At 36.3% G+C, this 72,089-nt stretch overlaps 1 protein-coding gene across 1 annotated transcript; it reads left to right on the top strand.

Annotated features, from left to right (window-relative positions):
• The first annotated feature begins 4,508 nt into the window (after positions 1-4,508).
• Positions 4,509-53,322, top strand: LOC131874869 (receptor-like protein 32). Its single transcript, XM_059218800.1, has 4 exons — positions 4,509-7,397; positions 47,948-48,008; positions 52,876-53,144; positions 53,284-53,322. Exons 1-4 carry the CDS (start codon positions 4,509-4,511, stop codon positions 53,320-53,322), a joined length of 3,258 nt encoding a protein of 1,085 aa, XP_059074783.1.
• The last annotated feature ends 18,767 nt before the right edge of the window (positions 53,323-72,089 follow it).

The raw sequence follows: 72,089 nt of genomic DNA on the forward strand, positions 1-72,089 counted from the left end.
ATTGTTGCGCAATTGACAATGACCCAATTTCCTCCTATTTTAATCCCATTGCGCTAATCGGAAAAGCAACCAAGGCTGCCTTCATTCGCTAGCATATTGAAATGTCATCACATTTCTGACGGAAAGTGAACGGAAACATGACTTTGGTTAGCAAACGACCAGTAAAAAAGCGATCGATATTTATGACGGAAAATGAATGACCGCTATTAATGCACTTGACAATAATATTTATGGGGGCCCATCATTTACCTAGTTGGTGGGATCTTAACTAAGAAGCCGCGTTTTGATTCTGTCGCGTACGGTTCGTGATGTGACCACAATATTTGCTCATCCTTTCTTTAATATTCACAGGTCATTTTCAAACTGCTCCACTGGCATTTCACCGTCGAAACTACTTTTCCTGACAGCCAGTAGAAAATAGACGGTCATAATTTATTTGATCGTCTTGCATGGTATATCCTTGAATCTCAATCGTTCATATGAAAAAGTAGGTAGTCCATTTGAGTCTTTCAAGGAAACGTGAATGGGGAAAAGAGGCGGTGGAAACGATGACAAGATAATCTACTGGCGATAGTACCGTTCGGGCACAAGTTGCAATTCTTTGGAATTCAGCGAACGGCAGACGAAAAAAGAGGGCAAAAAAGATCCAATGGTCCAAAACACTGTGATCATCTTGCATGCTTATGTTAAGTTTTGGACCGTTGATTTTAAAAATTTCCCTGTCCATTTCATAGTAGAAGACGCCTTCGGCTTAAATATGTATGAAATACAATTTTTTTCCTGACTTGTCCCTTTCATTGAAACCAAATATGCACGTTTCAGAATCTTCCTTTCATTTTCTAGTCAACAAATCGAATACCGGTTTAGGTGAAGACGGTTGATTAGAGTAATTCATCTCTTAAGAATTGTAATTACAAAATTTTTGGTAGTCGTGTACCTTCTCATGCAATTATTAGCTCGTCTGACTGCACCAATTTTATTACGCGATGCACCGGACATGTCTATTCATGAACTTGTCTATTTCGACTGTCAAATTATCGTCCTTGATGCAAATTGGGTAACCCCACGAAATGGATATTTGGAAACGACTTCTGTTTTGGTAGGTGGGTAGGAATCATGTGAAAATGGAACATTCTGCGAAACATCAATATTTGAATTCATAGATTTAAAAGTGATGGTTTTGGACTTTTTAAAAAATTATTCATATGTGAAGAATGGAAATTGATGATAACCATTTAAACTCTTAAATTTAACCAATCAACTACTGTGAAAAAAATCAATAAATTTTTTATAGTTAAACTTTAACACAAGATAATTTTGAAATAAATAAAACTAAAATAATGGTAATGGATTCTTTTCCTCTTTCAAGACATGATGGCTTTTTGATCCTGTGCAATACTCTCCAATGATAATGATCATGTATAGTTTTCTATTATTTTCCTCGATGTGCCTACATTGTATGTTGTTCATGCTACAAATTGTTTCGTGACTTGTCTCTCTGGCCAGTGTGTGTTAAATTCAAATTCATTTGAATCAAAAGTTGTTTTTCTTTCAACTCCTCCTCACTTTCCTCAATTTGTGGTTGAGAGATACCAAAGAAATCACTATCTGCTTCCATTTCTAGGGAAAGACGTTCTTCTTCTCCGACAATAGATTCTAGTCCTACAACCTTTTGAATTTCTCCCTCCTTATCTAAACTAGGAGCCAATGGGTCCTCCCTTTGATCAAAATCTAGGCCATTAACAAGAGAGGCTTCCTTTTGTAGTTGAGTCTCCTCAACCTTTATCTTTTCAAAACCCAATTGGCCACCCTTTGAGGATATAAAACACAGTTGATGGTTGATTCCCTGAATTAGAGCACCAGTTTCACTCTTAATTTGATTAAGTTCCTCTCAATTATTATCCCTCAACTCATCTATATGTTTATCTTCCTCCTTCTCCCAAATGCATCTATGTAGCATTCACTGACTCTTTTATGCCTTTAACCAATTCCAATTGTTTTCCTTCTTCTCTAACGTTATCAAGATTATCTTGCCTAACTTGGTTTGTGATATCTTTTATGGAGGCCCATCCTTCTAGGGATTTCTTCCCTCTCCTTCCTTTTCATGAAGGCAAACGGTTGATAGAGTATTCCTACTATCTTCCTCTCCAATTAGTGGGGATTTTCCTTTTATGCTTCCTATCAAGCCCCCAAAAGCCTTAGGTTCTTTTTGGGTATCAACATCTAATTCCAAATGTAGCATCCTCATCCCTTCTAAGCTCTCGTTGACTCCTAAACAACTAGCCATTGATTTTACCCTAAAGGGGCACCTTCTAGGTTGCTTATCATCCAAGACTTTCACTTTCTGATGCCATCTATCACAATCTGATAATATATCTAATTCTCTAAAGACTCCCATATTTGAGTCAATCTCCACATAAATATTTGCCACATCCCTTAATTTTCCATTGAGGAAGTCTTCTTCTACTCCCAAAAAGGAGCCTAGGGCATCTCCTATTCTAATCAAAGCTTGCCCATTCCAACTTTCTATAGGTAAACCTACTAAACTAAGCCATTTTGGAGATTTTTTGAAATTATATTTTGTGGGATCGAAGTTGGGGGTCCAATTGATTCAATGAAAGCCAAAATATTTGAAGAAGATGGATTTCCATATAAAAATTTGATTTTCAAATTCAGACATATGCATTCTGTAGGGAAAAAAAAAAAAGGAGAAGGAAAGAAGAAGAAGAAGAAAAAGCACTCTTAAGGGGTCAAATACTTATCTTTCCTAAGTAGGCTTTCCTTCACCAGACCATTATCTCTAAAACATCTCCGCCCTCACCACACCACTTCACCAATAAAGCTTTGTCCTTTAATCGATTAGCATTTGGAGCTATAGGATTAGATGGCATTATAAAAGAATTATCGCCATAACTCTTTCTTGGCTTGAGTCCTTCATCTTTATGATAACCCTAATAACTGGGAACCCTCCTCTTCTTTTCCCCTATACCCTGCATCTTTCCCCAATTCCCACCATTTATTTGATTTAGTGACTTCCTATGAGGATATGATCCTCTTCGAACATAAAGAGGTTCCTTAGATGCTCCATGCAATGATTTTTCCTTAAGGGCACCCTTTTTTCTCTTAGCATCAAAGTTTGAGTGTTTCTTGATGTTTTGAATATCAGCCCAACCACCCTTGCCAATAGGCATTCTATTTGAACCCATGACAAATGTAGGGAGAGACTAACTCTTAGATATGCTAGCAAAGATCCTAGGTCCATTCTACCAATGCCTTCGATTTTCGGAGGGGAAGCTCTATAGTTGGGTGTCCTTTGCCAACCATGGTCGCCCCTGCGAGTTGCGGATCCCATTTTGCAAGATAAATTCAATATTAACAAATACAAATTTATTCTAAAATTGAGTGTAAATATATTTAATATTAAAAAAATTAAATTTTGAAAATTAAAATTGTAATTCAAATAAAATGTTAAAAATAAAATAAATTATATGAAAATTGTTAAAGCTAAAATTTATATTAAAAGTTACACGTAACAGTAAACCTAAAAAGTTAAAAGTAAAATCAAATCTATCAAAAGAAGATATCAATTCATAATTTATTTATTTATTTAATTCAATTTATATATATGAATAATAATAATTAATATTATTATTTAAAAAGTAATTATATTTATTAAAAACTTACTATTGATTATATATTTATATATTTTAAAAATTTGAATAATAATATTATTAAATTTTTTATATAATATATCTTAAGATCATTTATTTATATATTATAGTATAATAATTATTAAAATAAATTATAATTAAGATTTAAAAACATATAATTTATTAGAATAAAGTTATAAATACATAATTAATGGTTAATATATTATATGTATTAATCAAATAATGTAAATCTGAAAATAATAATAATAATAATATGTAAAAAATTAAAAAAATTATTCTAAAATTAAACAATTAAATTTTTACAAAATAATATTTGAAGTCTCAAGCTTTTTAAAAACTTTTAAAAATCAAATCAAAATGAATTTACATTAAATAAATAATAAACTATTCACAATCCCCTCCCCAAAAAAATTAAGTGAAAAATATTCATCTAGATGTTAAGTGGATCATTAATTATCATTAAAGATGGATTCTTCCACTATTCATAAAACATAGATCAATAGATTTGACTCCAAAACAACATACAACATAATTGAATCTCCATAACATGCAGAAAATTAAATAAATTTCATACAAATTTCATGCAGCAAACACCTCAACTTATTTTTCTCGATGGGCCTACATTGTGTCTTGTTCACGCTACAAAATTTTCCCCGACTTGTCCCTAGTGCAAATTCATTGAAACCGAATTTGGAGTTTTCAGAATCTTCCTTTTTAAGTCTAGTCAACAAATCGAATGCCGGTTTAGGTGAAGTGGGGTTCAAGCCATTCTCTATATATTCAACTAGAGGCGCTCAAAGCCTCAGAAAAAGAGCAACTAGAGGCTGTCTAATGAAAATGTGTTGGTTACCTGTAGCCTTTGTTCTGCTCTTCCACGTCAATGGCGGTTGGTGTTGTCCCCGCCCTGAAAGAGATTACCTTTTGCGTTTCAAGGATTCTGTTGTTGATCCCTCCAATCAATTGCTCAACTCATGGCATGGTTTCAACTGTTGTGAGTGGAATGGAATCCAATGCCATCCTCACACACATCATGTCATTCGTCTCGATCTCCACACTTCCAGGCATGCTTATGAAGATGGTGATCATCCTAATGTCAAAAGGCCTCTGAGTAATCTAACTGGGGATGTTCTTTCCCCATTGTTCAATCTGGAACAGTTGGAGCAGTTGGATGTCAGTTGGAATAACTTTTCTGCAGTTCCCATCCCTCCTGGATTGGCCAGACTCAAGAGTTTGCGCTACTTGGACTTATCAGAGGCTGGATTTAGTGGAGATATTCCCAGGGAGCTGGGGAACATGTCTACTTTGCACTACTTGGATCTATCGAACTATGATCTGAGAATGGTGGGCATACGGGCGTGGACTGGAAACATGAGAGATTTACGGGAGCTCATCCTGGACCATGTGAACATGTCAAGAGTGGAAAGCAATGAGTTGGACAACGCTCTCTCCACCATGTACGCTCTCACCCATCTTCAAATGTACGAGTGTGATCTTTCTGGAGAAACTCCCCCTTCCCTTGCCAACCTCACCAATCTCACCCACCTCCAACTTGGTGGGAACGGTTTTACTGGTAGCATCCCTTCTGCCCTGCTGAGCCTTCCAAGACTGCAACTACTGGACTTGTCCTATAACTACCATCTGGGAGGGAAGCTGTCAAGCATTCTACCCCAACTCTCTGCTTCCCTTCACACCCTCTACCTTTCAGGCACAGCAATGGGAGGAACCATTCCGGACTCTGCTGCCAACATTTCCTCGTTAACTATCTTGCATCTCTCAGACTGCCGTGTTGAAAGTATACCGATTACTATGGCAAATCTCACAGCGCTTATAGAATTGGATCTCTATAATAACGTGTTAAGAGGCCACATCCCGCCGTTTGGGGATAGACCTCCGTTGGCAAGACCTTTTCCTTTGGCCTATATTGATCTATCCCAGAACCATTTGGATGGTCCCGTTCCCCCAATGCTGTTGACTGCATTTCCGAATCTCCAATATGTTGATTTGAGTTACAATCAATTGAATGGCAGTATTCCATCCCCCGCCGGTACGCTTCACTACCTTACATGGCTTGATCTAGGCAACAACAATTTAGAAGGTGCCATCCCTCTCAACATTTCCAATCTTCCTAAACTGAATAGCCTGTACCTGCACTCCAACCGGTTAAGTGGGACTTTTTCAGAGTCTCACCTTGATAATCTCAGCCAGCTCGTCCATTTAGACATTTCCGATAATCTTTTAACTGCCAAGTTCAGTCCAACATGGATTCCAAGATTCTCTTTGGAAAAGCTGGGATTAAGGTCATGTAACGTGGAAGGCGGTATTCCAACATTCCTAATAACTCAATATTGGGTTCGAGATGTGGATTTGTCCAACTGCAGCCTTACAGGAAATATTCCCCAGTGGATATGCGCTGTCAATTCTCTTCAGAATCTCAATCTTTCTCATAATCACTTTACAGGATTTCCATCTCATTCGGTGATGGGAAGTCGATTGTGGAGTCTGGATTTGCATAGCAATAATTTACAAGGGCAGCTTCCGCTCCTTTCTGATGTCCTGTTGTATCTGGACGTGTCAGAGAATCAACTCAGTGGATCCATTCCAACAGAATATTCTAGTCTTCCATATCTGTCTCTCTCTCGAAATTATCTCAACGGCAGCATTCCACCGTCTATATGCCAAATACAGATTGTGGATCTCTCAAATAACAAGCTTACAGGTAAGATTCCTGCCTGTTTGAAAAATAGCTCTTATATTAAGATGTTGAATTTAGAGAACAATTATTTGGAGGGCAAGTTGCGACGGGGGCTTGGAGACATGCTTTCTCTTCAAACATTAAAATTGGGTGGAAATGGACTGAAGTCGTATATCCCATCCTCTCTTGCAAACAGTAAGGAGTTGGAGATACTAGATTTGAGCAATAACAGAATGAAAGGGAACATTCCAACTTGGATAGGGCAGCTTTCAAAGCTTAAGATTTTGATCTTGAGATCAAATAGATTTGAAGGCATAATACCTTTAGAAGTCACAACACTGCCACTTCTTCAAATCTTGGATCTTTCATCCAACAAATTTTCAGGAATCATTCCCGCCACCATTTCATCTTTACAGGCCATGAAAAACCAAACAGTAACAGCTGAAATATTTGAAGCTGGTACAGTTTTTAGCGACCTTTTCTATGTGGATCGAGTGACAGTCATTAACAAAGCACAAGAATTGGAGTATGTAAGGTCATTGGCACTGGTAAAATGTATTGATCTATCAAACAACAATTTAGCAGGTGGAATTCCTCCAGACATGGGATTGCTCGAGGGTTTGGTTATTCTTAATATTTCAAGAAACCATATTACGGGTGAAATCCCGAAGAGTTTGGGGAAAATGCTACAATTGGAGTCTCTTGATTTGTCACACAACCAACTGTCTGGAAATATCCCTTTGGAGCTGCAATCACTCACATTCTTGGGTTACCTGGGCTTGTCCTGCAATCATCTTTCTGGTAGGATACCACAAGGGGGACAATTCTACACATTTGAGGCATCATCCTTTTCAAACAATTCAGGCCTGTGCGGCCTCCAACTCAATACAACCTGTTGCGGCCTTCACCAAAGTAAACCTTGTCCGCCAAATATAGAGGTTGATAAGATGGATGAAGAAGAAGAAGAAGAAGAAGAGAAGGATACATGGTGGGCAGTTGGTCTTGGAATGAGCTTTGCAGTTGGGTTTTCAATTGTAATTGGAGTGTTGTGTCTTACCACAACTTGGAGTAGAAAATGCTTCCAAGTGATGGACGACATTATCATTTATCTTTTCGAAAGATTTAGAAAATAATTGCCTTCTATAATTATATATCAAGAAGTTGTCTACAACTGTGGTAGAAGTTTGTAAGCTAATTTGTAAGCTTTAGTTGTTTACTTAGCATATGATGTTGACCTACCTAATAAGATTGAAGTCAATCTATTTTTAGTTCGCAAGCATATGGTTTATGCATATTTTTATTAAGTAAAATTTAAGTTTTGTTCTTGTATCATCATGCCTGCCTTATAAATTGAGAGTGGGATATTTATTTTGATCTTGAATGTGACAGGTCAATCAATTATTTATATCTACATTTTGTTTGAGTCTGTTATTTCCCTATTCCTATTGAGTGGCCTGGAAGATGTGTCTTATAGCTCTAATAAAAAGCTCGATTGACAAAGCAATATGCAATGATTCCTGAGAGTTAGAAATTTAAGCAATTTCAGGTACAAAGTTTGCCTAGATTTTTTAGTTGTAAATCAAATAAAGTAGCACGTTGACCATTCATGATTTGTTATTGTAGGTGGTATAGTCAAGAATTTGTATGGATAACAAGGAATGTAAAATCATTGGGAAATATGAAAGGTGAAGTGCCCTCTCAGCATTAAAATTTTTATCATGTCATTACAAGGTAGAAATTATAAACAAATTTTAGCTTTCATCTAAATGTTAATGATGCATCTTGTTAGTCTAAGTGAATTTTAAAATAACATTTATGTAATATATTTTTTAATTTTAATTTAAATTAACTTGAAGAATCAAAATCAATAATGTTTATTGATTATTTTATTTTATTTTGACAGATTTATATTAAGGAAAAAAAAATTCATAACTATTTTATCATTAACAATAAAAATTTATTTATTTATTATTATTTTAGATTAAAAATATAAATTAATTTTTGTCAAAAAAATGTGCAGTATTAAATTATTTATAAATTAAAATTTATATAATATTAATAATGGTAGCTAGAATTTATTTTATGGTGGTTATTTTATTCTTTATAAGATCAAGAATAACTACTAAATGAATAAAATATTTTATAAAATAGAGAAAAAAGTAATAAAGATGAAGATTTTTTCTTTTATAATCATGTAATTTTGTTTTTTTATAATTTATATTAATATAAATATTATGAAATATAAATTAGTAAATTTAACTTAGAATAATGTAGTTAAATGTATCCATACTCTTTGTTTTGATATTAATTTTTTTTAACAAAATTGACAGCTCCATAGGAGAGTCATTACAGATACATATAACAATTGACACTTTGATTGAAGGAGATCATACATTAGAAAATTGGCCATCTTAGTGAGGCTATAACAGTCATATTTTCCTAACTATAAACTGTACTAAATGAATACGATATAATACTTTTCCATTTTATATATTTATTCCTACTTTTTGGATGAGACCAGTAGTGAGGCTGTTTGAGTAGTCATGCTGAGAAAATATTCCTCCCACTGAGATGCTGAACTTAGAGAAAATATTCCTCCCAATTTCAAAATCGCTCTTCCATTGAGATGGTGAACTTAGAGAAAAATTATTTGGAGGGCAAGTTTCCACCGTAGTTTAAAGACATGTTTTCTCTTCAAACATTAAAATTGGGTGGAAATGGGCTAAATTCGTATTTCCAATCCTTTCTTGCAAACTGTAAACAGTTGATGATAACAACATGAGAGGGATTTTTTAAGCTACCCTGTCTCCTCCGAGCCAACTGATTAACAAAATAAAATAGCCGAGAGAAAACAATAACAACAATAAACAAATTGACTTACAGATACTACTACTCTGTTCTTCACATCAGGGTTAAGAACAGAGTAGTAGTATGCTCTGTTTTTATGCAGACTCTGTTTTCTTTATTGCAAAGGCAAATCATTTATATACTACACAAAATACAGAGGCAAAACATTTATAGACTACACAAAATATCGTAGCCTTTCCCAGGCATTGCAAGGCTATTAGCCTTTCCCAGTAATTATCTCCTTGGAGCTGCAATCACCCACATTCTTGGGCAATCTGGACTTGTCCCACATTAATCTTCCAGGGGCAATTATGGTGGCCTCCAACTCAATACAACCTATTACGGCCTTCACCTAAGTAAACCTTGCCCTCCAAGTATTCTATTGTAATTGTGTCTTACAACAACTTAGAGTAGAAAATACTTTTTAGTGATGGACAACATTATCATTTTAAAAGATTCAGAAAATATTTGTCATTTATGACTATGCTAAAAATTAACTATAATTATGATACAAATTTGTTGTGTAATTTGTTAGCTTTTAGAGACATTGTTTTCTTAACATATAATACTAATAATATTGAGATCAATCTATTTTTAGTTGTGTAAGCATATGGTTTTATGCATATTTTTATTAAGCATGTCTGCCACATAAATTTAGAGCAGGTTATACATTTTGATCCTTAATGTGATGAATCAACTGTGATGAAGATCTAAAATTTTGCCTTCCAATTCGATTATGTTTGTGTATTTTAAGGGCCTCTTGATGAAGTTTTTATTTAATCTATTATTTGGTATCATCAAGCTATAATTGGCATTGAAGGCTGTGTGAATGATGTAGAGGAGTGATCAAAATATTTCCTTCCCTTGAAGTCCATTTCCACGCCACACTGCCCAATACACGTTTGACAACTATTGTGCAAAGGAGCCAGTACCCACTGCTACAAGTCAAAGTCCTTTGAACAACATTAGGGATCAAAAGCAAATAAATAGTTTCCTTCACTACGAGTAAATCTGCTTTAGAGTCTTCTTGTTTTATTCCTATAAATATTTAAAAGATATACTTTATTTGCATTTATAAGAGGATTCTTACATTTAATTGTTGGAAGAAAGTAATTTTTCCCATATTTTACATACACATACTGTTGAAACTAAATTGTAGTTCAATGTATTCATTGGATCTATTTTTTAAAATTTTGTCAAGACTTCCTATCACATCTTCAAGATTTATGTCCACGTTTTTAGTTTGTTAAGTTGTAGTGTATCATTTGTGTTTGTTGTTTTGTAGTCTAATCTTCACACGACTAGCTCTTAGCCTCACATGACATTTGTCACATGATTACAACTTCAATCCATATCCCCATCTTCTTCAAATCCTAGCCCTCCATTAACAAATATGTATTGGCTTTCCATTTTTCCTCTTGAAAAATTTAAAAATTCAAGGGCTCACATCCCATTTGATACTCTTATGCTATCCTCATGCTATTCATTTAGTCATCCATCTTAATTATATTCTTATGTTGCCATTTTCTTGATCTATCATCCTAGTCTTAACATCATGCTATTGGTCTACTAAACAACCACATTCAATCCATCAACACATCAGAAAGAACACATCAAGTGGAGCCATTGGATACACTTCACTTATGTTTAATCAAAAGAGAAAAGAAAAAACAAGGTAAAAGAGTCCATTTATGCACTCAAATTTTCATGTTTTCATTTTTTTCCCTTGTCTTCACAATGTATTTATTATAGTTGCCTTTTACATTTGTCATAGGACAAACATATAATAGGAATAACTTTAATGCATACATATTGTCACCCCATTAATTGTATGCATAAGAATAGTAGTTTTATACATAAGCATACTATTTGTCCACATAACAACAATACATTTTGTAGATAAATATTTAATATTTTTTGTTTTTTTTGTTAACGACAGGGGTATGCCCGCTACCCTGTGGGGAGGATTCACAACCCGCAAGTAGTCCCCCCCTCTTAACCTAGGAGGGAGTCGAACCTGAGACCAATGGGGAGTAAACCCATGGCCCAAGCAAACTCACCTATCCATGCAGGCGTAGATAAACATTTAATTATGTTGAGAGGTGTAACCTTGTCAATAAGGATGAACTAAAATAGTATGAATGTGTTGTAGTGTCATAAATTGTACACTCTTGCTAGGGTGGTACAATTTCACACTTAGGTTAGCATCTGCCTTAGTGTGTTTGCATCTTGCATTATTATTTCCCTTTAAGCATTTAATTAATTAATTTAATTAAATATAAAGTCATATTTTATCACTCCTCACATTATAAAACTGGGCCCTTTACCCTAAGTGTCCCCCTTTTTATTTTATTCCTCCAATAAATCATTTAATCATAAACCCTAATTATGTCCTATTTCGACCTTTAAGACCAGATTTCGCATATCAAAACACCTCAAATCAGTTGTAACTTTGGGATTCGTTCTAATATCATCATATCTAACGACCCTGAAAATTTGGTAAAAAGCTGGTCGGACTGTGGCGGGAGTGCACATGGTCCTTGGCTTTTCTCCTGAAATTTTGGGAGCACAATTCTATGATATTGTAATGGTTAATCCCAAAAGATTTGCGGGAAATTCAATTCCTAGGTTGGCCTAAAGACAGAATTAAGTCAAAAATAAGATCTAGGGTTTCATACATAAGAGCTCGCTTTTTTCATTTGAAGGGAATGAAGATCTATCTAATCTAAGGGAGTTTTCAGCAAAGCAAGCATAAGGAGCCTTCTATGTATTGAAAGAGAACCCTATGTGAAATCTTTAACAACATTCAACAACATTCCATCAAGCATTCATCATCAATTAGGAGCCTTGAAGACATTGAAGAGTAATAGGAGATCTTGTGGCAATATCTCTCCCTTGGGGATTGGTATGATTTCATGTTATTTTCATGTCTCTGTATGAGCTTCTTTACATCAATTTACATATTTGCATTCATTCTTTAGATCATTTAGCATATTTGGTTTGAAGCATTTTTATTTACATTCACATTCAGGGTTTACTCTCATGCGTAGGGTATCTCTAGTTTCTTTCATTTTAGAATCTTCCATACACACAAGGTTCTAGCACAAACATTTTTAGTACATTAGCGGCTATTTGTGGAGGTGGAAATCACCAACATAGGGGTTTGACTAAGGCAAAACCCCATATAGTCACCCAAACCTTCCCTTTTCAGTTGTAGGTGCAAAAACATGTACCTGGAGGCACTTTTAGCTTAACAAAAGGCACAGGAATCACCCAGAATCATCAGATCTACCCTAATCTGCTTGGGACAGGGGAGTGGTTGTTAGGACCTAGAGGCAACAAAGAGGGGGGCGGTGAATCAGTTGTCTATTAATTTCAACCCAAATATAACTTAATCAAACTTGATGCATAATGCCGGTAAACGAAACTTAATGTCGGCTGACAGTTTAACAATTAATTACAATACCGATAAAGTTTGATGTATGAAATAGAAAGACAAATAACATCCACAACACATAACACATATATTTGTACGTGGAAACCCTGTAAGGGGAAAAACCACGATGGAAAACCCTACCCACAATCAAATGACACTACGGCAAATAGTATGTGTGTACAATATGGGGTCTGCACATGCAGAAAGGCCAACTGCCTAGATCTCATTGCTCAATCACAAGATGGGAGTCACACTAACTATAATTCGATGGTTAGATCCAATGATAATGTACTGCTCAAAATAGCATCTTCATATGCTGGATTCAGTATCAGTTAAGCTCTGATTGCCTTCACCAAAACATTCCTTGAATCTTCAAATGATGTCTGCATGTATAGCTCTTCTTATATTCGCATATATCAAAATACCTTATTACAATCCTTTTTTGCTTCACCATTAATCTCACAAATGAGATCTTACATATATACCAAAACCTAAGACCAAATGTGTAGGTCGGCTCACTAAGAATATTACAATAAAATCAATACAAATGAATCAATATGCCATGCACCATGTCGGCTCAATGCATTTAGAATAATAACTAATAAACAAATCATCTTCATAACGTGATGTGCTGATCTGGAATAGATAACGCTTGCCGGTCCATAACCTAGACCAATTTGCCGGTAACAACAAATATTTAAACTTGATTAGACCAATAACCAAATCACCAAAACAAGTGTCCAAACAATGTCTTCGAGATAACCAAGTAATCTCCAAATGATAACAGGTCATCCTCAGTGTCGATGAACAATATAACCTCTCGGTGAACCAGATACCGGTGACTGTGCATAAGTCACTGAACATGCCGGTGAACATAACCAAAGATCTCCAGTGCTGATAAGTGCTGACAAGTATTGACATCAATGAAAAAACCAGTGAAACACATCCATAATACCAACAATCTCCCCCTTTTGCATTGATGGCAACACAAGATGGAAAAACCATCTAAGTGCAAAAGCAAAAATGCCAAAAACCAAAAACCTACAATCTCCCAAGGAGATCAATTACCAGAAATCAAAATACATAATATTACTCCCCCTAGGAATAATCTCTCCCAAAAGATAATGTGTTTTTCCATAGATATCTCTCCCCCTTTGACATCAAATGCCAAAGCAATACAAAAACCAGATAAAATAGTTCATAGAACTTATTACAAAATACCAACTACTCCCCCTGAGAAGTAGCTCTCCTCATCAAAGCCGGAAAAAAGATTTCTTTGTTAATTTTGTTGGTTTGATGCCAAGCATCAACTATCGAAGTCTCTACCAGTCAGGGTATAACTCCAAGTTGATCTCTCAGATATTCAAAAGTTTCCTTAGGGAAAGGCTTAGTAAAAATATCTACAATCTGCTCTTTAGTATTCACATAAACCAATTTCACTTCTTTCGCTTCAACATTCTCTTTTAGAAAATTGAATTTGATAGAAACATGTTTAGTTTTAGAGTGAAATACTGGATTCTTAGATATATCAATTGTTGCCATGTTATCATAGTAAATGGTTATAGGTTCTTTGCATTTTACCTTTATGTCCTTCAGCATTTGCTTAATCCATAATACCTATGTACAATTAGTTGTTGGTGCAACATATTCTGATTTTGCTGTTGATAGAGATGTACAACTCTGTTTCTTGCTCAACCATAAAATCAATCTGCTACCAAGAAAGAATGCTCTGCCGATGGTGCTCTTTTTGTCATCTACATCTCCTGCCCAATTAGCATCTGTGTATGCACATAAATCAAAACTTTCATCTTTAGAATACCATAAACCAAGATTTGTTGTGCCTTGTAGATACCGGAAAATCCTTTTCACTGTTGGCTCATGATTTTCTTTAGGATTACTCTGAAATCTTGAAACAATACATACTGCATTCATAATATTAGGTCTTGTTTTTGTCAAATATAGTAAACCTCAAATCATAGACTTATATCTTGTCGGATTAACAGGTGTTGATTCATCCTTCAATGATAGTTTATCAGTTGTAGTCATAGGAGTACTTACAGGTTTAGAGTTTTCTATATGAAATTTCTTTAGTATTCTTTAGTAATTCTTTCAAATACTTTGATTGACATATGAATATACCCTTATCAGTTTGTAAAATCTACAATCCTAAAAAGAATTTTATCTCCCCTATCATAGACATTTAAAATTCTTTCTCCATCTTATTAGAAAAGTCTTTACAAAATCCATCTTCTCCTCCAAAAATGATATCATCAACAAAAATTTCAATAACCAAGATGTCATCATTTGTCACTTTGAAATATATGTTGCTGTCAGCATTACCTTTAGTGTAACCAAGCTTCAAAAGTTATTTGTCCAATCTAGCATACCAAGCTCTAAGAGCTTGCTTTAATCCATATAAAGTTTTCCTTAACATGCAACCCATATCTTTGTCATTTGTCAAAGAAAATCCATCAGGTTGTTCAATGTAAACTTCTTCTTCAAGATCACCATTCAAAAATACACATTTAATATCCATTTGATATACTTTATAGTTCTTGTGTGCTGCAAAAGCTAAGAATAGTCCGACTGCCTCAATTCTAGCTACCGGTGCAAAGGTTTCATTATAATCAATTCCTTCTTTCTATGAATATCCCTTACATACTAATCTTTCTTTGTTTTTGATTACCTTACCATCTTCATTAAGTTTATTTCCAAATACCCATTTAGTTCCAATTACATTTTTGTTTTTAGGCCGGGGAACCGATGTCCATGTGTAATTCTTTCCAATTTGTTCCAATTCATCTTCCATAGCTTTAATCCAATGTTTATCTTCACATGCCTCAATAACTGATGCTGGTTCAATTTGAGAAATTAGACATACCCCTTCATTTGCCAGTCTTCCTCTTGTCATAACTCCTTGATACTTATTCCCAATTATCTGACTTTTAGAGTGATTCAATCTTACATACTTGGGTGTATTTACTTGTTGTTGTTCTTCAGTCACTGTGGAATTCCAAGATGATGCCAGTCTGACTGGATCAATGTTCTATACCAATGTACTCATTGTAGGTTCATTTGTGATTATCTCAATTGTCGGTTCAGAGTCTATAGACCTTGAATTACCTCCAAACTGTTCATCAATCCTCACATTTGCACTCTCAACAATTTTCTACAATTTTTTATTAAAACATCTATATGCCTTGCTCTTAGATGAATAACCAAGAAATATTCCTTCATCACTTCTAGGATCAAATTTTCCAATGTACTCATCTCTCCTAATATAACATTTGCTTCCAAATATTCTAAAATATTTAAGAGTAGGAGTATTACCAAACCATAGTTCATGAGGGGTCTTATAGGTTTCACCTTTGATGTGAACTTTGTTGAATGTGTAAACCATTTTATTTACTGCTTCTCTCCAATACACATGAGGTGGGTTTGCTTCTGATATCATGCTTCTAGCTGCATCCAGAATAGTTTTGTTCTTCCTTTCCACAACTCCATTCTGTTGGGGTGTCCGAGGTGCTGATAACTGTCTTCTGATTTCATTCATTTCACAGAATGTATCAAATTCCTTAGATGTGAATTCACCTCCTTAATCTGATCTTAAACATTTGATTTTCTTACTGGTTTCATTCTCTACCATTACCTTGAATAATTTGAATTTCCCAAAAGCTTCTGATTTCTCCCTGAGAAAAGTAACCCATATAATCATCAATGATTAGCATAAAGTATCTATCTCCTTGTAGACTTCTAGTTCTTTCCAGACCACATAAATCAGTATGAATTAAATCAAGAAGATTATTGGATTTTTCTGGAATACTCTTAAAAGTTGTTCTAACCTGCTTTCCAAATTGACATTCCTTACATACCGAATTATGAGGTTTTACAATCGTAGGTAAATCCCTTACTGCCTTAATTGTATTAATCTTCACAATGCAATCAAAATTTACATGACAACGTCGCTTATGCCATAACCAACTTTCATCAATATGTGCAATCAAGCATGCTTTCTCATTGTTATTCAAATAAAAGATATTACCTCTAGTCTGATTACCGGTTGCAATTTCTAAACCAGTTCTGTTCATGATTTTGCATTTATCATTCTTGAATTGTAACTGAAAACCCTTTTCAACTAATTGACCAACACTCAAAAGATTATGCTTCAAACCTTCAACATAATAAACATTATCAATATTATGCTTACCATCAAAAGATATAGTGCCTTTTCCTCTTATCAAACAAGCTTTATTATCCCCAACTCTTACTAGACCTCCATTGTATTCCTGAAAAGTTAAGAATTTACTTTTATCACCAGTCATATGATGTGAACATCCGGAATCAATGATCCATTCATCCCTTTCTTTAATTTTAGCTGCCAGGGCCTGCTCTACACGTTAAACAGTAGGTGTCGGTTGATCTTCTGTTATAGCAACAAAAGCCCATCCATTGTCTATCGGTTCCTCATCAGAATCATCACTAACTCCTTCATCATCATAGAAACATGATTTGTCTCTATTCATCATAAATCTATATCTCTAATATTCAGGGTTAGACTTATATGTTCTTTTAGCTGCTTCTTTCAATCTTGCATGTCTATCATGACACCTAGATGCCATATGACCAATTTTATTGCAGTTAAAACATTTAAATGGTACTTTACCTTCATACTTACTTCCAACTGGACCTTTAGGTATTTTTCTTGCAAATAGTGCTTCAAGCTCTTCCAGTTCTTAATTTTCCCTTCTGATGTCTTCAAGTTCTCTTGCATAAAGTGCTTTCCAACTAGATTTCTTAGATGACAATGATGATGTTGTAGATGATGATGATGCCTTAAAAGCTAAATCTATCTTAATTGTAGCAAGAAGACCAAATTCCTCAAGTTCAAAAGTTGAAAGTTTTCCAACCAAAGTATCTCTAGATACAGATGTATTAGGAAAAGTTCTCAATTCATTAATAGCAGTTACTTTCATTTTATATGCCGATGGCAATACTCTTAGAAATTTAGAAACAATCTCATCTTCACTTAAGGATCCTCCAAAACATTGTATACCCAAAACAATTTCATTGGCTCTTTCCATAAAAGCAGAAATCCTTTCATCTTCTTCCATTTTCAAATTTTCATACCTAACCTAGAAGCATTCCAGTTTTGCAATTTTGACTATGGTATGACCTTCATTCAATGTTTCCAATGTATCCCAAATAACTTTAGCAGTAGAACGGTCTAATAATCCCATGATTTTCTGATTTGATAATGCGCTCAAAAGTGCTTCTCTTGCTTTGCAATCATTCTCTTGATCTTTAGCCATGGTTGGTGGATTAGGTTGACTTTGTGTAGGACCAACATAGCCATTCTTTGTAACATCCCATATGTCTTTTCCAATCCAATTCAGATGTGTCTCCATTCTGATCTTCCATATACCATAGTTAGTTCCATCAAGTTTCAGACTGTCCTTTCTGAAATAATTAGTTGCCATAGAATCTCCTCAAGTTGTTAAACTTCTGCAAAAAGAGGACTTAGCTCTGATACCAATTGTTAGGACCCAGAGGCAACTGAGAGTCGGGGGGGGTGAATCAGTTGTCTATTAAATTCAACCCAAATATAACTTAATCAAACTTGATGCATAATGTCGGTAAACCAAACTTAATGTTGGTTGACATTTTAATGGTTAATTACAATACCAGTAAAGTTTAATGCATGAAACAAAAAGACAAATAACATCCACAACACATAACACATATATTTATACGTGGAAATCTTGTAAGGGGAAAAACCATAGTGGGAAACCTTACCCACAATCAGATGATACTACTCCAGATAGTATGTGTGTACAATATGGGGTCTACACATACAGAAAGGCCAACTGCCTAGAGTGCACTGCTCAATCACAAGATGGGAGTCACACTGACTACAATTAGATGGTTAGATCCAATGATAATGTACTGCTCAAAATAACATCTTCATATGCTAGATTCGGTACCGGTTAAGCTCTGATTGCCTTCTCCAAGACCTTCCTTGAATCTTCAAATGTTGTCTGTATGTATAGCTCTTCTTATATTCACATATACCTAAATACCCTATTACAATCCTTTTTCGCTTCACCATTAATCTCACAAATGAGATCTTACATATATACCAAAACCTAAGACCAAATGTGTAGGTCAGCTCACTAAGAATACTACAATAAAATCAATTACAAATGAATCAATATGTGATGCATCATGTCGGCTCAATGCATTTACAATAATAACCAATAAACAAATCATCTCCATAACATGTCGTGCTGATCTGGAATAGATAATGCTTGCCGGTCCATAACCTAGACCAATTTGCCGACAACAACAAATATGCATTAGACCAATAACCAAATCACCAAAACAAGTGTCCAAACAATGTCTGCAACATAACCAAGTAATCTCTAGATGATAACAGATCATCCTCAGTGCCGGTGAACAATATAACCTGCCGGTGAACCAGAAACCAGTGACTGTGCATAAGTCACTGAACATGTCGGTGAACATAACCAAAGATTTCCAGTGCTGATAAGTGTTGACATCAGTGAAAAAACTAGTGCAACACATCCATAATACCAACAATGGCACCATTGTCTTGCCCAGGATAGTGGCGTGGCACCATGGTCCCTCTGCCTTGCAGTGAAATTTGACAGGTTGCAACTTCAGGTCATCAGATTTGTAGTCTTTCGGGTGTAGCCTCCTATCTGTAGAAACATGATAGTGGTGTAGCACCCTTGTCTAGGTCAGTTTTGTTCAATTTGCAGCATCAGGTACACATCTAGAATCCTCCCCCTTTCATCCTTTCAGTATCTCAGTTTTAGATCTACAAGTTTGTGCAATTTTGAGTTCATTTATGCTTCATTCTTTATCTCCTAGTCTAGTTGATCATTCAAACCCTAGTTTTTCTCATCATTTGCAACAAGAAGAATAGAAACCCTAAGAGGTAATCCTTGGCTCTCTCTTTCTCACAAGAAGTAGCCAAAGTGAGCTATCTGCCTAGGCTCTTTCGTATTCCCAATGTGTTGGCAAAAGTGGGATTAGGTCCTAGTCACCCGATCTCGCTTTTCCCATCCCCACATGTGTTAACAAAACTACTTTATCTTATATATGTCACTTATATACATCAATTTATTAACATTTAATAATAATTGTACTATTAAATAGTTGCACAATATAAAGCCGCCCTATTGTCAAGATTGTAAAGTAGCTAGACAATATAGTCTAGATGTGAAGATTGTTGCAGTTGTTGAAGCAAAAGCTGCTAGGAAATGACATTCAATGCAAAAGGAGGATGCTAGTAAAATTTTCATGAAAAGTGATGCCTGAGATGCAACGTGTTTGAATAAAATCTAGTCCAAGATTGAAGGCCTGATCTAGAAAGAAGAAAAGATGATATAATTTTATATGCTAATTGTTAGGCATGCAACATTGTCAAGGCAACTTAACTAAATTATTTGTTGCGTGATGTACAGATTGCATGCTTGTGGGCAAGCTAATCAAGGAGTGTGTTATTAAACTCAACATCTTCCTGATAATTTTAGATTTGTTGCAGATATGTTCATGATGTGCTAGGATGGTGTTGGACATTACCTTAAGGTTCTATTCTCATGTTTTAGTAGTTCAAAAGATGTACTTTGGATTAGTAATGATGATCATCATCTAAAAAAGTTTACAGTGTTCTACATTACTCTGCATTTTATGTTCTTTCTTTTCATTTTTGTATTTATGCTACTCATATAGGTACCTTTGTTATTTTGTCTCGACGTGTGTTGTTGTTCTTTGAAAAATGTGTTCTTGGCTATGCTCTTTCCTAGTTAGGTTGACCCCTTATGCTCTATCTCTTGGTCCAGTGATTGAGGTGTTTGGATATCATTTTGTTGCATTGAGGTGTGGTCCACTTCTAATATCTTTCCATTGTGGGAATGCTTAGTGAAGGCCTATTTTGAATTATTTTTTATTATCTCCTCGGCCGACTTAAAAAATTCTATTTTGGAGATCAATATATATGGAGATTGGTTGTAATGAAATAATATGGAGAGAAGGACATATACAAGGAAGTTGATTATAAAAGGAAGATCTATCTTAATGCGAAAGTGGTTGATCAGTATGGTTGTATGCTGATGTTGACTGATAGCGGTGGTAGTGAGCCTAAGGTTTCTTCTAACATTTCAGTTGTGTGGCATTTGTGCCTTTGTGGGGGATTCTTTCTTTCTTCCTCCGGGTAGCAAGTCTTTTTTCTGGCGGTTTTAGTCGGGCATTGAGCCCACTTACAGTGAGAATTTCTGGTAGTGATCCATCTTTGTAAAAATCATGTTAACTAGTATCACCCTAACAGGTGTTTTTCATATTGGGAATCAACATTCTCTGTGGTTTTTCCCTTCTTAGGTTTTCCACATCATATCTAGTGTTTCATGTTTGTGTTATTTCTTGTTCATATCTATTTGTGGATAATGTATCTAAGTTCCTATTTATCGAATGTGTTTTTGAAGTAAAATATTTTATTATATAATTGATTCACCCCCCTCTCAATTGTTTAGAATATTCAACAAGAATTCCCCATGCACAATGTCTACTCATAGGTCCATGTTAGTCCTAAAAGGAGCCCCTTCAAATCCTCATAAGCTGAATCCCACTAGTCAGTATAATCTCTTAGACCATTTGGGAAAAAAACACTTCCACAAATATCAATCCTTGAGTTGTTGAGAATGTCTCCCATGCATCAAGTTGTCTTATAAAAATCTCTAACTGAGTTGACTATCCCCACCGACATCTATGTTGACCAATTTCAAACCAGGATAGGGTATCTTGCCACCTCTCAGAATGTTGCTTTTATAGAAAATGACATCCCTCACGATAAAATACACCATAATGATCCCTTACACCTTAAGGTGTTTGTCCATAATGCAAAATCAGACTAGCTTTGGTAGACAATGAAGCATGCCTAAATGTTTGCACTTTGAGAGTCATAGCTTCTCTTAGCTTCACTAAAAGTGACATAGATCCTTCTAGGAGGATAACAATAAAAGCTTATGATGATGTTGAGTACCCATCTAAAGGAGTGATCACTTTGCCAATTAGAGTGGGTCCAGTGATACAGAACACCTTGCTGTAGGTTCTGGACCTAGACCTTCCTTACAATATGACTCTTTTGGATCCATGCAATGAAAGCGGTTCCTTCTACCTACCATTAGTGTTTGAAATATCAATCCAATGGGATCGAGATAACGATTTTGGGGGATCCCAACCCTTTCCAATTTTGTGCTAAACTGAAGAGTGCTCTTGAACATCAAGTACAATTAAATAGAGAACCGCCTTCTCCTAGCTCCTCTTAGTATGTGGATCCCTAGACATTATTGGAATCAGTCAAGGGAAAGATGAGGATTCAAGATCAAGGATGTGTAGAGTATTCCATACCAAACATTTCTCATTGGTAAGTTGTTTGTCTCACTAAAATCATATGGGAAACCACATATTTTGTGCAAATAACCTAGGAATATCATCCAATATCAATCCCCCACCACATTTACAAAGTGGGGCAAATTGAACAAAGAAACTCTGGATGAAGATGTGTCACATTCGCTCTATAAAGATGAAGCAAACATACCAGTTGTCAAATTACCAGTGGAACAATATGGTAAAAGTTTCACTATAATAGACATAGTGGTTTGGGTCTAAATAAGCAAGGAAGGATAGAGCCAATCATGCTTGAATTGCACACAAAACTTTGGGATTTGGCTTTGTACCATTGTGAATTATAACCTTATCTGCATGCAAAAAAGGGCATGAAGCTGACGATGAACTGACACTTCAGGAATTGTATCCTGAAAATGACTCCAATGAATGGGAGTGGGACCCTTACTAGTTCACTTCATATGCGTTAAACAATGTATCCATTTTCCCTGATGACTTACCTATAGAGTAAAAACATGAAAACATTCCCCTCCTGTCAAAACCTATTCCCAAGCTTGGATATGAACATTCTATAATCTTAGCATTGAGTCCGAAGCAAGTAGTTTAGATAGTGATACCGCTAATATTTATAGTTTTTATATTGATTCCCTAGCTTTTTCCAATACCGATGATGGCATGCATCTTGTATACCTCAATCTTATCCAATGTGACCATCAAGAGCCACCAAGTCTAGGTTGTTTTGAAAATGATGAAGCAATTGCAAAAAAATTTGAGTTTCGTGAGGGCATACCACGGGACAATCACAAAGCATGATTTACTATTTATTTGGACTCCACAACATACATTGTGGATTTGACTCCATCTTGCAGCCGCAGAAGTCAAAATCAAAATAAAATAGAGAAAAAATGAAAAGAAGTCAAAATGAAAATCTTAAGATTTTGATGAGGAGGAGCAATTGATTTATTCCCTTTATCATTCATACCTGCCACATATATAGTATTATTATCAATCAAGTCTTGAACCTTATTTTTCAATGCAAAACATTTCTCAGTATCATGACCAGGTTGACAATGAAATTGGCAAAAGGAATTGTTATCAAAATAAGGAAATGCAAGTTTGGAAGGATCAATTTGTTTTATAGGAGGAAGTTTGATAACATTTATGTGCAACAACTGAGACATAATACTATGTAAAGATTCATTCAAAGGAGTAAACTATCTTTCTCTTTGGAAAAATTTAGAAATAGAAGGCACACCCATTGTAGCATTCACATGGTTGTTGTTGATTGGATCATTGAACTTGATGAAGATTTTTGTTGGTTTGAACTTTGCAAATGGTTGTTGAACACTCCCCCCCTTATCACTCGGAGCCATAGGACTGGATTGCTCCATTTGACTCACAACCAGTTGATAATTGTGGAGTGTTGCGCACAACTGCAGAAAGGAAGTAAACTCAGACAAAAGAAGCTTTTTCCTAATATCTTTTTCTAAATTAGAAATGAAAATTCTTTGAATATCATTGTAGTCACATAAATCTGTCCACTTAATTAAATGAATATTTAGTATTTATTTGATTATTTAACCATCAATCAATAATTGATTAAATTAATATTTAATTAATTCATCTTAACCCTCTTCTCCTATTAATTAAATAAATTATTCAATTTATTTGATTCATTTCACTTAACCAAATTTAGACCATTAATTAAATAAATAAATCATATTTATTTAATTAAATCTTCTCTCACATTTAAAGAAATTAATATTTATTTAAATTCCCCCAAAATCTCACCTCTCACATTTAAATAAATTAACATTTATTTAAATCACCTTTATCATCCACCCACTTGCATTTTCCTACAAATGCAAGTTGCACAACTATTTTAAATAAATTATTTATTTAAAATCCTATTTATCCTCACCCACTTGAAACCTTTAATGGTTTCCCCTGAAGTCTTCAAACTTAATGGCTTCCTTCTAAGAGTCTTCTTAAGCCTTTAATGGTTTCCCTTAAAGTCTTCAAACTTAATGGCTTCCCTTAAAGTCTTCTTAAGACTTTAATGGTTTCCCTTAAAGTCTTCAAACTTAATGGCTTATTTCTAGAGTCTTCTTAAGCCTTTAATGGTTTCCCTCAAAGTCTTCAAGCATTTAAATGCTTTATCTTCCTTTTTCTCATGTAAATAAATTAAGATTTATTTAAATCCAAAATTCACATTCACATTTAAATAAATTAATATTTATTTAAATATCTATCCAAATGCAAATCACACCATTTAATTGAAATAAATGATTTTATTTTAATTGAAAATCCCAAAATTCCTCCCACTTGCATTCTCCTACAAAACCTACTTGCATGCCTAAATCCCTTCTAGATTCTTCTAACCCCTTCCTAATTAGCCTAATCCATCCCCTAAATATTGTCACATTCCTAAGCAACTTGGAGTCACTTCTCAAAGCCCTCAAAGTCTTTGAAAGGCATTTAAGGCTTTAAGTCTTCAAATGGTCAACCTCTAAAGTCTTCCAAACCATTAAAGGCTCTTACATAACCATTTATGGTTAACTCACCTTTTACCTTTGGTTAGAGACTTTCCTCTAACTTAACCATCCTTTTGACTCATGGGTCTCTTCAAAGCATTTATTTCTTTGACTAGGGTAGCCATCATATCCCCTCAAGCATTTAATGCTCCTTATCTCTCCTCTCAAGCCTCCTCATGGTGACACTTGTCAACATGCGATTGGGTTGAAAGTCTCACATGGATTGAATATCTTTCAATCCTAACCCTTGTTAAGATTGCTCAATCTTAACCCTTCTCCTCAAGCAAAGAAGGAAGCATTAGTGTATTGTTGTTATACTGGTATTAGCATAGAGCTTTTTCATAGCATCACTATCTACACTTGCATAGCATTTATTTATCATTTTCAACCATCTTAAATCTCCATATGGCATCCATGGCTAGTGCTAAAAACTGAGAGCTACACTCATGTGGAACTTGGAGAGGAGAGGAACAAGGGAGGAGCAACTATGAGCATCTTGATTAGCTATTTTATTCTATGTTTATATGCTTTCTATTTCATGCTTAATATCTCTCTTGATATGCCTGTTTAGGATAATCATTTGTTGCTAACACTAACGTTTATTTCTTGTGCTCTTGTGTGTGTTGCCATCAAACAGATTTTCTAATCCTTTTTGCAGAGTATCAATCATTATCAGGTACATGAAAAGAAATTTGAGCACACAAATTCTTATATCTACCAATGAAATCAATCACTTTTTCTTTAACACCTTGTTTACAATGCATTAAATCAATGAAAGAGATTTTAGGACCAATGTTGTTTTGAAATTGTTGGATGAAAGCATTTGCTAGTTATTGAAAAGAATAAGAAGGCAAAGAGCAATACCATTGTAAAGCCTTATCTCTTAGTGGTCTTGTAAATAATTTTTCAAGTAATCATTGATCATAAGTAAAATCAATACACAAGGTTTGAAATGTTTTGACATGATTAAGAGGATTACCTTTTCCATTATAGAGTTCTGATTGAGGGATCTCAACATGTTTAGGTGGCACAACTTTAACAATATCAAGAGAAAGTTGGTTCGCAACATCAAAGGTGGGCACACTAAACTTGGATTGACCCATGGAAGCAATTTGTTGTTGTAAGGAAGACACGGTTTGAGCAAGATTGTTGATTGTCATTTCGGTGGAAGAATTGATGTTAGACATAGGTGATTGGGAAGGTGGTGTGATGTTGTTGAAAGAAGGCATGGATTGAGAATAAGGTGGTGGGACATTATGATAAGTAGGCATTGGTGATGAGTGGGTAGGAAAAGGGACACTTAAAGGAGGAATAAAGTTGCTAAAGGAATTACCCCCTCGTGTCACACTAATTGGGTGAGGAATAGTAGGAACACTCATGGAAGACATAGGTAAAGATGGAGGATTAAATGAAGAAGAATGATTGCCCCCATGACCTATGGTTGTAGGAATGACATTTTGGGTTGAAGTAGCCATGATGTTGGAGGTGAAGGTAGGAATATTTGTCATAGGATTAACCAAAGGAATAGAGGAATTGACTTGTGTTGAAGGTTGTAAGTAACCTAGGGTTTCAGCACAACTCTTGATAGGCATGACATTAGAATCAACAATATATGCAATTCCACGCAATATATCAATTCCATTCTTATCAGTTTGAAGCATGCATTTAAGACCTTCAATTAATGGAAGAGCTTCACTATTAGGGTATTCTTGGGACATCCATTGTTGAAAGATATCAAATTGATTGTCCAATGTGGAAAGTTGATCTAAAGAAACCCTAGTTAAAGCTTCTTCTTCATCATGGGATCCATCAATGGGGTGAATAGGCACATGATTAGGATGGGAAGAATTAGCATGCTCCTCATTAAAGAAGTCACCCAAATTAGGCTCCATCTCCTTGGTAATGAAACCTTGGGATGCCTTAATTCTAATGCTTCGTCTAACGGGGATAGGATAGGTAGGACTAATAGTGGTTAAACTCATGCACTAGAGGGAAAATTTGAATTTTTAATTGTAGAATAAAGCTTACAAAATTGAGTAATGCAAAATTCAAGAAAATAATGATTACACAATTTGAACTTTGTTGGAGGAGGAGGATGACACAATTTCCAAAAATGAAAGGAAATTGGAATTTTAAAATTAGGGCCAAGGAAATACCATTTAATTTTTAAATATGAATTTTTAAAATCAGGGCAGACTATAATTAACCTCTTAATTTTAAAAAATTTCTTGAAAGTTGAAATGTTCAATTTTGAAGGTATTTCCGAGTCTAGAGGGATCAAAAATCGATAAAATCAGCTAATCTTCTGGATTTAGGCTATTAAATATAGTCATAACAGTCTCCCAAAATTTTGAGAAAAAAGCCGAGGACCGTGGCGGGAACTCACATGGTTCGACCAAATTTTTTCAAAATTTTCAGGGATGGATATTACGATGATTTTAAAGCTAACCTTCAAAAATTGGCGAATTTTACGATCTCTAGATGGGTGAAATGAAGGCGCAAATGTGAAAATAGGACCATATTAGGGTTTTGAAGAAAAAGAGAAATTGAATTGGAATTTTGAAAAATCTCAAACCTAATGGATAGGGACACCTTGAAAAATGTTTAGAAATCTGAATGTAAATGAAATTGATTTGAAATTCTCACAAAATCCAATTAATTTTAAAAATTAGGGTTTGATGACCTAACCACTTAATTTTGAAATTTGAATTTTGGGAAAAGGGGGGAATTGAAAATCTGAATTGTAGGACCGAAGACCAATTTGAGAACAATCAGAAATCTAAAAATTAAATGGAAATCCAATTTTTGCACAAGTTCAAGATGATGTTTGAAGATTAGGGTTTTAACAAGTAACCACTTAAATTTGTAAATTTTAATTGCAAATTGAACAAGACAATAAGGAAATTGAATTTGATGATCAAAACAATTTTTCAGATCTAAGATAACCACAAGCAATTTTTACAAATCACGAGTTCAATTTTAATTTTAAAAACTAGGGATTTTAATGAATTAACCACTAAGTTTGCAGAAATTTGAAACTTGTAAATCAAAAATATGAAATTTGTTCAAAGGAAAGCATGCAAGATGTCGAGTTCATCAAAATGTTGTGAGAGTTGAGAAATACAACACCACAGGAGCCCAAATGATCTCTGCAAGCTGAATAAACCTGTTACAAGAAGAAGCAAGGAAGCAACAGAGAAAATAATAAACATAGGAAAAATGCTCAAGAATATGAGAGATCTGTATTCACAAAAAAGTGTAATAGAATAATGATACAAAAGAAAAGATTCAACCTCTAATAGGTCAAAAAACCCTAAAAGGGAAAACCCTAGGCTTGCACATAATAATTAATAAAAGAATTAATTATTATGCACCTAATGTTAGCTTAAGTGTAAAAGAGATAAAGGGGAACTTAATTAATTAAATAAATATCTTTTAATTAATCAAGTAAAGACCTGATTACTCTAACACCCCCCCTTAAGTTAGACTTAAGGAGAAGCTAAAACCTAGAATAGCTACTAAAAGCAGAAAAGATGGGTCCTGACAACGAGGCCTGATCAGGTACCCAAATACAAGGAAATCTCTATGAAACAGAGAGAAAGGAGAAAACCTAATGGGAAAAAACTCCTCTCCAAAAAGAGAAAAGAACATTCTGAAAGAAATAAGAAGGAAGGAAGGCCTCATAAAGACCCCCCAAGGACAACTTCCTTCACGCCAAGCATAGAGTGTAACTAAAGATAGCGCGACGATGCAAAAGGTTTTGTGAAGATGTCTGCAACCTACTCAGCAGTGGGAATGTACTCCAAAATGAGAGAACAATCCTGAATCAATTGGCCGATGAAATGCATGTGAAGTTGAATGTGCTTCGTTCGCTGATGCTCCACTGGGTTGTGAGAAATGTGAATAGCACTCTGATTGTCACACCAAAGAATAGTGGGACTATCAGGAGAAAAGCCAAACTCAGTCATCAACTATTGAAGCCATAAGATCTCCTGACTTGCGAGCACAACAACTCAGTACTCATCCTCTATAGATGATAATGCATGAGGAGTCTGCTTCTTGCAAGACCATGTGATAGGACCAGAGCCAAGACAAAAAATAAAGCCAGAAGTAGAATTTCGATCATTGACATCACCAGCCCAATCTGAGTCAGTGTAGCCAACAATGTGAGGTTCCTCTAATGTGTAGTGAATGTCATGAGAAATAGAGCCCTGAATGTACTGTAAAGTATGTTTGGTAGCTTGCCAATGACTCTCATGAGGATCATGGGAGAATTGAGAGAAAAGACCAACCACAAAGGAAAGGTCAAGATGAGTGTGTGTTAGGTACAACAAACTGCCAACCAACTGCCTGTAAAGAGTAGAATCTACTGAAGGAGTGGAGCAAGTAGTAATCAAAACAACCCCTGACTGAAAAGGAGTGGGGGCAGGCTTGCAATCAAGCATGCCAAAGTGCTGAAGCATGTCAAGATCATACTTCTTCTGGTAAATGGAGATCCCATCAGAAGACTGAATCACCTGAAGACTAAGAAAATATTGCAGAAGACCGAGATCTGTCATCTCAAACTGGTCCACCAAGGCTTGCTGAACATGCTGAATCATAGAGGATGAGCTACCTGTGATGAGGAGATCATCAACATATAGCACAAGAATCAAGATCTCACCCTCAAGATGTTGAATGTACATTGTTTGATCAGAATGACAACGTGTGAAATCAGTGGAGAGAAAGAATGAGTCCATCTTATCATACCAAGCCCGAGGGGCTTGTTTGAGACCATACAATGAATGCCGAAGTCTGCAAACCAAAGAACTATCCTGCACAAATCCTTGAGGCTGCTGCATATAGATTTCCTCCTGTAGGTCCCCATGTAAGAAAGCACTCTTCACATCCATCTTTAAAAAATGGGCCATCACCTAGAAGATGCAAGGGATAGTACAAAGTGAATAGAGTTCATCTTGGCGACATGGGCAAATCTCTCAGAGTAATCAATACCCTCAACTTGGAAGAAACCCTTCGCAATAAGACGTGCTTTGTACTTATCAATCAATCCATCAACAACATACTTAGTGCGATATTGTTAGGACCCGGAGGCAACTGAGAGGGGGGGGTGAATCAGTTGTCTATTAATTTCAACCCAAATATAACTTAACCAAACTTAATGCATAATACCGGTACACCAAAATTTATGCTGGTAGACAGTTTAGCAGTTAATAATAGTACCGGTAAAGTTTAATGCATGAAACAGAAAGACAAATAACATACACAACACATAACACAGTTATTTGTACGTGGAAACCCTGTAAGGGGAAAAACCACAGTGGGAAATCTTACCCACAATCAGATGTTACTACTGCAGATAGTATGTGGGTACAATATGGGGTTTGCACATGCAGAAAGGCCAACTACCTTGAGCTCACTACTCAATCACAAAATGGGAGTCACACTGACTACAATTGGATGGTTAAATCCAATGATAATGTACTGCACAAAATAGTATCTTCATATGTTGGATTCAGTATTGGTTAAGCTCTACTTGCCTTCTTCATACCTTCCTTGAATCTTCAAATGATGTCTACGTGTATAGCTCTACTTATATTCGCATATACCTTATTACAATCCTTTTTCCACTTCACTACTTAATCTCATAAATGAGATCTTACATATATACCAAAACCTAAGACCAAAAGTGTAGGTCGGCGTACAAAGAATATTACAATAAAATCAATTACAAATGAATCAATATGTGAAGCATTATGTCGGCTCAATTCATTTACAATAATAATCGATCATCTCCATAACATGTCATGCTGATCTGGAATAGATAACGCTTGTCGGTCCATAACCTAGACCTATTTGCCGGTAATAGCAAATATGCAAACTCGATTAGATCAATGACCAAATCACCAAAATAAAGTGTCCAAACGATGTCTTTGACATAACCAAGTAATCTCCAGATGATAGCAGATCATCTTCAATGCCGGTGAACAATATAACCTGTTGGTGAACCAGATATTGGTGAATGTGCATAAGTCAATGAACATGTCGGTGAACATCACCAAAGATCTCCAAGTGCTGATAGGTGTTGATAAGTGTTGACATCAATGACAAAACCAATGCAACACATCCAAAATACCAAAAATCTCCCCCTTTTGCATTGATGGCAACACAAGATGGAAACACCATCTAAGTGCCAAAGCAGAAATGTCAAAAACCAAAAACCAACAATCTCCCAAAGAGATCATTAACCAGAAATCAAAATACAAAATATCTCTCCCCTAGTAATAATCTCTCCCCAAAGATAATGTGTTTTTTCATAGATATATCTCCCCCTTTGACATCAAATGCCAAAGCAATACAAAAACCAGATAAAACAATTCATAGAACTTATTACAAAATACCAACTACTCCCCCTGAGAAGTAGCTCTCCTCATCAAAGCCAGAAAAAAGATTTCTTTGTTAATTCTGTCGGTTTGATGCCAAGCATCAACTATCAAAGTCTCTACCGGTGAGGGTATAACTCTAAGCTGATCTCTGAGATATTCAAAAGTTTCCTTAGGGAAAGGCTTAGTAAAAATATCTGCAATATGCTCTTTAGTATTCACATAAACCAATTTCACTTCTTTCGCTTCAACATTCTCTTTTAGAAAATTGAATTTGATAGAAACATGTTTAGTTTTAGAGTGAAATACTAGATTCTTAGATATATCAATTGCTACCAAGTTATCACAGTAAATGGTTATAGGTTCTTTGCATTTTACCTTTATGTCCTTTAGCATTTGCTTAATCCATAATACCTGTGTACAATTAGTTGCTACTGCAACATATTCTAATTTTGCTGTTGATAGAGATGTACAACTCTATTTCTTACTCAACCATGAAATTAGTCTGCTTCCAAGAAAAAATGCTTTGTTGGTGGTGCTTTTTCTGTTATCAACATCTCCTACCCAATTAGCATCTGTGTATGCACATAAATCAAAATTTTCATCTTTAGGATACCATAAACCAAGATTTGTTGTGCCTTGTAGATATAGGAAAATCCTTTTCACTGTCGATTCATGATTTTCCTTAGGATTACTCTGAAATCTTGAAACAATACATACTGCATTTATAATATCAGGTGTTGTTTGTGTCAAATATAGTATACCTCCTATCATAGATTTGTACCTTATCAGATTAATAGGTGTTGATTCATCCTTCAAAGATAGTTTGTCAGTTGTAGTCATCAGTGTGCTTACTGGTTTAGAGTTTTCCATGCCAAATTTCTTAAGTAGTTCCTTCAAGTACTTTGATTGATTTATGAATATATCTTTATCAGTTTGTGAAATCTGTAATGCTAAAAATAATTTTATCTCTCCAATCATAGAAATTTCAAATTCTTCCTGCATCTTATTAGAAAAGTCTTTACACAATCCATCTTCTCCTCCAAAAATGATATCATCAACAAAAACTTCAATAACCATGATGTCATCATTAGTCACTTTGTAATATAGGTTGTTGTTAGCATTACCTTTAGTGTAACCAAGCTTCAAAAGATATTTGTCCAATCTAGCATACCAAGCTATAGGAGCTTGCTTCAATCCATATAAAGCTTCCCTTAACCTACAAACCATATCTTTGTCATCTGTCAAAGAAAATCCATCAGGTTGTTCAATATAAACTTCCTCTTCAAGATCACCATTCAAAAATGCACATTTAACATCCATTTGATATACTTTATAGTTATTGTGTGCTACAAAAGCTAAGAATAATCTGACTACCTCAATTCTAGCTACCGGCACAAAGGTTTCATTATAATCAATTCCTTCCTTTTGAGAATATCCCTTACATAGTAATCTTGCTTTGTTTCTGATTACCTTACCATCTTCATTAAGTTTATTTCTGAATACCCATTTAGTTCCAATTACATTTTTGTCTTTAGGTCGGGGAATCAATGTCCATGTGTTATTCTTTTGAATTTGTTCCAATTCATCTTCCATAGCTTTAATACAATGTTTATCTTCACATGCCTCATTAACAGATGTAGGTTCAATTTGAAAAATTAGACATACCTCTTCATTTTTCAGTCTTCTTCTTGTCATAACTCCTTGATATTTGTTCCCAATTATCTGACTTTCAGAGTGATTCAATCTTACATACCTGGGTGTATTCACTTGCTGCTGTTCTTTAGTCACTGTGGAATTCTCAGATGATGCCAGTGTGACTAGATCAACATTCTGTACCGGTGTACTCATTGTAGGTTCATTTGTGATTATCTCAATTGTCGGTTCAGAGTCCATTGACCTTGAATTACTTCTAAATTGTTCATCAATCTTCACATTTGCACTTTCAACAATTTTCTACAACCTTTTGTTAAAACATCTATATGCCTTGCTCTTAGATGAATAACCAATAAATATTTCTTCATCACTTCTAGGATCAAATTTTCCAATATACTCATCTCTCCTAATATAACATTTGCTTCCAAATATTTTTAAATATTTAAGAGTAGGAGTATTACCAAACCATAGTTCATGAGGGGTCTTACCGGTTTCACCTTTGATGTGAACTCTGTTGAATGTATAAACAGTTGTATTGACTGCTTGTCTCCAATATACATGAGGTAGGTTTGCTTCAAATATCATGCTTCTAGCTGCATCCAAAATAGTTTTGTTCTTTCTTTCCACAACTCCATTCTGCTGGGGTGTCCGAGGTGCTGATAATTGTCTTCTGATTCCATTCACTTCACAGAATGTATTAAATTCCTTAGATGTGAATTCACCTCCTTGATCTGATCTCAAAAATTTGATTTTCTTACCGATTTCATTCTCTACCATCACTTTGAATATTTTAAATTTCCCAAAAGCTTCTAATTTTTCCCTGAGAAAAGTAACCCAACACATTCTAGAATAATCATCAATGATTAGCATAAAATATCTATCTCCTCGTAAACTTCTAGTTCTCGTTGGACCACATAAATTAGGATGAATTAAGTTGAGAACATTATTAGATTTCTCTGGAATACTTTTAAAAGTTTCTCTAACTTTCTTTCCCAATTGACATTCCTTACTATAGGTAGGAATTCGGAAATCATCAAAGCATATCAAAATACTAATCTAGCTCAATCACAAAAACTAAAATGCAATGATCTATCCTAAACACACTCAATAAAGACATGAAAATCAAAACATTCAAAACTAAACACTAAGCAAACCAAATGTAGATCTAAATGCTTCCTTCATACGGCTCCATTGTCCTTCTTTCCTCTCCAAATAGCCTTTGTTTGTGGATCTCACCTTCAAGTTTATACACATGAGATGAAAGCAAATAGACAAGATTATGGTACAAGAGTACTCGAAATGTGATTGTTTTGACAAAGTGATTATTTCGACAAAGTAATTATTAGATTGAGATTGAAGAAATTCATCCAATTTATAGACAAATTGGAGAAATGATCAAATTAGCATGAAGAGATTCAAATGGAAATTGCAAATCAATTATGTCAATTATGACAAATTATGCACTTTCTATGCAAAATTGATTGATTGATAATTTATGGCAAATTATGACAAATTTCTATGCAAGGATTTATGACAAGATTTTGAAATAGAAATAGACATTTAGGAGAAATTAGAAAATTAAGTTGGAAATAATGACTTGGAAATTAGGAAATTGATGAGAAATAGGTAAATTAATTAATAATTTCTCATTCATTAATTAATTTACAAAAATAGGAGGAAATTAATTAGCCAATTAAATAAACATTTAATTGTGACAAGAAGACTTAGGATAAATAAATAAATAATTTAACCTAGAGGGAAAAATGCCAAACAAGATTAAATGAATAAATCATAAAACCTTGGAAGATGAATTAGAAATGCAAGGATGACAATTAGGTCTTGACAAAGGATAGTTGATATCAATTCGATCATGATTTTGAATTGATAAATGACCAATGTTGATAAATGATTTGATTGAGATTGGTTGACAAAAATCAATGACAAATTGACCAAATTGACATGATTGAAAAGGACAAGGATCGATGACGAATCGATCGCAATATGACAAGATTGACAAGGACAAAGATCGACCAAAATCATGATTGAAGATTGTTGTCGACAAGACCAAATTCGAAAGCGAGACAGATGAAGAATGCTGAAGAAGGACTCGATGCTCACAAATGATAAAGACCAAGTGCGTGACAGAGGAGAAAATGTTAATGGAATGCAAAAACCTAAAATGAGGCAATACGCAAATGTTAAAGTATGATTCCGCAAGTGTTGACCATTTTTAGGTGTCTACACTTACATACCGGATTGTGAGGTTTGACAATCTTAGGTAAATCCCTTACTGCCTTAGTTGTACCAATTTTCACAATGCAATCAAAATTTACATGACAAAGTCTATTATGCCATAACCAACTTTCATCAATATGTGCAATCAAACATGCTCTCTCATTGTTATTCAAATGAAAGATATTACCTCTAGTCTGATTACCGGTTGCAATTTCCAAACCAGTTCTATTCATGATTTTGCATTTACCATTCTTGAATTGTAATTGAAATCCTTTTTCAACTAATTGACCAACATTCAAAAGATTATGCTTCAAACCTTCAACATAGTAAACATTATCAGTATTGTGCTTACCATCAAAAGCTATAGTCCCTTTTCCTTTGATCAAACAAGCTTTATCATCCCCAAATCTTACTAGACCTCCATTATATTCCTGAAAAGTTAAGAATTTACTCTTATCACCAGTCATATAATGTGAACATCCATAATTAATGATCCATTCATCCTTTTCTTCAATTTTAGCTGCCAGGGCCTGCTCTACCGGTTGAGCAGTAGGTGTCGGTTGATCTTCTGTTATAGCAACAAAAGCCCATCCATTGTCTGTCGGTTCCTCATCAGAATCATCACTAACTCCTTCATCAACATAGAAACATGGTTTGTCTCTATTCATCATAAATCTGTATCTCTGATATTCAGGGTTAGACTTATATGTTCTTTTAGCTTCTTCTTTCAATCTTACATGTCTATCATGACACCTAGATTCCATATGACCAATTTTATTGCAGTTAAAACATTTAAATGGTACATTACCTTCATACTTACTTCCAACTGGACCTTTAGGTATTTTTCTTGCAAATAGTGCTTCAAGCTCTTCCAGTTCTTAATTTTCCCTTCTGATGTCTTCAAGTTCTTCATTTTCTCTTCTGATTTCTTCAAGTTCTCTAGCATAGAGTTCTTTCCAAACAGATTTTTCAGATGATGATGATGATGTTGCAGATGATGAAGATGCCTTGAAAGCTAAATCTATCTTAATTGTAGCAATAGGACCAAATTCCTCAAGTTCAAAAGCTAAAAGTTTTCCAACCAAAGTGTCTCTAGATATTGATGCATTAGACATTGTTCTCAATTCATTAATAGTGGTTACTCTCATTTTATGTGCCAGTGGCAAAGCTCTCAAAACTTTAGAAACAATTTCATCTTCACTTAAAGATCGTCCACAACATTGTATACCTAAAACAATTTCATTAACTCTTTCCCTAAAAGCAGAAATCCTTTCATCTTCTTCCATTTTCATATTTTCATACCTGACCCAGAAGCATTCTAGTTTTGCAATTTTGACTGTGGTATCACCTTCATTCAATGTCTCCAATTTGTCCCAAATAGCTTTAGCAGTAGATCGGTCTGATAATCCCATGATTTTCTGATCTAACAATGCGCTCAAAAGTGCTTCTCTTGCTTTGCAATCATTCTCCTGATCTTTAGCCAAGGTTGGTGGATTAGGTTGACCTTGAGTAGGACCAACGTAGCCATTCTTTGTAACATAACATATGTCTCTTCCAATGCAATTCATATGAGTCTCCATCCTGATCTTCTATATACCATAGTTAGTTCCATCAAGCTTCAGACTGTCCTTCCTGAAATAGTTAGTTGCCATAGAATCTCCTCAAGCTATTAAAATCCTGCAAAAAGAGGACTAGGCTATGATACCAATTGTTAGGACCCGGAGGCAATTGAGAGGGGGGGGGTGAATTAGTTGTCTATTAATTTCAACCCAAATATAACTTAACCAAACTTAATGCATAATACCTCTAAACCAAACTTTATGCTGGTAGATAGTTCAGAAGTTAATAACAGTACCGGTAAAGTTTAATGCATGAAATAGAAACACAAATAACATACACAAAACATAACACAATTATTTGTATGTGGAAACCCTGTAAGAAGAAAAACCACAGTGGGAAACCTTACCCACAATCAGATGATACTACTTTAGATAGTATGTGTGTACAATATGGGGTCTGCACATGCACAAAGTCCAACTGCCTAGAGCTCACTGCTCAATCGCAAAATGGGAGTCACACTGACTACAATTGGATAGTTAAATCTAATGATAATGTACTGTACAAAATAGCATCTTCATATGCTGGATTCAATACCAGTCAAGCTTTGCTTGCCTTCTTCATACCTTCCTTGAATCTTCAAATGATGTCTGTGTGTATAGCTCTGCTTATATTCGCATATACCTTATTACAATTCTTTTTCCACTTCACTACATAATCTCATAAATGAGATCTTACATATATACCAAAACCTAAGACCAAAAGTGTAGGTCGGCTTACAAAGAATATTACAATAAAATCAATTATAAATGAATCAATATGCGATGTATTATGTCAGTTCAATGCATTTACAACAATAACCAATCATCTCCATAACGTGTCATGCTGATCTGGAATAGATAACGCTTGTCGGTCCATAACCTAGACCTATTTGCCAGTAATAGTAAATATGCAAACCCAATTATATCAATGACCAAATCACCAAAACAAAGTGTCCAAACAATGTATTCGACATAACCAAGTAATCTCCAGATGATAAAAAATCATCTTCAATGCCGATGAACAATATAACCTATCGTTGAACCAGATGCCAGTGACTGTGCATAAGTCATTGAACATGCCGGTGAACATAACCAAAGATCTCCAAGTGCTGATAGGTGTTGATAAGTGTTGACATCAATGACAAAACCAATGCAACACATCCAAAATACTAACAGATACAACCAACGACACCGAACCATCTTTATGCCCTTAGGAAGAGGACAAAGATCCCAAGTATTATTCCTCATCAAAGAAGAATACTCCTCCTACATAGCACAATCCCACTCAGGGTGTCATGTTGCCTCTGAAATTTTTTGAGGATCATCTGAAATGGCATGACTCAAAAGACTAGAACCCATAGTGTGAGAATGGGTGTGACGAGTATCTGAAGGATCACCAGCCATAGATCCTATCGCCTCAACAGTAAAGAGAGCCCACTTGGGCATATGAGGTGGAGAAGGTGGAGGTGGGAATGGTGGATCATCAATAGCATCATCAAAATCATCCTCAAAATAATCATGAAGAGATGCAGTGGGAGGAGTAGGTAGAGGGGTAGATACTGGAGACAGGGTATCCACTGAGGGAAGGCGCTCATTAAACTGAACATCTCGTTGAAACAAGACCTCTCTGGAATCAGGATCAAACAACCTGTATGCCTTAACATCCTCATAGTAGCCAACAAAAGTGAGGGGTCGGCTCTTCTGTTCCATTTATTTCCTCTGAGCATTAGGAATAAATGCCCATGCCTCACTGCCAAATACTCGGAAAAAAGGAAACATTAGGCTTGTCATGAGACCAAGCCTCCTCAGGAGTCATATGTCGAATTGCCTTGTGAGGCATCCAATTCTGAATGTAGTCTGCACAATTGATTGCCTCAGCCCAAAAAGATGCATCCATGGACCTGGACTGAATCATACAATTCGCCATCTCCCGTAAAGTCTTGTTTTTTCTCTCAGCGACACCATTCTGCTGAGGGGTGTAGGGAACAATAAACTGATGGTGTAAACCATGCTCAGTGCAAAAATATCTAAAATCCTGATTGACATACTCCCCCTCATTATCTGTACGTATCCGCTGAATAGAACAACAAGACTACTTCTCTAAAAATGTCTTTAAGATTTGAAATGAATCAAAGACATCAGACTTGTACTTAAGAAAGTACACCCATGTGCGTCTGGAGAAGTCATCAATAAATGTTAGTACATACTTGGCACCAGAAAAAAGGAGTAGGGAATGACATGAGGTCACTGTGAATCAACTCCAAAGGTGTCAAAGCACGAGGGGCTCATCCCTTCGAAAAGGGATCTCTCTGATGCTTGCCAAGTACACAACCATGACAAACACCATCAGTGAAGGAAATCTGTGGGAGCCCAAGAACAAGTGCCTATGTACTCATCTATTGAAGATATTTGTAATTGACATGGCTCAAGCGCTCATGCCAAAGCTTACTCACTGAATCTACATGTGCTATAAGAGATGAACCTATACCCGTAGAGGGCTCAAATCCATCAAATCTATAAAGATGAGATGCAGTATCAACACTCCCAGTAGCCACAACCAAATCAGAGTCATGGAGGTCCCGAATAACCACATCATGTGGTGAGAACTCAACTATCTTACTAGAGCCAGAATGGCAAATCTGATAAATGGACAAGAGGTTCGTCAAGATGTGAGGAACAACCAAAACATCCTGTAGAGTACCCCCATCCAAAGAGATAGAACCTGAACCCAAGACTGAAAGATGAACAGAGTCACCCACTGTAATATGTGAAGTACCACAAGAGGCAAGAGAAGTAACCAACTGCAGAGTATGAGTCATATGGTGAGAAGCACCAGAATCTAAAATCCAAGTGGACCCATAGGTCGAAGCTTGAGCAGTGAGAGCATGATCTTTCCCAATGGAAGGAGAAGATGCCTGAGGTGAGGAGATATGATGCTGTTGTATGGCTTCCTCTAAAGCCTCTAATAGTTTCCAACACCTAGAAACTAGATGTCCTTCCTTGCCACAAAAACTGCAAGTATCTCCTGATTTCTTCTTAGTCTTGGAGGAAGAATCACCAGACTATGAAGGTTTCCCTTGTCTTGGAGGAAATGGTGGTTTAGAATCAGACTTAGGAGGTGGCTTGGAGGAATGCTCACTACCTGCAGAATTCTTCTTTGATTTCGGTTTCTGCTTTTGCTTCTCCTTAGAGGACTGAGCAACCAATACTTTGTTCTTGGACCCTGAGAGCATGTCTAGCTGAGAAAGGTGAGACTGCTCACGAGACAAATGCTCAAAAAACACATCAAAGGTAGGCATGGTAAAACGAGCACCCAAGCCATCCATGGTGGAGTAGAAAGCAGAGGCAAAAAACTGAAAAGGACCCCAAAGCTTCAAAAGGATCAAGTGAATGCACTCTGGGTCTTTCTTGATTTTTCCACACCCCTGGAGAATAGATCTGGTAGCCTTTAATTTGTTCAAAAAATCCTCAATGGTGGGAAAGGAATCAGGTGATAAGGAAAGCAACTCTACCTTAATCTGTAATGCCTGGATCTCATTAACTCTCCTAAAGAGAGTCTCATACTTCAACCACATAGCTCGAGGAGTGAGCAAAGCATCAAGGTGAAACAAAAGACTGTCGGAGACATGTAATGAAAACAAACCCATGGCCTCGTCCATCTTGTTTCTGTGCTGAAGAATCTCAAAAGGACGCTGCAACAAAGGTTGAACCTCATCCAAACAAGACCACAACCCTCGTGCCTTGAGAAGCCTCGTGATGTGAGGCTTCCAGGTGTGATAGTTGTGTGATGTCAACAACTCAACTAAAGAATCTACCATGAAACTCTGCACCTATACCTGCTTGTGTTTTTTATTATAATGTGATCTTTTAGAATAGATAGAAGATGCAGAAGGGTTTGTTTGTTTTGAGAGTTTTGGTGTTCTAGATTTATTATATAAATGACAGAAAGAAAGAAAAAAACACCCCAGCACAAGAGATAAACCCAAACCCTAGTACATACTGGTGAGAATGAAGCAGTGCATAAGAAAAAAAATTTCAAACTGAAATTTCATGTACCTGATGAAATATCTGAGAAACAAGATCACATATTTGAATAGAGCATGCTGAGATATTTCCAACACTTATTCATTTTCGAAAAACGGAGTCTGTTTGCCCATTCTATGGCCCTGGAAGTGTAGAAACGTGACCCCACTTTGACTGAAAAAAGTACAGTCAAACAGAAAAGTTGAAAAAATATTCCAACACCATGAGGTCCAGCTTGTAACCAGCTTTCTAACACCTATTTATTTTTGAAAAAATGACTCCGTATGCTCAAGATATGAAGAAAAAACCAACCCCCCTTCAAAGGCAAGAGAGAGGGGCAACGATGGCTGTCTTGTGGTAGGACTGAGTGGAGGTGGCTCGAGGGTGGTGCTCCAGTGGTGGAGCGGCTGAGCGGGGACGACTGGTGGGCTGTGGTGACGGACGGGTGGCACAATGGCAGCGGCTGGGTTGCAGGCGATGGAGGCCGGCGGGGAAGGTCGACGGCTGGGGGTCGATGGTGGTGGGGCCTGCTCTGTCAGGGCTAGTGGCAGGGGGGCTTGCTATAGGCCAGAGGGCCCACGATACCCTACGTACCATGGGTTAAACCCCAAAAATTGATTTTTTGTTTTTTTTGTTTTTAACTTTTTTTTGCCAAAAATTTTGAATGATGAATTTTTTTTATTTAAAAAAAATAAAATCAAATTTCAGGCCTGCATGCCGTAAAAAGGCAAAAAATGATCTTTTATTTTTTTAAAAATTTTCTCAAACTGCGTGCTAGGGTCGTACGACCTGGTATAGAACAAAAAAATACCCCCAGAGGCTCAGGTGTCGAAAGTGGTCAAGTTTTATATGACCATAAGGGTTTTTGGGCCTTCTGAGCATGATGGTGAGGTTCGTTTAGGCCCAAAGTGCTAAGAAAAAGGCCTATCCCTAGGTGCACAAAAAGATTTTGAAACCCCAAATCTGCTTCCAATGCAAAAAAAAACTCAAAACAAGAACAAGTAGCGACAGATTTGAAGCTCTAATACCATGTGAGAGTTGAGAAATACAACACCACAGGAGCCCAAATGATCTCTGCAAGCTAAATAAACCTGTTACAAGGAGAAGCAAGGAAGCAACAGAGAAAATAATAAACAAAGGAAAAGTGCTCAAGAATATGAGAGCTTTGTATTCACAAAAATGTGTAATAGAATAATGATACAAAAGAAAAGATGCAACCTCTAATAGGTCAAAAAACCCTAAAAGGGAAAATCCTAGGCTTACACATAATAATTAATAAAAGAATTAATTATTATGCACCTAATGTTAGCTTAAGTGTAAAAGAGATAAAGGGGAACTTAATTAATTAAACAAATATCGTTTAATTAATCAAGTCAAGACTCGATTACTCTTACAAATGTAATGGTGGGAAAATGGTGAATGATAAATCAAGAAGGAAACTACCATTTCTGTTAAAGAGAGATGAGAGTTTCGCTATCAATTACCATTCAAGCACTTTTCACCATTACATTAGAAAGAGGAGAGGATAATTCGCTAGATTCAATCTCTCCACACAAAGATGGTAGATTGAATTCTCAATGAATGGGGAATGCTAAGTTGATCCCCTCTTTCTTGTTTGAAACAGAAAGGAGTTGATTGAATTATGTAGTGCAAAAGTGACAAAGAGTTGATTATAACTTGAGATCAGAATATGGGATGAAGTTGTGCACCTGGATCTGGTAGTAAAATGTCAAGACGAAGTCGGCTTGCGAATTTGAGGAAAAGTTACTCAGACCATGGAAGGAATGTACACGGGCCTTCGAAAAGTCCACAGAACGAAAAGGGTTTTTTTGCCTCTATAAATAAAGCTCGAATCCGAAAATACAACTGTGCACTTGCAACCTACAGACAGAAAAAATAGGAAAATGGGTTGGGATTGGGGGTTTGCCTTTAGGCCAAACCCCAGGGTTTGGAATTAACCAAGTAATGAAAGAATGTACTTGCAAGTAGATATAAATGAAGGACTAAATTGTAAATCACCTCAAGGGAGGTTGTAGTAGCAATGTTGATAGAAATGCTTGTGTGTAATTGAATGCTGAAATCAATCTCCTCTTCAATGGTTGAATCCTTGACTTGAATGCAACACCTAGCCTTGAAGGGAGACTTGAGAATGCTCAATGTTGGAAAAGAATGCTTTAATGCTCTTGAATGCTTGATCGCTTGTACATACTCCAATCTTGTCCAACTTCCACCTATTGAACTTCATGCCAATGAGAGAATGAATGCCCCCTTAAAAATGTTGGTGGATTTGAATTTCGTCACGGGCTGACATCAGGGGAGTTTCCCGCCTAAGGCGCAACTAACAGTGCAACCCTAGGAAGGATCCTACCCCAAAATAGGGCAGAGACAGGGGCACCACGCCCCTATCCTGGGAGGACAAGGGTGCCACACCCCTATCCAAGGGGGGACAGTGATGCCACACACCTGTCCTACCCCTTTCTCCAGGGTAGAGTGCAGAGGGGGTGATGCATAGGCCAATAAAGAAGCTGTTTCTGCAAGCTGAGCACTCTCTAGTCTTTGATCAGGCTAGAGGATTCGAGTTTGCATGCGTGAGGACCCTAATGAAGTCAAAATTTTCTAGGGTTGCAATTTTATGACACTACAATTTATATTCATTTGAAAATGGTTGGGGAATGAGTTAGCTAACTCATCAAAATAATGAACAGATATAGAAGGAAATATATAGAAATATTGAAAAATATAGACATGGAAAGTGTGTAGAAACAACTTAGCCAAAAAAATACATCACATGAATAGTCTAGGCATGTTATATTAAATGTGTATATGCAAGTATTTTTGTCATCTTTACCTTGATACATCTCAAAGTGAGTTACTAAAAACCAATAAAATATGGACTAGTAACAAATTGAGATGCAAGAGGTGTGTTACTTGTTGAAACATAAGTAATGGTGACTTGGATGCTAGGCATATAATCAACTTCCATTTCATCACTATCTTACTTCTACACTAGTGCACCTAGGATAGTAAGGAGATAGAGCTACGAGATAGAGATGAAGTTGTAGAATGATATGGAGAGAGAGAGAGAGAGAGAGAGAGAGAGAGAGAGAGAGAGAGAGAGAGAGATTGTGTTTTAATGGAGTCAATTTCTATGTAGTTTTAGATTCAAATATATATATATATATATATATATTCTGGTTGCATTTCGTATGTATTTCTGGCTAGGTTTAGCTTATTAATCTTTGTCTTTTTACATTTATTATTGCTCATACATAATCTTACTCTTGTTCTATCTATATTTTTTTTCATATGTTGTCATCATTTATTAGTTAATGTAAAATGAATCGCTATAGTACTAAATTGGAAAGAAAGTTAGTCTTTTCCTTCCTATTAAAATCTCCTTCATCATGACTAAGTAAACAATTCTTATGGAAAGAAGAGAATGTCTTGTTCTTTCTTCCCTTATCTTCCTTAATGTCTGTAATTTGTGGCTAAAATAGATTTAAAAACATGCATGCAATAGTTAATATGAATTAATAGGCTCTTTTATTGATTGAAATTTTGGGGTAAGTTTTGATACCAATTATGGGTTACATTTGATTGTAAGTTGTGCTTATAAATCTTAGGAATGTAGGATGAGTTGTAGTGTATTAATTATGGAGTGTATTTTATCATATGATCTAAACTTATAAATTTCAAGACAATGGAGCATAGTGTATGGTACTAATTTAGCCGTATTTGACATTTAACAACTTTAGAATGTGACAAAAGTTGTATTCATTGATGATGGGTTATATTTGACCATGTTCCATATTGAGAACTCTCAAATATGTCAAGTGAGTTGCAATACGTCGATTATGCATTACATTTTACTACAATCTACAATTACAAATGTTAAGCATGTGAAGTGAATTGTTATGTGCCAATTATGGGTTACATTTGATTGTGATACTTGTTTACAATTCTAAAGAATGTGAAGTAAATTGTAGGTTATATTTGATCATGTTCTATGTTAACAAACCTTTAATACGTCAAGTGAGTTGCATTGTGTCTATTATGCAATACATTTGTAAATGATCCACAACTACAAATTTTATGCATGTGTGAAGAGAATTGTCAAGTGTCAAGTCAACTAACACACAGTTACCGGTGCATTACAGACCATTGATCACAAAAATTACAACTGTAATTTTTTCAAAAGAGTCAATAGCACGAATAGTTTTGAAACTAGCACGACATAGCCATTCAAGTGGAATCCATACGTAATTTGGAGTGACTGTATATGTTACATCTTGGACAGGAAACTTCTTCAGCGGAATAATCATAAAACAACACAAAATCATCTCGATTAGATTTTGACATCAGAACTGCCAATTACCACTGCGCTTCACTGTATTCAATTTTATTTTAGATGGTGAAGATCGACTCCTTGAATTTCCTCCTTCTGTGACATGGTATAAATAAGAATCATTTTAATGGAATCCATATTTATGCTAGATTCGGAATTATGCGTTGCGTCAATGTGAACTTCAAGCCTGACTTACGTTGTATGCCCCTCTCTAGATATATTTACTACACGCATTGATTTATTATGTGCTTTTATGGGAAGGAGTGGATAGACTGAAGGCTCCAAAACAGCTTAGTTGTACATCGTGTTATTGATGACTTGGAAAATCTCAGTCATATAAAAAATGATCAATGGTATGTAATATGTGGCTAACTTTTATGTCCTACAAACATACTGTGTTTAGCCGTCTGAGGGGCAGGTTGCACAGGCATTGACTAGGGGAGAGGACCCAGTGGTTGTGCACCCTAACTTCGCGCTTTTCAAAATCTTATGTGGAAATTTCAAATCACTCCCAATTTTTTACAGCAGCTTACTTGACAGATCCCATGCATATAACTAAGGTTTCAAGGCCACATCATCAAGTATGGTGCCACATCAGCATGCTTTTGCCAAGGTGTCCAAAACAGCCCAAAACAAAGTGAGACCAAAAGATGTGCAAAAGAGGCCCCTATTCTTGTGGAGCTGATGTGGCATCACATGATTGGTTGCTTTTTACAGCAATTGGGACATTTCATAGTAATAACAACTTTAAAGTCGCAACTATTGGTACAATATATTGTAATTATTAATATATAAACACACAAAAAATGATAAATTATGTTTCAAACAATAATTTTTATTTGTACTATTTTTGGAACAAAAGGTATCAACAACCCTCACAACAATTCATACATGCTCAACTAGGGGGAAGGACCCAGTAGTTGAGCATGTTCCAATTGTTGTGAGGGTTGTTGATACCTTTTGTTCCAAAAATTGAACAAATAAAACCTATTGTTTGAAACAAAAAATATCAATTTTTGTTAGGAAATGTACCAACAGTTGTTAGGAAATGTACCAATAGTTGTTAAGAAATGTACCAATATTGTAAAAAGTAACCAATCAGGTGATGCCACATCAGCTGCACAACTATTGGGGTCTCTTTTGCACGCCTATTGGTCTCACTTTTTGGGGGGGCTGTTTTGGACACCTTGGCAAAAAGCATGTTGATGTGGCATCATTTTTTATGATGTGGCCTTGAAACCTTAGTTATAAGCAGGGGACTTGTCAAGTAAGTTGCTATAAAAAAATCGGAGTGATTTGAAATTTCCAAGTAGGATTTTGAGAAGCGCGAAGTTAGGGTGCACAACTACTGGGTCCTTTCCCCTAGTGGTGCTCTTCCCCTATGAAACCTTTTAAATAGCGCCGCATAGCCTAAACTCTACTGCATCTAATTCGTATACGATCTACAATGCCCAACAAAATGTGCCCTCGTTAGTAACGTGCAAATTTTTTTAGTTCCCCATCCCCACAGGGCACTGGCTTTTTAATTATGGCTGCTATTTTTTTAATGGGCCTAGAGATCGCAGTTTCCTAGGGAAAGGTGGGGGACCCCGTAGCATGCTAGCGAACCAATGCGAGTCCCTATAATTTTATTTATTTATAATTTAAATATATTATATTTAATATTTTTTTTTAAATATTTTGTTTATTTATTACTTATATATATATATATATATCTTAATTATATTTTTAGTAAATTTTTGTTGTGATAAAAATAGTTGATTTAATACCCATATTTATTGATTTAATGTTCTTTTTTTTTAACAAAATTGCACTAATAATTGTAACTTTAATACCCATAATTGAATGAAATGTATGCCTAGTTGTAAGAACCAACCAATCACGTTATGCCACATCAATTGCACAAGTATGGAGGCCCCTTGTTCACGATTTTTTGGGAATTTGTTGGATTACCTAAGCAAATTTATATGTTGGCTCAATTATGAATAAAATCTCATGAACACAAAATGAAAAAGGAAAAATTAGAAAACCTCCAATTTGGAAAGTCAACTAGACATAAATGCATGCAATTCCATCTATACCAATAAGTAATTGAGGCTTGTTGCTTTCATAGAAGCCAATGTTAAGCTCTCAAAAAAGCTACTGCCATTTCCACATTACACATGGAAGAATTTGGTCATTTCAATACCTTTCATTTGACGTTTTAAGAAAAATATTAATTGTCAAAAAAAGTATCCCCAAAATTTTCTAGCCATTTTATTCAAAAAAAAAAATTACTTGTACTTTTTCGTAATTTACTATATAAATTTCTAAATCCACACTCAAAATCTTTGTTTACGATTATATCATATTTTTAAATTCTAAATTAATACATATTTATAATAAATATTCTAAGATCCCAAGTTAATGTATATTAATATTAGATGATAATCAATTGATAATTACTAATTTATTATAAACACATGTCAATATCTTAAATATCATATAAATATATATTATAACAAGTTTCTAAATTTATATTTAAGACAATCTTATAAAAAATAAAATTGATTAAGAAATAGAAACTATTTTAAAAATTAGAAACAATTATATTATATCATTTCAATTATAAGAAGTTTCAATTTAACACAATCTTATTAAAAATCTTAAAAAAGAAATTGATTAAGTTTCTAAAAAATAGAAACTATTATATTCTACTATTTTAAAATATTCTAAATAAATTTGTATTTTTATAATAAACATTCTAAAATATATATATATATATATATATATATATAGATTATGAATTAAAATATTATATAATATATATTATCTATTATAATTTATTATGGTTTAGTAATAATTTTAATTGTCATATGTACAGTTTTAGAAAAAAAGAACATGTCAATGCATACGGTTCAAAAAAAAATTGAGTTGTCATATACGATCTAAAAGTGAAAAACGGCCAAATTGACTGTCAAATTCCAGACCTACATGGAAAAACGAAAAATGACGGTGAACGAAAAAAATTGACCTATATAAAGCAAAAATCTACAAAGTAAAAAGCAACATAAAAACTTTGACATCTATGATGTTTTTATCATCTTGCTATGTATGAATTGCAGGATATTCATGGATGCGCTCTAATAGATTACTCTCTTTCCGTTGTGGGGTGGAAACAACGAGGTAAAATAATGGCTAGAAAAAATCCGTATAGTCTGTTGTCAATAGTACTGTCGGGTTGAATGCAATTTGCATACCTATGCATTATGGAGGAAAAAATAGCTCATTCATCTCAAAGACCGTAAAGTCAATGAGGTAAAATCAATAGACTAAATAGCTGCAATCGTCTTGCATCAGTTTCAATGAAATTTGAACCGCTAATTTTGAAAATCAACTTGTGAATCTTAAATAAGAGATGCCTTCAGTGTAATAATAGGACTACACGATCTCCTCAGAAAAAAATATTTCTTGTGTACAAAACCATGTGATGATGTGAGATTTCAATCAGAAATCTTGTGGAATCATATGAGATTTAACATCAAATCCTCTCATCATCCTTGACACCAAGGCTATGCTGCCCTTTAAACAACACTACATAGCATAGGCCCCTACTTCCAAATTTCTATGCCTCTGTATACGATGACTGCAGCGCCAAATGAAGTACATCGCTCGATCTTCACACCTGCCTAGAAGTTTATGCCAACCCTTTTAGTCTTGCTAGAAAATCTTCCTTTGTACTTGCTGGCAATGGAGTCTGGGTAAATGGCAATGCCTCCAAATTATGAAATGGAGTCTGGGTAAATGGCAATGCATCCTTGAGAGTCTGTATGGCACTCGATAGGTTTTGAGAGCCTGGGTCAATGTCAATGTCTCCTTGACTCTATATGGCAAGAAGACTAAGAGTCTGGGTCAATGCCAATGTCTCCTCGACTCCCTATGCAGAGAGAGCAGATGTTGACATAGATTCCAACACACACTCCTCTATTATTGTCATCTGCCCCACCAACTATTTCTTCATATCTTCCAATGAAAATGCCAGTTAAATGTGCCCGCTACGATGATTTTAAACTCATGTTCAAACACTTGGTTTCATGTGTGGGACTGTGGTCCTCCTTTATGTAGTGGATTACATCTGTCATTCACCATATTTTGTATTTATGGAGATGTACAAAACCATGTGATGATGTGAGATTTCAGTCAGAAATCTTGTGGAATCATATGAGATTTAACATCAAGTCCTCTCATCATCCCTGACACCAAGGCTATGCTGCCCTTTAAATAACACTACATAGCATAGGCTCCTTTCCAAATTTCTATGCCTCCATATACAGTGATTGCAGCGCTGGAATGAAGTACACCGTCCGATCTTCACGCCTACCTAGAAGTTTATGCCAACCCCTTTGGTCTCGCCGGAAAATATTCCTTTGTACTTCAGGTTCACTAATCTGATCATCAGTCATAGTTGAATGTTCTGATATTTGCTGGTGTGACTGTCTCAGCTTCCTGTACTGGTTGAGGTATTATCGGTCTAGTTATGATCATTTCCACTGTCGATTCCCTATCATATGATATAGAATGATTTCTATACTATTCATCCACTTTCACATTAGCACTTTCCACAATTTTCTGAAATCTTTTGTTATAACATCTATATGCTTTGCTCTGAATTGAATAACCAAGAAATATCCCTTCATCACATCTAGGATCAAACTTTCCAATTAAATCATCTCTTTTGATATAGCATTTACTTCGAAATTTTTTGAAATATTTAACAATAGGTGTATGTGCAAACCATAATTCATAAGGGGTCTTACCGGTTTCACATTTGATGTGAACTCTGTTCAATGTGTAGATTGTTGTACTCATTTCTTCTCTCTAGTAGATATGAGGCAATTTGGCTTCCATCATCATAGATCTAGCTGCATCCAAAATGGTTTTGTTCTTCCTTTCAACTACTCCATTTTGCTGAGGAGTCCTAGGTGCAGATAGTTGTCTCCTGATTCCATTTGTCTCACAATAACTATTAAATTCATGAGAAGTGAATTCACAACCATTATTTGATCTTAGACATTTGATTTTCAATCCAGTTTTTGTTTCAACCTTTGCTTTAAAGATCTTGAATTTCTCAAAAGCTTCAGACTTCTCCCTCAGAAAAGTCACCCACATCATTCTAGGATAGTCATCAATAATCAACATGAAATACCTATCACCTTGAAAGCTTCTAGTCCTTGCTGGATCACATAAGTCAGTGTGAATCAAATCAAGTACATCATTAGATTTATCATGTATGCTCTTAAAATAACTTTTGACCTACCCAATTGACATTCCTTACATACAGGATTATGAGGCTTCATAATCTTAGAAATATCTCTAACTACCTTAGTTGAACTGATCTTAACAATGCAATTAAAATTAACATGACACAACCTCTTATGCCATAGCCAACTCTCATCAATATGAGTAATCAAACATGTCTTATTACCAGTGCTCAAGTGAAAAATATTACTTCATGTCTGAATACGAGTTGCAATTTCCAAACCAGTCTTGTTAATGATTTTGCATTTTCTATCTTTAAACTGAAGTTGAAAAATTGTATCAAATAATTGACCAACACTCAAAAGATTATGCCTTAAACATTCTACATAATAGACATTATCAGTGTTATGCTTGCCATTCAAAGAAACAATACCTCTACCTTAGATCATAGATGCCTTGTCATCTCCAAATTTGACTTCACCACCATTGTATTCTTGCAGGGACAAAAATTTCCTTTTATCTCCAATCATATGATGTGAGAATCCACTATCAATTACCCATTCATCCTTATCTTCAACTTTTGCTGCCAGGACCTTTTCTTTATTTTTGATGGCCAGTTTTGGTTCATCTTCCTTCAAAGCATAGAACACCCATTCCTTATCATTTCTAGATCCACTAGCAAAGTCTTCTGCCAGTTAATCTCTAGAGTCATCGGTTACTCCTTCCTCATCTTCTATGTAGCATTGTTTTCTTTTCTTGAATCTATATCTATTTGGGTTAGGATTAAAAGTTTTCTTAACTCTTTCCTCAAACCTTGTATTCCTTTCAGGACATCTAGATGCAAAATAACCAATCTTATTACATGAAAAATATTTAAAAGGTGCTTTTCCTTCATACTTACTTCCAGTTGGACCTTTAGGAACTCTTCTAGCAAATAAGGCTTCAAGTTTCTCAAGCTCTTCATCTTGTTTCCTCATGTCTTCAAGTTCTTTTGCATATAGGGCTCTCCAATCACTCTTGCTGGTAAATGTTGATGATGATACATGAAAATAAGGTTCAAACTTTACAACTCCAGAAGATCCAAATTTTTCAAGCTCAAAAGCAGATAATTTCCCAATCAGAATATCTCTATTGGATGAAGTGTTTACCATTGTTCTCAACTCATTAATTGCAGTTGCCTTCATCTTGTAAGTTGGTGGAAGAGCTCTCAAGACTATTTCATCTTGACTTAGAAATCCTGCACAACATTGAATTCCCATAACAATCTCATTTACTCTTTCCATAAACACAACAATTCTTTCATTATCTTCCATCTTCAAGTTTGCATATCTTACCCGGTAACCATCAAGTTTAGCAATTTTGACAGTAGGGTCACCTTCATTCAGAGTTTGCAATTTGTCCCATATAACCTTAGCCGATGATTTGTCAGTCAATCCCATGATTTGATGATCAGTAAGTGCACACAAGAGGGCTTCTCTAGCTCTGTAATCATTTTCAATATTCTTATCCAGGTCTACAGGAGTAGGATTGCCAGATTCCAGATCATAAGGTGTGTATCCTTTCTCAGTGATCTCCCAAATATCCTTTCCAAGACATATAAGATGAGTCTCCATTCAAATTTTCCATATCCCATAATTTCTTTCATCAAGCTTAGGGATTTCTCTTCTGAAAATAGTTGTCGGTGGATTAGAAGTGTTAGTTTCCATAGGATCTACCTCAAGCGATTAAGATTCTACAAAAGAGGACCAAAGCTCTGATACCAATTGTTAGGATAACCGGTGAACAATTGAGAGGGGGGGGGGGGTTGAATCAGATGTTAACAGATTATAACTTTTAATCCACAATACAACCTTAAACTAATCAAGTACCGGTAAAGAACAGACAGATGTCGGTAGGAACAGATACCGGTAAACAATACAACTTAATAATTAACCAGATAATCAATGTAAATAAACCATACCACATAACACCATGATTTGTACGTGGAAAACCTGGAAAGGGAAAAACCATGGTGGGAAGCCTGTTAGAGTAATCGGGTCTTTACTTGATTAATTAAATGACATTTTGTTTACTTAATTAAGTTCCCTTTATCTCTTTTACACTTAAGCTAACATTAGGTGCATAATAATTAATTCTTTTATTAATTATTATGTGCAAGCCTAGGGTTTTCCCTTTTAGGGTTTTTTGACCTATTAGAGGTTGAATTCTTTTCTTTTGTATGATATTATATTACACATTTTTGTGAATACAGAGCTCTCATATTCTTGAGCATTTCCTGTGTTTATGTTCTTTCTCTGTTGCTTCCTTGTTTCTCCTTGTAATAGGTTTATTCAGCTTGTAGATCATTTGGTCTCCTATAGTGTTGTATTTATCAACTCTCACATGGTATCAGAGCTTCAGATCTGCAGCTACCTCTTCTTGTTTTGATTTTTTTTACATTGGAAGTAGATCTGGGGTTTCAGAAGTTTTTTTGTGCACCTAGGGATAGGCCTTTATTTCTGAGCACTTTGGGCCTAAAAGAACCTCACCATCGTGCTCGGAAGGCCCAAAAACCCCCATGGTCATATAAAGCTTGATCACTTTCAAAATCTGAGCCTCTGGGGTGGTATTTGTTTGTTCTGTACCAGGTCGTACGACCTTGGCATGCAGTTCGAGAATTGTTTTTTCAAAAAAAAAAATTTTTGCCCTTTTACGACATGCGGGCCGAAATTTGCTTTTTTTGTTTTTTTAAAAACATCATTCAAAAATTTTTGCAAAAGTTAAAAAAATAAATAAATTTTTTTTGGGGTTACAGCCCACGGTACTCAGGGTACCGTGGGCCCCCTGGCCTTCAAGCAGGCTTGTACCACGCATCGTCGGCCTCCACCTGCCCGCTGGAACACCCCACTCTTTGGAAAACCTCGCCTGGTGCCGCTTCCTGGCTACCGCCCCCTACACCGCCTGACCGCTGCCCGCTCCGCCACTCCACTACTCCGCCACTGGAGCGCCACCCCCAGGCCACCTCCGCCCAACCCTGCCACCAAACAGCCTCCGTGTGCCCTCTCTCTTGCCTTTGTAGGGCGGGTTGGTATTTTCTTCCTATCTTGAGCATACAGAGTCATTTTTTTGAAAATGAATAGGCGTCAGAAAGCTGGTTCCGAACCGGAGCTCATGGTATTAGAATTTTTTTTCAATTTTTCTATTTGACTTTACTTTATTCCAGTCAAAGTGGGCTCACTTTTTTGCACTTCCGGGGCCATAGAATGAGCATACGAAGTCATTTTTTCAAAAACAAATAAGCACTAGAAAGCTCTTAGCATGCTCTATTTAGATATGTAATCTTGTTTCTCAGATGTTTCATCAGGTACATGAGATTTCAGTTTGAAGTTTTTTTGCTTATGCACTCCTTCATTCTCACCAGTATGTACTAGGGTTTGGGTTTATCTCTTGTGGGAAGGGGGTGTTTTTTTCTCATTTTCTATCATTTATATTAGAAATCTAAAACACCAAAACTCTCAAAACAAACAAACCCTTTTGCATCTTGTGTTTATTTTGAAAGATCACATAATAATAAAAACACAAGCAGGTACATGTGCAGAGTTTCATGGCAGACTCTTCAATTGAGTTGTTGACATCACACAACTATCACACCTAGAAGCCTCACATCACGAGGCTTCTTAGGGCATGAGGGTTGTGGTCTTGTTTGGATGAGGTTCAACCTTTTTTATAGCATCCTTTTGAGATTCTTCAACACTGAAACAAGACGAATGAGGCCATGGGTTTTCTCTCATTACATGTTTCTGACAGTCTTTTGTTTCACCTTGATGCTTTGCTCACTCCTCGAGATACGTGGTTGAAGTTTGAGACTGTCTTCAAGAGAGTTAATGAGATATAGGAATTACATATTGAGGCAGAGTTGGTTTCCTTGTTACTTGATTCCTTTCCCACCATTGAGGATTTTTTGAACAAATTCAAGACTACCAGATCTGTTCTCCAGGGGTGTGGAAATACCAAGACAGACCCAAAGTGCATTCACTTGATCCTTTCAAAGCTTCGGGGTCCTTTTTAGTTTTTTCCCTCTACTTTCTACTCCACCATGGATGGATTAGGTGCTCGTTTTACCATGCCTACCTTTGATGTGTTTTGTGAGTGTTTGTCTTGTGAGCAGTCTCACCTTTCTCAGCTGGACATGCTCTTAGGGTTCAAGAACAAAGGATTGGTTACTTAGTCATCTAAGGAGAAGAAAAAGTAGAAACCGAAGCCAAAGAAGAATTCTGCAAGTAGTGAGCATTCCTCCAAGCCACCTCCTAAGTCTGATTCTAAACCACCATTTAATCTGAAACAAGGGAAATCTTCACAGTCTGGTGAGTCTTCCTCCAAGACTAAGACGAAATCAGGAGATACTTGTAGTTTTTATGGCAAGGAAGGACATCGAGTTTCCAGGTGTTGGAAACGATTAGAGGCTTTAGAGGAAGCCATGCAGCAACATCACATCTCCTTACCTCAGGCGTCTTCTCCTTCCACAAGGAAAGGTCATGCTCTCACTACTCGAGCTTCAACCTATGGGTCCACTTGGATTTTAGATTCTGGTGCTTCTCACCATATGAATCACACTCAGCAGTTGGTTACTTCTCTTGCCTCTTTTGGTACTTCACAGATTGCAGTGGGTGACTTTGTTCAACTTTCAGTTTTGGGTTCAGGTTCTGTCTCTTTAGATGGGGGTACTCTACAGGATGTTTTGGTTGTACCTAATATCTTGATGAACCTCCTATCTATTTATCAGATTTGCCATTCTGGCTCTGGTAAGATAGTTGAGTTCTCACCACATGATGTGGTTATTCGAGACCTCCATGACTCTGATTTGGTTGTGGCTACTGGGAGTGTTGATGTTGCATCTCATCTTTACAGATTTGATAGATTTGAGCCCTCTGTGGGTATAGGTTCATCTCTTATAGCACATGCAGATTCAGTGAGTAAGCTTTGGCATGAGTGCTTGGGCCATGCCAATTACAGATATCTTCAACAGATGAGTACACAGGCACTTGTTCTTGGGCTCCCATAGATCTCCTACACTGATGGTGTTTGTCATTGTTGTGTGCTTGGCAAACATCATAGGGATCCCTTTATGAAGGGAAGAGCCCCTCGTGCTTTGGAACCTTTGGAGTTGATTCACAGTGACCTCATGTCATTCCTTACTCCTTTTTCTAGGGCCAAGTATGTACTCACATTTATTGATGACTTCTCCAGACGCACATGGGTGTACTTTCTTAAGTACAAGTCTGATGTGTTTGATTCATTTTGAATCTTCAAGACATTTGTAGAGAAGCAGTCTGGTTGTTCTATTCAACGAATATGTACAGATAATGGGGGGGATTATGTGAATCAGGCCTTTAGAGATTTTTGCACTGAGCATGGTTTACAACATTAGTTTACTGTTCCCTACACCCCTTAGCAGAATGGTGTCGCTGAGAGAAAGAACAAGACTTTACGAGAGATGGTGAATTGTATGATTCTGTCCAGGTCAATGGATTCATCCTTTTGGGCTGAGGTAGTTAGTTGTGCCAATTACATTCAAAATTGGATGCCTCACAAGGTGGTTCGACATATGACTCCTAAGGAGGCTTGGTCTCATGACAAGCTTGATGTTTATTTTTTCTGAGTATTTGGAAGTGAGGTATGGGCATTTATTCCTGATGCTTAGAGGAGAGCAATGGAGCGGAAGAGCCGACCCCTCATTTTTGTTGGCTACTGTGAGGATGTTAAGGCATACAGGTTGTTTGATCCTGATTCTAGAGAGGTTCTGTTTCAACGGGATGTTCAGTTTGATGAGCGCCCTCCCATAGTGGATACCCTATCTCCAGTGTCTACCCCTCTACCTACTCCTCCCACTGCATCTCTTCAAGATCATTTTGAGGATAATTCTGATGATGCTGCTGATGACCCACCATCTCCACCTCCATCTGCTCCACCTTAGATGCCCAAGTGGGCTGTCTTTACTATTGAGGTGACAAGATCTATGGCCGGTGATCCTTCAGATACTCATCGCACTTGTTCTCATACTTTGGGTTCTAGTCTTTTGAGTCATGCCATTTCCACTGATCCTCATAATTTTTCAGAGGCAACAAGATACTCTGAGTGGGATTGTGCTATGGAGGAGGAGTATTCTTCTTTCATGAGGAATCATACTTGGGATCTTTGTCCTCTTCCTAAGGGCGGTGTCGATGGTTGTATCGCACCAAGTATGTTGTTGATGGTTCGATTGATAAGTACAAAGCACATCTTGTTGCGAAGGGTTTCTTGCAGGTTGAGGGTACTGATTACTCTAAGACATTTGCCCTTGTCGCCAAGATGAACTCTATTCGCTTTGTACTATCCCCTGCAGCTTCTAGGGGATGGCCCATTTTTCAGATGGATGTGAAGAGTGATTTCTTGCATGGAGATCTATAGGAGGAAATCTATATGGATTAGCCTCAGGGATTTGTGCAAGACAATTCTTTGGTTTGCAGACTTCGGTGTTCATTGTATGTTCTCAAACAGGCCCCTCAGGCTTGGTATGAGAAGATGGGCTCTTTCTTGCTCTCTACTGGTTTCACACATTGTCATTCCGATCACACAGTGTACATTCAACATCTTGAGGGTGAGATCCTGATTCTTGTGCTATATGTTGATGATCTCCTCATCACAGGTAGCTCATCCTCTATGATTCAACATGTTCAACGAGCTTTGATGGACCAGTTTGAGATGACAGATCTCGGTCTTCTGCACTATTTTCTTGGTCTTCAGGTGATTCTGTCTTCTGATGCGATCTCCATTTACCAGCAGAAGTATGCTCTTGACATGCTTTAGCGCTTTGGCATGCTTGATTGCAAGTCTGCCCTCACTCCTTTTCAGTCAGGGGTTGTTTTGATTACTACTTGCTCCACTCCTTCAGTAGATTCTACACTTTACAGGTAGTTGGTTGGCAGTTTGTTGTACCTGACACACACTCATCTTGACCTTTCCTTTGTGGTTGGCCTTGTCTCTCGATTCTCCCATGATCCTCATGAGAGTCATTGGAAAGCTGCCAAACGTATTTTGCGGTACATTCGGGGCTCTATTTCTCATGGTATTCACTACACATCAAGGGAACCTCACATTGTTGGCTACACTGACTCAAATTGGGTTGGTGATGTCAATGATCAGAAGTCTACTTCTGGCTTTGTTTTCTGTCTTGGCTCTGGTACTATCTTATGGTCTTGCAAGAAGCAAATTGCTCATGCATTATCATCTACAAAGGCTGAGTATCGAGCTGCTGTGCTCGCAAGCCAGGAGATCTTATGGCTTCGACAATTGATGACTGAGTTTGGTTTTCCTCTTGACAGTCCCACTATTCTTTGGTGTGACAATCAAAGTGCTATTCATATTTCTCGCAACCCGGTGGAGCATCAGCGGACAAAGCACATTGAGCTTCACATGCATTTCATCCACCAGTTGATTCAGGATGGTTCTCTCATTTTGGACTACATTCCCACTGTCGAGTAGGTTGCAGACATCTTCATGAAATATTTTGCATCGTCGTGCTATCTTCAGTTGCGCTCTATGCTTGGGGTGAAGGAAGTTGTCCTTGGGGGGTCTTTATGAGGCCTTCCTTCATATTTCTTTCAGCATGTTCTTTTATCTTTTTTTGGAGAGGAGTTTTTTCTCACTGGGTTTTCTCCTTTTTCTCCGTTTCATAGAGATTTCCTTGTATTTGGGTACTTGATCAGGCCTGGTTGTCGGGCCCCATTTTCCTGCTTTCAGTAGCTGTTCTAGGTTTTAGCTTCTCCCTAAGTCTAGCTTAAGGGGGGGGGTGTTAGAGTAATCGGGTCTTTACTTGATTGATTAAAAGATATTTATTTAATTAATTAAGTTCCCCTTTAGCATTAGTGCAGGATCATGGGGGGCCAAAAAGTGGCAATGTGAAAAAAATAGCCTTCTCCTCTCGCCTAAAAATGCGAAAATCCATGTTGACTTTTTGCTTGGCCTGGGTGTCAGTACACCTTGGCATGGTAATTACCTAAGCAAATTGGATATCGAATATCCGATAATATCGGATATCCGATTTTTATTTGTAATTTTAAATTAATTAAAAAATATATTATATAATATATAATGTAATAATATATATTACATATTATGTAATATATAATATTACATTATATTACATTATATATTATATAATATAATAATATATTATATAATATAATAATATAGTAATATATTATATAATATAATAATATATAATATATTATATTCTATATTATATTATTATATTATATAATATTATATTATATATTATATAATATTATATTATATATTATATAATATAATATTATATAATATATATAATGTAATAATATATTATATAATAGGAAAACTAGATGGTTATCTTTGTCAGGCAAAATCCTTCTTGTCAAAACTGTCCTGGCTACTATTCCAAACTACTACATTTCAGTCCTTCAAGCCCCGAAATCTACTGTCTCTCATATTGAGAAAATTATTCAAAATTTTATTTGGAAAGGTAATCTTTCAGAAGATAAAAAGATCCCGCTTGTGTCTCTCAACAAAATGGCTCCAAGAAAATCTATGGGCGGGGTGGGTCTGCACAATCTTTCAAAAAGGAATAAGGCCTTTGGGGGAAAGCTAGTTTGGAATATATATGAAAAACCAAATGCTTTGTGGTGTCAAATTATACAAGAAAAGTATTTAGATACTCCTACCCCTTCACATATATTTACTATCCTTGATCCTCCATTAGGGTCTACAGTTTGGAACTTCATGATGGACTCTAGGAATGTGATTACTAGATACTTATTGTGGCAAGTACATAGTGGCAAAGAAGTCAACTTTTGGCATGATTCATGGAGTGGTCTCCCCCCTCTTAATCTTGAGGAATGCCTAGTAGATGTGATCCCTATATTTACTGCTCATTGGGGTTCTCACCTTTATGATTAAATAGATGATCTTGAGAAGCCTTCAAATCGTGTCATTTGGAAGAAGCCAACTCTAATCCCAATCTCCTCGGGTGAAAAGGTAAAATTTTCTTTGATTCTCAAGAACCGCATTATATTCATCTCTAATGGTTTGGACAAATTGATATGGTGCCCTGTGAATAATGGAAAGTACTCTATCAAGGAAGGGTATAAGGCAATTCATCAGATGTTTGCTCAATCCTATTCGCAAAGAGCCTACAATTTCTATTGGAACAACAGTGTTATTCCCAAGTCAGGGATGTTTGCTTGGCTTGCTCTACATAAGAGAATACTTACCAATGAGAGACTTGTTAAATTGAATATAGCACAACCATTTGCTTGTGTACTTTGTGGTGAACACAGTGAAATGCTAGATCATCTCCTCCTCCAATGTGATTTTGCTCACTATTGTTGGATGTTTGTGCTTGATAAGATTTCCTTTAGCACCCCTCTTCCAAATAATGTATGGGATTTGTTCTAGTCATGGCCAGTCTTATACTCATCCTCTCTTTTTGCATGTATTTGGAAAGTGATCCCATCCATAGTAGTATGGTCACTTTGGTGGGAAAGAAATAAGCGTATTTTTAGAAAGCAAACATCTCCTCTTTCTGATGTTTTCAATTATATTGAAAAACCAGTATCAGAACTGGTTAATGCTCATGTTTCAAATTAGTTCAATTCAAATAGGGAATTTAATTCTTGGGATGGTCAAGTTATTAATTGCTGGAAGGGAATCTCTATTCCTGTATCACCTTGTCTTCCGAGAGTGAGAACTAGTAAAATTGATAGAAATAAAGTGAAATGGTGTCCTCCAGATTCAATGCATTTCAAATTAAATTTTGACGGCTCCTCTAAAGGGAACCCGGGTGATGCAGGATAGGAGTATGCATAAGGGATCACACAGGATATGTTTTTGCTTTGAAATCTTCTTTTATTCCACCAGGTACTAACAAATTTGTAGAGGCATATGCTTTACTTGAAGGCATTCTACTAGTAAAAAAACTGAACATCTCTTATATTCACATTGAAGGCGATTCAACTATTATTATTATCAACGCTTGCATGAAGAGATATTGATAATTGGCAGATAAGATATTTACTTGAACAAGCACGGACACTAATTGATACATTTACAAACTTTACTATTTCACATGTGTATAGAGAAGGGAATCGGGTTGCAGATCATTTAGCAAATATGGGAAGTTCCAAGGAGGAACTTAATATGATGGGTCCGAATTGTGATTTCGATTCTTATCCAATTCTCAAGGGGAAAATTTTGGAGGATATGGGTATAGGATAATATTACATATAGCTATGCAGTGGTCTTTTTCATAATGATATAAATTAGTATGTGTGGTATTATAAGTGCAGGGTCCTGTGGTTCTGCTGTATCTGTATGTTGTGAATGGATGTCGATTTGAGAAGTGTGCTGGATTGTAAGTTGGATAAATGCATAAGTGAGACAGATTGTGGACTGCTATGTAAATGTGTACAACTCTCATGATGTTTTGGTTCGGACTGCACCTTGTTCAATATATTCCAGAAAGCACTTGATATTGGGGGATGTTTTGTGGTACTTGGTATTCTGGATATTATAAGATACTGTATTTTTTTGCCATATTTGAGATTTAAATCTCACAACCTTTCTATGTATTGTAGAGCAAGGATCAGAGTTTTTCTTACTGGTTCTTTTCTCTGGGAGCTCTTTGAATCAATTTTTATATAAATAAAATATATTAAGTGGCATTGCCACCTTTTAAAATAAATAAACAAATAATATATTATATATATTATATAATATTATATTATAATATAATAATATATTATATAATATGTATTATATAATATATAATATTATATTAATATATTATATAATATATTATTACATAATATAATATATTATTATATTATATAATATAATATTATTTTAAAATAATTTAAGTATAAAAATCAGATATCCGATTTTCTGAGACAATATATTTCGATTGTGACAGCCCATGAATTATTTTTAACCCACAGGCTACGCTATTTTGCGGAAATCCGATATCCGATTGCATCTGATATGACCCCTAAGGACAACATATGACCCCTTATGACACCATATGGTGTCGTTAGGGGTCATATGGTGTCCTAGGACACCATATGACCCCTTAAGACACCAAATTGTGTTGTTATGGGTCATATGGTGTCCTAAGGGGTCGTAGGACACAATATGACCCCTTAGGACACCATAGGACCCAAAGTGACCCAATATGTTATCATAAGGGGTCATATTGTGTCCTAAGGGCTCATATGATGTCTTAAAGGGGTCATATGACACAATATGACCCATTAGGACACAATTTGGTGTCTTAAGGGGTCATATGGTGTCCTAAGGGGTCATATGATGTCTTAAAGGGGTCATATGACACAATATGACCCATAATGACACAATTTGGTGTCTTAATGGGTCATATGGTGTCCTAAGGGGTCCAAGACACAATATGAACCCTTAGAACACCATATGACCCCTAACGATACCATATGGTGTCATAAGGGGTCGTATGTTGTTCTTAGGGGTCATATGGTGTCCCATGACCCCTTATGACCCCTATGGACACCATACGACCCCTATGGACACCATATGACCCCTACCAACACCATATGGTGTCATAAGGGGTCCTATGGTGTCCATAGGGATCATATGGTGTCCTATGACCCCTTAAGACACCATATGACCCCTAACGACACCATATGGGGTCGTAAGGGGTCCTATGGTGTCCATAGAGGTCATATGGTGTCCTACAATCCCTTAGGACACCACATGACCCCTTAAGACACCATATTGGGTCATTATGGGTCCTATGGTGTCCTAAGGGGTCATATTATGTCCTACGACCCCTTAGGACACCATATGACCCCTAGCAACACAATTTGGTGTTATAAGGGGTCCTATGGTGTTCATAGGGGTCATATGGTGTCCTACGACCCCTTAGGATACCATATGACCCCTTAAGACACTATATTGGGTCATTATGGGTCCTATGGTATCCTAAGGGGTCATATTGTGTCTTATGACCCCTTAGGACACCATATGACCCCTAACGACACCATATGGTGTCATAAGGGGTCCTATGGTGTCCATAAGGATCATATGGTGTCCTACAACCCCTTAGGACACCATATGACCCCATAAGACACCATATTGGATAATTATAGGTCCTATTGTGTCCTAAGGGGTCATATTGTGTCCCACAACCCCTTAGGACACCATAGGACCCCTTAGGACACAATTTGTGTCGTTATGGGTCATATAGTGTCCTAAGGGGTCGTAGGACACAATATGACCCCTTACGACACCATAGGACCCATAGCGAGCCAATATGGTGTCATAAGGGGTCATATTGTGTCCTAAGGGCTCATATGATTTCTTAAAGGCGTCATATGACATAATATGACCCATTAGGACACAACATGACTCATAACGACACAATTTGGTGTCTTAAGGGGTCATATGGTGTCCTAAGGGGTTGTAGGACACAATATGACCCCTTAGGACACCATAGGACTCATAATGACCCAATATGGTGTCTTAAGGGCTCATATGGTGTCCTAAGGGGTCATAGGACACCATATGACCCCTATGGACACCATAGGACCCCTTATGATACCATATGGTGTCGTTAGGGGTCATGTGGTGTCCTAAGGGGTCATATGGTGTCCTAAGAGGTCGTAGGGCACAATATGACCCCTTAGGACACCATAGGACCCATAACGACCCAATATGGTGTCTTAAGGGGTCATATGGTGTCCTAAGGGGTCAAAGGACACCATATGACCCCTATGGACACCATAGGACCCCTTATGACACCAAATTGTGTCGTTAGGGGTCATATGGTGTCCTAAGGGGTCGTAGGACATAATATGACCCCTTAGGACACCACAGGAACCATAACGACTCAATATGGTGTCATAACGGGTCGTATGGTGTCCTAAGACATTATAAGGGTTCATTGGACACCATATGACCCCTAAGGACAACATACGAGCCCTTATGACACCATATGGTGTTGTTAGGGGTCATATGGTGTCCATAGGGGTTATATGGTGTCCTAGAACACTATATGACCCCTTAAGACACAAAATTGTGTCGTTATGGGTCATATGGTATCCTAAGGGGTCGGAGGACATAATATGATCCCTTAGGACACCATAGGACCCAAAGCGACCCAATATGGCGTTATAAGGGGTCATATTTTGTCCTAAGGGGTCATATGATATCTTAAAGGGGTAATATGACACAATATGACCCATTAGGACACAATATGACCCATAATGACACAATTTGGTGTCTTAAGGGGTCATATGGTGTCCCAAGGGGTCATATGATGTCTTAAAGGGGTCATATGACACAATATGACCCACAACGACACAATTTGGTGTCATATGGGGTCATATGGTGTCCTAAGGGGTGCCAGGACATAATATGACCCCTTAGGACACCATATGACCTCTAACAACACTATTTGGTGTCATAAGGGGTCGTATGTTGTCCTTAGGGGTCATATGGTGTCCCATGACCCCTTATGACCCCTATGGACACCATATGACCCCTAATGGCATCATATGGTGTCATAAGGGGTCATATGGTGTCCATAGAGGTCATATGGTGTGCTACAACCCCTTAGGATACCATAGGACTCCTTAAGAGACCAAATTGTGTCGTTATGGGTCACATTGTGTCCTAAGGGGTCATAGGACACAATAGGACCCCTTAGGACACCATAAGACCCATAACAACCCAATATGGTGACTTAAGGGGTCATATGGTGTCCTAAGGGGTCATAGGACACCATATGACCCCTATGGACACCATAGGACCCCTTATGACACCATATGGTGTCATTAGGGGTCATATGGTGTCCTAAGGGGTCATATGTTGTCCCATGACCCCTTAGGACACAATATGACCCATAACAACACAATTTAGTGTCTTAAGGGGTCATATGGTGTCCTAAGGGGTTGTAGGACACCATATGACCCCTATGGACACCACAGGACCCCTTATGATACCATATGGTATCGTGAGGGGTCATATGGTGTCCTAAGGTGTAATATGTTGTCCCATGACCCCTTAGGACACAAAATGACCCATACCGATACAATTTGGTGTCTTAAGGGGTCATATGGTGTCCCATGACCCCTTATGACCACTTAAGACACCATATGACTCCTAGCAACACCATATGGTGTCATAAGGGGTCATATGGTGTCCGTAGGGGTCATATAGTGTCCTAGGACACCATATGACCCCTTAAGACACCAAATTGTGTTGTTATGGGTCATATGGTGTCCTAAGGGGTTGTAGGACACAATATGACCCCTTAGGACACCATAGGACCCATAGCAACCCAATATGGTGTCATAAGGGGTCATATTGTGTCCTAAGGGGTCATATGATGTCTTAAAGGGGCCATATGACACAATATGAGCCATTATGACACGATATGACCCATAACAACATACTTTGGTGTCGTTAGGGGTCATATGGTGTCCTAAGGGGCCCCAGAACACAATATGACCCCTAAGGAAAACATATGACCCCTTTATGACACCATATATGGTGTCCTAAGGGGTCATATGTTTTCCTTAGGGGTCATATGGTGTCCCATGACCCCTTATGACCCCTTAGAACACCATATGACCCCTAACGACACCATATGGCATTATAAGGGGTCCTATGGTGTCCATAGGGGTCATGTGATGTCCTACGACCCCTTAGCACACTATAAGACCCCTTAAGACACAAAATTATGTCATTAGGGGTCATATGGTGTCCTAAGGGGTCGTAGGACACAATATGACCCCTTAGGACACCATATGACCCCTTAAGACACCAAATTGTGTCATTAGGGGTCGTATGGTGTCCTAAGGGGTTATAAGGGGTCATGGGACACCATATGACCCCTAAGGAAAACATACGACCCCTTATGACACCATATGGTATCGTTAGGGGTCATATGGTGTCCATAGGGGTCATATGGTGTCCTAGAAGGGCACCAAATTGTGTCGTTATGGGTCATATGGTGTCCTAAGGGGTCGTACGATACAATATGACCCCTTGGGATACCATAGGACCCAAAGCAACCTAATATGGAGTCATAAGGGGTCATATTGTGTCCTAAGGGGTCATATAATGTCTTAAAGGGGTCATATGACACAATATGACCCATAACGACAAAATTTGGTGTCTTAAGGGGTCATATGGTGTCCTAAGGGGTCATATGATATCTTAAAGGGGTCATATGACACAATATAACCCATTAGGAAATAATATGACCCATAATGACACAATTTGGTGTCATAAGGGGTCATATGGTGTCCTAAGGGGTCCCATGACACAATATGATGCCTTAGGACAACATATGACCCCTAACGACACCATATGGTGTCCCATGACCCCTTTATGACCCCTATGGACACCATATGACTCCTAATGACACCATATGGTGTCATAAGGGGTCCTATGGTGTCCATAGGGGTGATATGGTGTCCTACGAACCCTTAGGACACCATATGACCCTTTAAGACACCATATTGGGTCGTTATGGGTCCTATGGTGTCCTAAGGGGTCATATTGTGTCCTACGACCCTTAAGACACCATATGACCCCTTAAGACACCAAATTGTGTCGTTATGAGTCATATTGTGTCTTAATGGGTCATATTGTGTCATATGACCCCTTTAAGACATCATATGACCCCTTAGGACACAATATGACCCCTTATGACACCATATTGGGTCGCTATGGGTCCTATGGTGTCCTAAGGGGTCATATTGTGTCCTACGACCCCTTAGGACACCATATGACCCATAGCGACATAATTTGGTGTCTTAATCTCTCTCTCTCTCTCCCCCTCTCCGCTAATCTCTCTCTCTCCCCCTCTCCTGATCTCTCTCTCTCTCTCTCTCTCTCTCTCTCTCTCTCTCTCTCTCTCCCCCCTCTCCCCCTCTCCCTCTCCCTCTCCCTACTATCATATACTAATTTATTTATAAATTAATATATTAAAATATTAATAAACATTAGATTAATTATGTGCAAATTTAGTTAGTGAATTTACTTATTAAAATCGGATATCCGATTTGTGTTGTAAAATTTTCAAATTTCAAATTTCAGCTCGAGAATGCTTTGGGATTTGGCTTGGAAGTGTCAAGCCTGGAAAGTCAACTGAAAAAACGTGTTTTTCAGTATTCCTTGATTTTCTAGACTTTACACTGGTGGCTGACGACTTTTTTTGTAGCCAAAATTGATAAAACAAAAAGGGTTTTTTAAGGATGTTCTCAGCTTTCCATAAATATAAGGCTAGTCTTATTTTGACTTTAATAAATAATTATTATTTATTTTCTAATTGAATTCTGACAATAGTCCTGATTGATAGATTGATTGAAAAACATTCATAACTTTCAAATGGTATAACATTTTTTGAATCCGAAACATGCATCACATCCTATGCTTCGTCTACTATAGGGAAAAATTTAAAAAAAATAAATTTCATAAGGTTTTGACCAAGTTAAGGTGGTCAGACGTAGGAGTTTCTGAATTTCTAAAAAGCTATAGTAAAAAATTCATAAATAATTATTTACTTTATAAAAAATTATAAAAAAATATGTGTCACATCCGGACATGAGTCTAATACTTATATTATAAATATTATAAAAAAATATTATGATTTGATTGTGATTAGGGTGGTCAGATATACGTCTACTGCTTATCTTTTTCCTGAAATTTTAGTACCACTACATTGAAATTTGAAATTTTCATCAAATAGGATTTTTTTTTCCAAAAAACAACTAGTACCTTAGAAACTAAATTCAATTTTATATAGATTATCTTCTTACATATTTTAAAAATAATGTTCACAACTTATTCAAAATTTCATGTCAATTTGCATAACTTTGATTGTCTGAAATTTCATTGCCACTTCAGGGCCTGTTTTGGCACACCATGATCCTGCACATACCCTTTATCTATTTTACACTTAAGCTAACATTAGGTGCATAATAATTAATTCTTTTATTAATTATTATGTGCAAGACTAGGGTTTTCCCTTTTAGGGTTTTTTGACCTATTAGAGGTTGAATTCTTTTCTTTTGTATGATTATTCTATTACACATTTTTGTGAATACAGAGCTCTCATATTCTTGAGCATTTCCCGTGTTTATGTTTTTTCTCTGTTGCTTCCTTTCTTCTCCTTGTAACATGTTTATTCAAGTTGCAGAGATCATTTGGGCTCCTGTGGTGTTGTATTTATCAACTCTCACAAAGCCTACCCACAGTCAGATGATACTTCTGCAGAAAGTATGTGTTACAAGAGGGGCCCACACTTGCAGGAAGGCATACTGCCTAGAGTGTACTTCTCATTACAAAAGAGTCTCACTAACTACAGAGAGGCTATGACCTTCTCAAGATAAATGGACAACAATCCAATAGAGTGAACTGCTAGAAATAACATCTACCATGCCTGATTATAGTCCCGATTAAGCTAAATGCCGGAGGACTAAATCCTCTTCTGAATCAAATTTGATCACCAATGATCGACCAAATCCTCTACCTGAATGATATTACAATATTCACACATTGCATTCCTTGACCACGACCTTTACAATAACCATGATACTTTACAAAGAGTTTCTACCTCTTATTTATACAAACCCTAAGGCCTAAACCAATTAGGTCGGCCACCTAAAGATATTACAATAAGATCATTACATAGTTCCATTTACAATGATATGCCATGTCGTCTTAAGACCAAAACAATAATAACAAATCCATAAAACATCTCGAATCATCCAGGTAACATGTAGAGTACACGCTATCATGATACCTATCCATAACCTAGATAAGTACCGGACCTATTTTGGGTCCACCATGCCAAAGCAATGTCTTCAAGCAATTGAAGCACGATCAATGAACATCTTCAACATCCTGAAATCCTCGAAGAAGCTGCACCAACGCCAATTGTGCATCCTTTAATGATTCCTCAATGAAAGCTCTGCTGGTAAAGCCTTAAACCAGTGTCGATAAGGGTTTACCAGAGTGTATGATAACATCCAATTACCAACCCAATACTAACTAACCAAAACATGCTCATGGAGAATATAACTCATGAAATCCAATATACTTCACTGATCCAAACATGCCAAAAGTGTCAACAGACAATCTCTTCTGCCGGTAACACTAGAACTTCTACCGGTAACCTGTCTGCCAGTAACTATCCATATTAGCTAGTGTTGAGATCAATGATAAAACATCAATGCAACACATAATCAATTCATCCATAATGCCAACAATAGTATTATTATCAATCAAGTCTTGAACCTTATTTTTTAATGCAAAACATTTCTCAGTATCATGACCAGGTTGATGATGAAATTGGCAAAAGGAATTGTTATCAAAATAAGGAAATGCGAGTTTTGAAGGATCAATTTGTTTTATAGGAGGAAGTTTGACAACATTTCTATGCAACAACTGAGACATAATACTATGTAAAGATTCATTGAAAGGAGTAAACTGTCTTTCTCTATAGAAAAGTTTAGAAATAGAAGGCACACCCGTTGTAGCATTCACATTGTTGTTGTTGATTGGATCATTGAAATTGATGAAGTTTTTCGTTGTTTGAACTTTGCAAATGGTTGTTGAACACTCTCCCCCTTATCACTCGGAGCCATAGGAGTGGATTGCTCCATTTGACTCACAACTAGTTGATAATTGTGGAGTGTTGCACACAACTACGGAAAGGAAGTAAACTCAGACAAAATAAGCTTTTCCCTGATATCTTTTTGTAAATTGTAAATGAAAATTATTTAAATATCATTATCAGGTACATGAAAAGAAATTTGAGCACACAAATGCTTATATCTACGAATGAAATCAGTCACTTTTTCTTTAACACCTTGTTTACAATGCATTAAATCAGTCAAAGTGATTTTAGAACCAATGTTGTTTTGAAATTGTTGGATGAAAGCATTTGCTAGCTATTGAAAAGAAGTGATGGAATAAGAAGGCAAAGAGAAATACCATTGTAAAGCCTTATCTCTTAGTGTTCTTGTAAATAATTTTGCAAGCAATCGTTGATCATAAGAAAAATCAGTACACAAGGTTTGAAATGTTTTGACATGCGTAAGAGGATCACCTTTTCCATTATAGAGTTCCAATTGAGGGATCTCAACATGTTTAGGTGGCACGACTTTAACAATATCAAGAGAAAGTGGGCTCGCAACATCAAAGGTGGGCACACTAAACTTGGATTGATTCATGGAAGCAATTTGTTGTTGTAAGGAAGACACGGTTTGAGCATCATTGTTGATTGTCTTTTCAGTGGAAGAATTCATGTTAGACATAGGTGATTGGGAAGGTGGTGTGATGTTGTTGAAAGAAGGCATGGACTGAGAATAAGGTGGTGGTAAATTATGATAAGTAGGCATTGGTGATGAGTGGGTGAGGAATAGTAGGAACACTCATGGAAGACATAGGTAAAGATGGAGGATTAAATGAAGAAGAGTGATTTCCCCCATGACCTATGGTTGTAGGAATGATATTTTGGGTTGAAGTAGCCATGATGTTGGAGGTGAAGGTAGGAATACTTGTCATAGGATTATTCAAAGGAATAGAGGAATTGAATTGTCTTGAAGGTTGTAAGTAACCTAGGGTTTCAGAACAACTCTTGATAGGAATGCCATTAGAATCAACAATATGTGTGATGCCATGCAATATATCAATTCCATTCTTATCACTTTGAAGCATGTGTTTAAGACCTTCAATTAATGGAAGAGCTTCACTATTAGGGTATTCTTGGGATATCCATTGTTGAAAGCTATGAAATCGATTATCCAATGTGGAAAGTTGATCTAAAGAAACCTTAGTTAAAGCTTCTTCTTCATCATGGGATCCATCAATGGGGTGACTAGGCACATGATTAGGATGGGAAGAATTAGCATGATCCTCATTAAAGAAGTCACCCAAATTAGGCTCTATCTCCTCAGTAATTAAACCTTGGGATGAATTAATTCTAATGCTTCGTCTAACGGGGATAGGATAGGTAGGACTAATAGTGGTAAAACTCATGCACTAGAGGGAAAATTTGAATTTTGAATTGTAGAACAAAGCTTACAAAATTGAGTAATACAAAATTCAAGAAAATAACGATTACACAATTTAAAATTTGTTGGAGGAGGAGGATGACACAATTTCCAAAAATGAAAGGAAATTGGAATTTTAAGATTAGGGACTAGGGAATACCACTTAATTTTAAAATTAGAATTTTTAAAATCATGGCAGACTATAATTAACCTCTTAATTTTAAAAATTTTCTTGAAAGTTGAAAAATTGAATTTTGAAGGTATTTCCGATTCTAGAGGGTTCAAAAATCGATAAAATTAGCCAATCTTCTGGATTTCGGCTATTAAATACAGTCATAACAGTCTCCTGAAATTTCGAGAAAAAAACCGAGGACCGTGGTAGGAACGCACATGGTCCGACCAACTTTTTTCGAAATTTTCAGGGATGGATATTACAATGATTTAAAAGATAACCCCAAAAAATTGGTGAATTTTACAATCTCCAGATGCGCAAAATGAAGTCGCAAATGTGAAAATAGGACCCTATTAGGGTTTTGAAGAAAAAGAGGAATTGAATTGGAATTTTGAAAAAGGTCAAACCTAATGGATAGGGACACCTTAGAAAATGTTTAGAAATCTGAATGCAAATGAAATTGATTTAAAATTAATATAAAATCCGATTAATTTTAAAAATTAGGGTTTGATGACCTAACCACTTAATTTTGAAATTTGAATTTTGGCAAAAAGGGGGGAAATTGAAAATTTGAATTGTAGGACTGAAGACAAATCTGAGAACAATACAAAATCTAAAAATTAAATGGAAATCCAATTTTTGCACAAGTTCAAGCTGATGTTTGAAAATTAGGGTTTTAACAGGTAACCTCTTAATTTTGTAAATTTAATTGCAAATTGAATTTGACAATCAAAACAATTTTCAGATCTAAGATAACCACAAGCAATTTTAATAAATCACAAGTTCAATTTTAATTTTAAAAACTAGGGTTTTTAATGAATTAACCACTAAGTTTGTAGAAATTTGAAACTTGTAAATGAAAAATATGCAATTTTGTGCAAAGGAAAGCATGCAAGATGTCAGGTTCACCAAAATGTAATGGTCGGAAAATGGTGAACGATAAATCAAGAAGGAAACTACCATTTCCCTCAAAGAGAGATGAAAGTTTCGCTATCGATTACCATTCAAGCACTTTTCACCATTGCATTAGAAAGAGGAGAGGATAATTCACTAGATTCAATCTCTCCACACAAATATGGTAGTTTGAATTCTGAATGAATGGGGAATGCTAAGTTGATCCCCTCTTTCTTGTTTGAAATAGAAAGGAATTGATTGAATTATGTAGTGCAAAAGTGACAAAGAATTGATTATAACTTGAGATCGGAATATGGGATGAAGCCGTGCACTTGGATTTGGCAGTAAAATGTTGAGACGAAGTCACCCTGTGAATTTGAGGGAATGTTGCCTGGACCGTGGCGTGAATGTACACAGTCTTTCGAAAAATCCGCGAAATGAAAAGGGTTTTTCTGCCTTTGCAAATGAAGCTCGAATCTGAAAGTACAGTTGCGCACATGCAACCTACACATAGAAAATAGAGGAAAATGGGTTGGGATTGGGGGTTTGCCTTTAGGTCAAACCCCAGTTTAGTAATTAACCAAGTAATGAAAGAATGTACTTGCAAGTAGATGTAACTGAAGGACTGAATTGTAAATCACCTCAAGGGAGGTTGTACTAACAATGTTGATAGAAATGGGTGTGTGGAATTGAACCTAGCTTTGAAGGGAGACTTGAGAATGCTCAATGTTGGAAAATAATGCTTGAATGCTTGACTGCTCTTTAATGCTTGATTGCTTGTACATACTCCAATCTTGTCCAACTTCCACTTATTGAACTTCATGCCAATGAGAGAGTGAATGCCCCCTTAAATAC

The sequence above is a fragment of the Cryptomeria japonica genome, chromosome 4 (genome assembly GCF_030272615.1).
Source record: "Cryptomeria japonica chromosome 4, Sugi_1.0, whole genome shotgun sequence".
NCBI classification, from domain to species: Eukaryota; Viridiplantae; Streptophyta; class Pinopsida; order Cupressales; family Cupressaceae; genus Cryptomeria; species Cryptomeria japonica.

Coding starts and splice junctions, on each gene's coding strand:
- LOC131874869 (XM_059218800.1), top strand. CDS start 4,509: ATGTGTTGGTTACCTGTAGCCTTTGTTCTGCTCTTCCACGTCAATGGC. Junction 7,398..47,947: donor TTGCAGTTGGGTTTTCAATT/GTAATTGGAGTG, acceptor TATGAATTGCAG/GATATTCATGGATGCGCTCT. Junction 48,009..52,875: donor TGTGGGGTGGAAACAACGAG/GTAAAATAATGG, acceptor TTGGGGTTACAG/CCCACGGTACTCAGGGTACC.